General features: G+C 41.8%; 1 protein-coding gene across 3 annotated transcripts; it reads left to right on the forward strand.

The window, feature by feature from the left end:
• The first annotated feature begins 323 nt into the window (after positions 1–323).
• LOC110505082 (ankyrin repeat domain-containing protein 50) lies at positions 324–38,182 on the forward strand. 3 transcript variants are annotated; one of them, XM_021584042.2, is made up of 5 exons: positions 324–550; positions 1,463–2,564; positions 14,486–14,721; positions 32,402–35,937; positions 36,453–38,182. In XM_021584042.2, the coding sequence occupies exons 2-4, from the start codon at positions 2,062–2,064 to the stop codon at positions 35,932–35,934; spliced, it is 4,272 nt and encodes a 1,423-aa protein (XP_021439717.1). In that variant the 5' UTR covers positions 324–550; positions 1,463–2,061; the 3' UTR covers positions 35,935–35,937; positions 36,453–38,182. The 3 variants fall into 3 exon arrangements, with proteins under 3 accessions (XP_021439717.1, XP_021439718.1, XP_021439719.1); XM_021584043.2 differs by having other exon boundaries at positions 1,819–2,564; XM_021584044.2 differs by lacking the exon at positions 324–550 and adding an exon at positions 567–1,012.
• The last annotated feature ends 33,907 nt before the right edge of the window (positions 38,183–72,089 follow it).

The following is a 72,089-nucleotide window of genomic DNA, read 5'->3' on the forward strand; positions in this document are numbered from 1 at the left end:
CTTCATCAGTGATCATAAGGCGTGTGGGAATGCCTGAAACGATCCCTTTTAACTCTATGCAACATTGTTCTAATAAAATTATTTTATCATTGTGAAACATCTATGTAAATAAAAAGAAAAGCTGCTGCAGTGGTTTCAACTCAAAAACGTTACACTCGTTATTAATGTTCTATAATGCAGAAAGTCAATGTGTTTCTTATTTTAAGGCCCTTATAATGGCGGCTTCGGTACCTATAAAACTCTAATTCCCATCAGACGTTGCGTCCATCCTGCGTGTGTGCTCTGAATGCAAGCGATAGAATATTAGAATGTTTGGAGGCTGAGAGACTGGTTAAGTATAGTAGGCTGCAGCGCTGTGTTGGATAGCAGGAGGAGCCGCGGCTGCTGAAAGAAAGAGAATGCAAAGACGCTGATGGAAAAATTCGAAGATTGCGTTTAGAAACAGATTAAGCTAATCAAATATTGCTTTTGAAGCATAGCATTTGGTTAGAGAGACAAATGGTTTAATCACGGACACAGCAACCAAATGAAAAGGGGGATTCAGCAAGAGGTGAGAAGCCGTAGGCTATACGGTATTTCAAACTGTAACATTGAAAAATGGGCAAACGTTCCACATTTGCTTGAAGTTAAAAAACACTTTTTACATTGAATTTTACAAGATTAAGGGCCGCGTTCAGCTCATTGACCTATTCTTTGTTTGTATGAATGCCATTGTATTTTAGATAGTGTAGGTTTTTAGACTGACTAAAGGTGTTAAATTCTATTCCATTTGAAATGGGTGAGGTTTTTTTTGTCATACAAAAGACGGCGTAGCCCGATCAGTGTTTGGCCCACTTTTCATCGATACCTATGACAGTTTACTACCCCTAATACATATTTGTAGGCTTTTGCTTGCGGTTGCATTTCTTTAATGAGTTTAAAACTGCCTCTTTGTCATGTATTTCCAAAATGAGAGCGCTGTAGCAGGCTATTGGTTACGCGATGAGGTGGGCGCCTAGAAAACAGGAGAAAGGTGAATAACATTTAACAGACATAATACACGTGTTTTAAATTGAAAGACATATTCCACTCACTGTATTGGCGATCTGAAAAGAAACCACACTTCCAAGTTATTTATTTTAGTCATTATTGCATCGTGGGATAGGGAACGTTAATGTCGCTGTATGCAGATAAAAGGGGGTCCTCTCATTTGGAGTTTTTTTTCCCCGGATGTGAAATGTTTGCGATTTAAAGCCACCTAGGAAGGAAGGGAGATCAGTGAGTAGGTTAGAGATACTGAACGAAACCTTGCCAAGACTCCAAGAGTGTGGACCATCTACAATGTCTTGTTAGTTACTGTGTTATAAACACGCTCCCCCATTCTGCAAAGCTATGCATTTTCCAGTGAGAGTGAACTGTGTAATTGTATAGGCTAGATAAAAGTTGAATCTGTAATCTTATTATTATTTTTTTTTTTTTACAGCAAGCTTCTGTTTATTCCAGGAAAGTGACCAGGCAATCAATGTTATTGGAGAGACCAACACAACTCTGGCACTCTCAAATGTTAATGTAATGGAAACTATATACCCGCTCCAGTTTCCCTATGAAATGTATCAAGGGAAACAAATCACTGACTCTCAGGGCTAATTTGATCAAGCTGTGGTTGAGTTTGATAGTGGATGCACTCAAAGCCCTGTGCCCTGTCATGCACAACACCATGTTAAAGCAACAAACCTGGAATAACACTGAGCATTCAGTCCAGCCAATGAGAAAGCCATGGAAGAAGTTAGTGGAAAATGTACAGTACAAGCCTCAATTGTGACTCTTTTTTTGCCCCAGATATTCAGCGACGTCCCAAAAACTGCTTTTCTCGCCCACAGCCATTCTGTTTTCTCAGAAGGGAGCTTCAGTTGCACACTGTCTTTATCACAACACTAAGGACAGCTGCAATCAACTTGGAAAGGCACATGTGGAGGCAAAAAAAAAATGGATACTCAAATTTACAGCTGGCCTACTACTGGGTTGAAAATGTGAGGGCAAGGAAAGCCCTATGAGGAAAAGCCAGAACAGCAGTATCTCAAAATGGCCCAAACCAGTTTGCTGCAGGGGAAGCGCTTTTACTGCAGGGAGTGGGTCTTCCACAAGATCCAGCACTGTCTCCAGGAAAAGACTAATGGCCTGAGTGGTTTGACCAGCACTCCCAGCAAGCAGGCCGGTGCCTCCGGCACTGGCGCATCTAACCCCTGTGGCAGCTCTGCAGCAGGCTCTGCGAAGGCCACCGCCTGGGGGGTGTTGCTGGTGGGGGGGCCTGGGAGTGGGAAGACGGCCCTGTGCACGGAGCTCCTGTGGCCCTCTTCAGCCCAGGGCACTCATCGGGGGCTGCAGCAACAGAGTCTGGCCTTCCATTTCTGCCGGGCGGACGACTCGGACACACTCTGCCTGGGCGGCTTCATCCGAGGTCTGGTGGCCCAGATTTGCCGGAGCGGCCTGTTGCCGGGTTACGAGGAGAAGGTGCGCGATCCAGCGGTGCAGAGCGTCCTGCAGCCCGGGGAGTGTGAGAGAAACCCCACTGAGGCTTTCAAGAGGTAGGTGAAGCCTGCTGCCCCACCCACTTCCCTCCACCCCCCTGTCCTTACCCCACCCCTCCCACTTTTACTCCTCACACACTTCCCTTAACCCTACCCCAGCAGTCCTCTGTCCCGCTACCCATTGACATAGTGTTTGTGTTGTTGTTTTCCCGTTCTGTGGCATGCGGTGGGACTGTCCCCGCTAGCCCTTAGTTGAGAAAAAGGTCAGTTATTTTAAGTGGCACCCAGGCTCAGTTGGCTGGAGGGAAGAATGTACTGCTTGGAAGTGTGTGACTGACTGCCCTATATGACGACGTGGGCTGCACATGTGAGACAAAGTACCATACAGGATCAAGCTTGGTCATAGAATGTGATCCACACAGACTTTTCTCTCTGTAAGACTGGGGCTTTAAAAAGGGGTTTGAACCTATATTTGTAAAGGAACTGCCTTGTGTGTATGCTACTTGCACGACTTGTCAGCACGATGGGTCAACCAGTCTATACTATACACACATGGGATGGAATGCGGTGTTGAACACACATGCCTCTTGTCTGGCCATCTGGTGATGCTTATTGCACCATCTCTACATCACACACTGGGAAAGTGGGTCAAACGTTCGGCGAGGTAAATCATTTTTTAAATGGCCAATGGACTCATTGATTTCCCCGGTCTTTCACATCTTTCCCAAAAGAAGCTGAGGAAGTAGCCCTGTGTCAGTTATTATAGTAATAAGGCCACTATTGATGCCTGGGACTTGACTGTGACATTTGCGATAGAAGGCAGGTTAACATAGGGGACATAAACAACCAGTGGACAGACAGAGGTCCAGTTCTGGTCAGTGTCAAGGGAATGGAAAGCTTCTCACAGACAGCATCACCAACCCAGCCTGGCCTAAACAAGTGCATTTCTTTACCGCTTGAGGTTTGGTTCAGACTCTGTGGACAACGGACAGAATTGTTATCCAACGGAGATTACAGCCTTTTGTTTGTGGAGTAAATATGCACTCTGGAGAATGTCTTATCACCATCTCTGGTGTAAAATAATCTTGGGCACTGTTGTACACAAATACTAGATCCTATCAGGTTGCAGAAAGTTGGGAAGTGGAAGATCTGTATCACAGCCAATATCCACCGCTCGATCTTTGTGTCCGGACATGTTCAATGGGCAAAGCAAGCAATGGAGGATTATAAAAGTGTATTATTTTCCCAAACTTAAGGGTTCCCCTAATTTACTTTAGAAATGGAATCTCATCTCAGGTGAACATGTTCCAAAAACAAGGCTACATTGTTGCTCAATAATGAAAAATGGTGTGTTCATTTGTAAAGGTTGGGCTCCTGGTAAACAGGACTGGTGGAGCCTTGACCTCAGACTCTGTTTTAAGGCCTTACCAGCATGTGAATGCCAGAGGGGTTGGCCAAATTCCTTGGCCTAACAAGCATGTTTGTTGATCGTAATCACTGGTTGTGTCAATACATTAAACCTGGTTCAACCTGGTCTCCATCCTATGCACTGCCATCCTCTCCATTCACCGTTGTGTGTGCTATTGTAGTCACCAGAACAAGTTACATACCTTTACTCTTCATCTAGATAGAAACAACAAGTGTGAAAACCCGGGAGGAAGGTGGGTGGGGCGGAATTCAAGCAGTGTGTAGGACTGTTGATAACCAACAAAACTGCACAAACTTGGCAATATACAATGGAATCTCACCAATTTACTTATGTCATCTAATTGCAACATGCTTTCCCTCTAGCAATGGCCTCTACCGTGTTTTGACCAGAGTACTAACAGTGGAATTAATTTGACCTTGTCGTTTGAAACTATCAAATAGTCTCCCTGCAACATGTCTAGCTTTTTTCCCCAGGACAAAAGAGCACAAATAAATAGGTGGAATAAACTCAGTCATGTGGGCACTCTAAAAGGCACTGGGAAATGTGCTGAAAGGGCAGGTTCTCTTTTTGTTTAGGTGAGAGCTTTTGGGGTTTGTTTGTAAGGGGGATTTTTAAATGAACGTGCAGTAGTTTGAATAACTGCCAGGCAAATCTGTGTGTTGGGAGCAAAGGAACCTTGGAAAGTGATCATGGCTTGAATCTGATAACCAGGTTTGAGTTTCTTGGCAGTATTTTGTTCACTCAGTGGGTCAAAGTGTTTTCCTTTATGATCCTTTTGCTAAGAAAGTTGAAGGAAGTTTTTCTAAAAATTAGATTTCTATTTTCCTCCAAATTAACATTAGCCACTTAATTGAAAATTGAATTGACTCATTAGTCAAAATATATACATCTCTTCAAATGTTTGGGGTCACTTAGAAATGTTAAAATAACATCCAATTGATCAGAAATACAGTGTAGACATTGTTAATGTTGTAAATGACTATTTTAGCTGGAAACAGCTGATATTTAATGGAATATCTACATAGGCGATTTGAGGCCCATTATCATCAACCATCACTCCTGTGTTCCAATGGCACGATATGTTAGCTAATCCAAGTTTATCATTTCAAAAAGGCTAATTGATCATTAGAAAACCCTGAAGATCTCATACAACTCTGTGTAGGGCTGGGCGATATGACAATATATATCGTGTGACGATAGAAAAATGTCTATCGTTTCATATTATGCTCTATAGTTTATTTCATTGTGTTGCAAATCCCACTCTTTACGGGCAATATTTTTTGTCAATTGGACGACGCTTTGCATTCTTCTACTAGTGCCGTGTGGGAGGAAATTTGCAGTACAGACAAACATGGAGGAGAGTGAACGTGACACAGAGCACAGAGACACGGAGCTCGTAATCCAAACGCTCTTGCAAGTCCATCTGAACGTCAAACTTAAGTATAGAATAAATCTTTAAGGTGTTGTTATCATAAATCTTCAATAAAGTTCCAACCGGAGAATTCCTTTGTGTGTAGAAAAGCCATACAGGTTGCTATCATGTGAATTGCGCGTGACCAGGACCTGGCTCTCTGCCAGTAACCTGACTCATTCAGCTCTTATTCAGCCCCACAACACAGTAGAAGCCTCATTCAAGTTTCTAAAGATGGTTGACATCTAGTGGAAGCCCTAGGAAGTGCAACTTCATCCATATCCCGCTGTGAATTCAATAGGGGCTGGGTTGAAAATCGACCAACCTCAGATTTCTCACTTCCTGTTTGGATTTCTTCTCAGGTTTTTGCCTGCCATATGAGTTCTGTTATACTCACAGTCATCATTCAAACAGTTTTAGAAACTTCAGAGTGTTTTCTCTCCAAAAATAATAATATGCATATATTAGCAACTGGGACTGAGCAGGCCATTTACTCTGGGCACCTCTGGGCACCTTTCATCCAAGCTAATCAATACTGCCACTGCAGCCATAAGAAGTTTTAACAATGTCTATACTGTATTTCTGATCAATGTTATGTTATTTTAATGGCCGAAAAATTTGCTTTTCTTTCAAAAACAAGGAAATTTCTAAGTGACCCCAAACTTTTGAACGGTAGTGTATATATATATATATATATTTTAAATACATAGGCCTGCAGCTAGCAGAGCAAGGTAATGTTCTAAATCTTTATACATGCAATGGCTGTAGGCAATGACTAGCTTGTTGCTAACATTTACAAATCAAGTTTGACAGCAATATGCAGCTTTTCGTCTACTGTAATTTGGCACTTCAGATGTTGTTAGTAACATAAGGAGAAACTTTCAGAAACTCTGTAAATTATGGATGCGATCTGGATGTAGGGCTGGGCGATATATCCAATTCATTTGATTAATTCAAATGTATGTTCTAGCGCAATGTTCCAAATGCCTGTATAGCAAGAAACTAGTTTTTTGGGGTTTTGTTCCTTCGGTGCTATGTGTACAATGCACCTTCCCACTCCCACACAGACTCGAAGCCCCTCCCCCTGCCACTCACAACAACAAAGACGAAAGATCACTTCTTCCTTACTGACAACAAGCAGTTTCAACTCACTATTTCAATTCCAGGTTTGGGCCAACAGAATCGGTCATATGGACAACGAAACACACTGAGACATTATTTAACTGTATTAGAGGATAACTTCACCTACTAACGATATGCTTGTTTTGTCTCAACTCCCAACAACTCACATACGTGCGTATCAATGAACATGATTGTGGAAAATGAATGCTCAGTTTCTGTCAAGCACTGTATTGTAAAGTACTTATGCAAAAATTGTTTAAAGTACTACTTTAGTAGTTTTTTGGGATATCTGTTTACTTTACTATTTATATTTTTGACAACTTTTATTCCGTACATTCCTAAAGAAAATGATGTACTTTTTACTCCGTACATTTTCCCTGACACCCAAAAGTAATCATTACATTTCAAATGCTTACAAGGACAGAACAATTTTCAAATTCACACACTTATCAAGAGAACATCCCTGGTCATCCCTACTTCCTCTGATCTGTCAGACTCACTAAACACACATGTTTTGTTTGTAAATTATGTCTGAGTGTTGGAGTGTGCACTGGCTATTGGTAAAACAAAAATCTATTGTGCCAAATGATTTATACTTTGACATTTGATACTTAAGTATATTTAACACCAAATACTTTAAAACATTTACTCAAAGTAGTATTTTAATGGACGACTTTCACTTTTACTTGAGTCATTTAACTCTACTCAAGTTTGACAATTGGGTACTTTTCCCACCACTGGTGACGCACGACATTGCGGTACCACGTACCGCTAGCAGGATGTTCGCCACAGACTGTTAGCGCTAGCTGTCTAGTCTATGTTGTCTATGTTTTTTAAATGTGTAATGAGCATAGAAAGACGCAATTGGTAACACAATCTCATATTGAGAAATAAGCATCTTCTTCACCAGGTTGGCCACTTGATTTCAACATCTAAACAAAGTGTTGGACAGGAAGGTGTGTTCATAAAAGTAAGCAAATAGATGAATGCTGACTACTCAGTAGCACGTGGGCTTGTGCTTGAGAGATTGTTTGTAAGACCTTTGTTATTTTTCTATAATGCCTGCTACCAGACGTTGGTCATTGTGCATGGTCCTGGTTACATTTGTAACAAGAAGTGCATTTTCATAGAGAGAATTGAAAGCAAGGTCAGTGATTATGGCCAAAAAGCAGTTTACATTTTTTGTAATAAAACAATTGAATCATTAGTGGGTTGTGGAAGGCTAACATTTAGCCTAGGTATAATTTAACAAGCCCTGAATTCATTAGATTATTGCTGGCTGTTTGAAAAGCAGTGTATTTACCTTTAATTGTGCAACAAAGCTTATTTTGAGAAAAATATATATTATAGTATATTTTGATTCGTCCATAAGTTTAAACAAATCTACATATGATTTTTAGGACGTATCACCCATCCCTACCTGGATCTATTGAAACTCTGCTGACACTATATGTTCATGACATATGTGACCTGATTCAGGAAACTAGGCGTATGTCGCAAGTCATGACCTCACAGGAGAGCCAATTGAAACGTAAAAAAATATGTTTTTATCAAAATTAACTTTCATGTGGGGCGGCAAGTAGCCTAGTGGTTAGAGCACTAGGCTACTTGAAAGGTTGCAAGATCGAATCCCTGAGTTAACAAGGTAAAAACAATGTCGTTCTGCCCCTGAACAAGGCAGTTAACCCGCTGTTCCTAGGCCGTCATTGAAAGTAAGATTTTTTTCTTAACTGACTTGCCTAGTTAAATAAAGGTAAAATAAAATAAAAATGTGCCTTAATAACAACCTTGTATGCCATCTAAATACGAATACAATTGTTAAATTACCAGCCTTGTTGGTTAAGCCACAGAAAAGAACAGCAACTTTCCCACTAGCCATGATTGGCTGAGATAATGAGAGGGCTGGACATGCCGAGAGAGGAGTTTGGTTTGGTCTGCCATGTAGAATGCATCTGTCTATTTGAGCTGGTCAGTTTGTGTTGGTAATCATGTCGAACTCATCTTTTTTTAAATGTATTGTGTAGTGGAGCTGCATAAGCGTTGCTCTCCACTTTCAAATCAAATGTTATGTCACATGCGCGGAATACAACATGAAAACAGCTAGCTAGCCAGGTAAACAATGAACCTAGCTAGGTAAACAAAGTGAAAGATCACGTAACAGTGAAATCACCTTACAGTGAAATGCTTACTTACAAGCCCTTAACTAGCTAACGTGAGCTGGCCGGCTCGTTAGCAAACGTTACGTGATGTGTGTGATCTTACAATTTTTTTTAACCTAGCTAGGTTCATTGTTTACCTGGCTAGCTCGCTGTTTTCATGTTATCCAGAGGTTAACAAATTATCAGCCAGAGCACCAAGTGTGCGCTCTGAATGCTCCGAGAGCGAAACTAGATGGGTGGGGCTAAAGCTTAAGAGGGTGTAAACGATGCTGAATGGTTGTAGATAAAGAAGAGCTCTTCAATAGATACCAAAACATTCAAAGGCCATTTTCTCAAAAGTGAGTTTATAAGTTTATCAACTTTCAAAGCAGAATTACTTTCCCATTGTTCCTCAAAAATACAGTGTATGATATACCATTTTTTAGCTCTGAGTCTCTACTTATATCCAACGTAAAAAACTAAATTTCAAATTTTGCTACATAAGACCGAATCCAGGTGGTGAGTCACACATGGTTGTTCTAACCTCACAAACCTGTGTCATGATCATATATCCTAAAAATGCATCTCAACTCTGAGTTTATTGGCAAATTCTTGAATTTGTGCATTCTACAGGTGCAACCGTGGTAAATACCATGAAACATGAAACACTGTACCTGCACACCATGGAAATACATTATTATAAGGGACACTTATTGTGAAGTTGTACCAGTACATTTACTCTTATTGTAGTCATTTCAATTAGTAATTGCTAGTGGCGTTGGGGATTACAGAGCGGCAGTTGGAGCGAAAAAAAGAGGATGCTAATCGAAGATGAAATGCTGCGCGCCCGTCATGCGTTGCTCGGCTGCAGAAAGACTCACTGCAGATTAGGCCACTTTTTAAAGGATGCCGCGATGACTCAGCATTCTGGAGCCAGCCTCCCTGTCCACGTCGCTTTGACTTGGCATACAGGGGCTGTGGGTATGGGAGGGGGTGTTATCGCACTAAAAAGCCCAAACATGTGCATCAGATCCCCTTTGCGTGTTTGCATGACGAACGGGTTAAATGTTAACGGAGCTGTTGCCTGTGCACGTTAGGAGGTCGCTAAGTGATATGAAATGAAAGCCCCAGCTGCGGTTGATCTTCTGTGCTCTCAGAGGATGTCAATCGTGCAATGCTGTGCAGGATATCAGCCTTCTTATTCTGTCTCATTCTAACCCGAGTGAATGGGAGGGGAGGCAGTTACTTACGCTTTGTCTGGCACATTATGTTTTCTTGTGTTTCCTCATCAGGGTGAAATACAGGAGACCATCTCATTGTCATTGTCAGACATCTAGCATGCTGTGTACTGTGTTGCGTGTCCCAGAGTCAAATTTAACAGTGGTATAGAAGAAGGCGCAGGGGGTCGTGGAGTTGGAACGGATGACATTTCAGATCCCACTGACAGTGTTGAATAATTGTCCATCTGACCTGGGAATGCACACCTCGTCTGGGCGTTCAGGGGTTAGTTTTTGTTCATTCAGCTATAGCTTAAGTTGTGCACTTGTTCTGCTTTTAAGCCATTTAAATTCATTTTCGGTTAATACCAAATTGATCTCGTGTTTTGTTTTCTTGGTCCAAAGCACAAAGTAAGTTGCTTTTGTGCAGGTTATTTAATTGTATACGCTAGCCACTTCTGTCTCTATCTTGCATTAACTGAGCTGTCTATTGAGCACTGTTTATTAGACAGCTTGAACATTTTTATTACCAGATGCCCTTTTTGTCCTTAAGCCAACTAATTTAAAATACACAGCACCATTGCACCTCTCACATTCACATTGATACCCCCCCCCCCCCCCCCCCCCCTTTGTTTTGTACACTGCTGCCACTCGCTGTTTATTATCTATGCATAGTCACTTCACCCCTACCCACATGTACAAATGACCTCAACTAACATGTGCCCCCGCACACTGACTCGTTACCGGTACCCCTTGTATGTAGCATCGTTATTGTTATTTTATTGTGTTACTTTTTTATAATTTTTTACTTTCGTTTATTTGGTAAATGTTTTCTTAGCTCTTCTTGAACTGCACTGTTGTTTAAGGGCTTGTAAGTAAGCATTTCACAGTAAAGTCTACACCTGTTGTATTCGGCGCATGTGACAAATAAAGTTTGATTTGATTTGTATGACCAGAGAAAGGGAAATATTCTTACAAAAAACACACAGACTCTAATAATTACAACACAAGCCTACCTATACGCTTTGCCTCATTTATTGAAGCTGCAGTGCAGGTCACACCGCGGGTGTAGAAGTAGATTTTCGTTGAAAGTCTCTCACTAGCCATGGTTTTAGACGCTTTGAAATCACAGTATCAACGAGGAAGCTGCAGACACAGTGATCTGAGCAATCTGATTGGTTAGCGGTAGGCATATATGTGCTAGAGGTCGACCGATTAATCGGAATGGCCGATTAATTAGGGCCGATTTCAAGTTTTCATAACAATCGGAAATTTCTGGACACCGGTTTAGCCATTTTTTTTTTTTTTACACCTTTATTTAACTAGGCAAGTCAGTTAAGAACAATGACGGCCTACGAACGGTGGGTTAACTGCCTCGTTCAGGGGCAGAACGACAGATTTTTACCTTGTCCGCTCAGGGATTCAATCTTGCAACCTTACAGCTAAATAGTCCAACGCTCTAACCACCTGATTACATTGCACTCCACGAGGAGCATGCCTGTTACGCGAATGCAATAAGCCAAGGTAAGTTGCTATCTAGCATTAAACTTATCTTATAAAAAACAATCAATCAATCATAATCACTAGTTAACTACACATGGTGATGATATTACTAGTTTATCTAGCGTGTCCTGCGTTGCATATAATCGATGCGGTGTGTATCGTTGCTCCAATGTGTACCTAACCATAAACATCAATGCCTTTCTTAAAACCAATACACAGAAGTATATATATTTTAAACCTGCATATTTAGCTAAAAGACATCCAGGTTAGCAGGCAATATTAACCAGGTGAAATTGTGTCACTTCTCTTGCGTTCATTGCACGCAAAGTCAGTGTATATGCAACAGTTTGGGCCACCTAATTTGCCAGAATTTTACGTAATTATGACATAACATTGAAGGTTGTGCAATCTAACAGGAATATTTAGATTTATGGATGCCACCCGTTAGATAAAATACAGAACGGTTCCGTATTTCACTGAAAGAATAAACGTCTTGTTTTCGAGATGATAGTTTCCGGATTCGACCATATTAATGACCTAAGGCTCGTATTTCTGTGTGTTATTATGTTATAATTAAGTCTATGATTTGATAGAGCAGTCTGAGCGATGGTAGGCAGCAGCAGGCTCGTAAGCATTCATTAAACAGCACTTTTGTGCGTTTGCCAGCAGCTGTTTATGACTTCAAGCCTATCAACTCCCGAGATTAGGCTGGTGTAACCGATGTGAAATGGCTAGGTAGTTAGCGGGGTGCGCACTAATAGCGTTTCAAACGTCACTCGCTCTGAGACTTGGAGTGGTTGTTTCCCTTGCTCTGCAAGGGCCGCGTGAAATCACTCAGTCCAAGGAGGAATAAAATGAGTTCCTTTCTGATTTTGGAGGAAGTGAGAGAATTGCTAATGCAATGGGGTAACAGCGCTTGCTGTGTCATGGCTGCCATTTTGCTAAATTCTCAGAATCCACATTGCTCCCAGCAGAACCCCTCACATTGTCTCGCTCAGGTTTATTCGTTAGGAGAATATGATTGGAATTACACCATGCTTTATGTATAAATTAATAATATGCATTTTCCAGATTGGGAGCTGGTTGCTTTTTCTTTCTCCACCCCCTGATGGGGCCATGACTCAGCTGTTGTCATGCAGTCTTTTTCTGCTAATCTCTCCTGACTAAGGCAAAGAAGCTGAGCAGGCTTTTTTCTCCAAATGAAAGAGTCTAGTTCAGGTTTCCAGTGGACCCTGTGCTAGTCGCTATTGCCTTTCAATGGGGTCTCTGCAGTGACTAGTTGACCCACCTGCTGTTCTTTTCCATTAATAGAATGGTGTCATGGCCGGCCATGCACGGTATATTGGACCTGAGCCACAGTCTCCCTGCGCCATTGCATGATGAAGGAAATTTCAGGCTCAGCCCCCACCCCATTAAAGCGTCTCAGTAAATGTGTAAGACGTGAGCAAGGTGCCCAGGGCTGCCTGTCGGCCTAAACATCTTCACTGAAACTTCAAAGCGAAGCCCACATTGCACAATGTGGCCGGGCCGTGGAAGATGGGGACTGCAGCACAACAGATGGCGGGTGCGTTAGGGACATTTCACATTCTCTTTCTATCTCTAAATGATAATTGCTCTCCGCTATTTACATATGTCGAAGACGGAATTAGAACAACCAAAATAGTTAGTGTTAACGTGCGGGGCAAAGGATGCGTCACAAAGACACTCATCATTGGCTGAGGCTCTTCGGACGTTAGTCTGGCACCCAGCCCATTGTTGTGCTCATTTCAAGCCCCTGTCTTCGTTCCGGCAGGGAGGTCAGTTATCAACAGTTCTGAAAGCAGTTGATTGTAAGGAAAAGAATAGCTCTTTGTCTCATAACGAGGCCCGCATTGCTGTCTCTGTGAATTTGTTTGTCTGCAGGCGGCGTTGCTGTAGTTGTTGGCAGTACACAAACTCTGCAGATTGGCATTCCTCTTGGCTGGTTTTCCTGTCTGTGCTGCAGATTCGATGTGGGGCTGCAGCCGTCAGAAAGAGCAATCGGCCATGTTTCTCTGAGATGGAGCGATGTAATGATGGAGCTTGCAGGTTGATGACTGCGCACTACCCTCTTTTTCTTGCACTTGAGAAATTGAGCTGTTGGAAAAATAGAGGATTGGAGGGGAGGTTTGGCTGGAAAGTGTTTGCTGAGCCCTTGCATTGGAATTGCAGTCTGACTAAAAGTCATGTTTAAAAGGCTCCAATTGGATCAGCGAGGGATATGCATAACTAAGCGATGTTTTAGCGGTGGCGGTAATTTACAACAGCAAAACAACAGTCTCAAGACTGGAATCAGGCTGGGGGTAGCAGCTCTGTGCTGTACACAGGCACTGAAGTTTTTCCAGCACAAGCATGCAGGTTGGGAAAATAAAACGGGAACAGATACAATGCTGGCTTCATGGCATTTATGCACGCAGTCATAATACACGTTATCATTCGAGCAAATGGGGTCTTCACTTTTCCCTTTGGCTTTCACGCTCATGTTATTTCAAGGTTAATGCAGCATTTAAACCCTTGGGTTTGTGAGTATAGACAAGGATTGATGTGGTTTAATACTGTACATTATTCACAGTGTAGTGAGGCTGTTTTTTTGGGGGTGTGTAGGCTCAAACACAGACAGCGGTTTTTTAATGACTTTCAAAAGATTTTCCTGGCTATTCTAGACAGTCGTCGGCCTTGTAAACTGTCACGTCATCATTTGATTAATATGGACCTGCTCTGTCTGCTTTCAATTGAAATTCAGTTGAAATTCAGTTATTTCAGCTCCCGGCTAAGAACAAATATTTAGGACACAGTCTATATACAGTACATACAGTCCAGTGTTTTCCCCAGGATTTTTTTTCCAGAAACGTTTGGGGGGGGCATGTCACCTGTTATCTATAACTGCAGGTTTCAATTCCCTAAGGATTTGCATTTGGACTGTGAAGGTCTGTCAAGGGCCTGAAAGCTGAACTGTGGATAGAGAGACAGTTACTAAGATACAGTCAAACATGTGACTCAGACCGACATTAAATCTATTGTTGTTGATGTACGGTCTGCAATCATCCTCAACTCTCTTCAACAGCATCAGCTCGCAGTGGAAAGCGCTAGGTGCACAGAGAGAGTTCTAAACCTCTATCCTCTTCTCTCTTGCCCTAAAGGTGTGTTCTCCTCCCACTCTTGAGTGCCAAGCCACCTCAGCAGGCCCTCTTCCTCCTGGTTGACTCCATCGACGAAGGCTGTCAGCTGGGTGAGGGAGAACAGAGGTCTTCAGGCTCAGGCACCCCCAGGACCATCGCTGAGCTCCTGGCCAGCCACCACGAGTACCTCCCGCCCTGGCTCCTTCTCATCTGCTCAGCACGTCGCCAGAACAGGGCCATCACCAAACTGTTCACAGGTAAAAATAAATATGTGAGTTCATACAGGCACCCAAATGAAGAGGGTGATGGGGCCCAAATCTGGGATTCACCATATGGTGATGCTTTTGTTCAGTATTTGGTATTACTGTAAAATGTGTTTGTTTTATCACCGAAAGGAGGAAAATGTATTGCAAAATAATTGTTGTTCCCTTTAGACAGCACTGCTGGCCACGCAAACAATTAACTGGGATTTGGCATTTTGTATTGACACTGGTCTGTCTCCTTGAAGAAGAAAACAGAATTCTAACTGCTTTCATTTGCATACATTAACCTGATGTTTTTCAAGAGATGTATGGATTTCCTTTTGTGTCTTCTGTAAGGCGATCCTTGCAAAAGCCTAGTCTTTTCACTTCTATTTAAACTCTTACTGAGCAGGTCATGCCTTGTTCTTCCGCACTACAAACTTTTCTATTGCGTATTGTGATAAATGTCAGCCTTTTCTGCAGCTATTAAACAAAGCACACGTCATGCTGTGCTTCCAGCCGAGTCGGCTCAGAAAAGGCTAATTCCGAAGACATTTTAACATCATCAAATGCTAAAAAGATTAGGGCCTGCCACAGAACGTCTAAATATCACGATGCCTTACGAAAACGACTACTGCTCGGTACGCCATGACAAGTCGAACTAGCAGCCATTATCTAGTTGTCAGAATGCCAGCCCACTATTGGGTGATGAGCAGAGATGCTGGCGTAGCATTAATCAAACCAGAAAGAGAGAGTGTGGGTGTAATACCCGCCGCAGAACCTGCACGTTTGTGTGTCCCCTTTACCTCTCCAAACACAACATGTGGGGAATTCAGATGCCCTCCTGTTGCTGCTTGAAACATTATGTAAAACCCCGTTTCAACACCTCTGCTCATTCTGTGCTCTGTTCAGAAAGTGGTTAATAATAATAATAATAATAACAATTAGTTTCCTGAATAGAATTCCTATGCAATGCTAGTTTAGGTGGGTGTTTCTGGAATTGGGCACAGGGTTAATGCAGGGAATCTGGCACTTTTGAACAAGACGATGTGCTGACATATTCTGCCAAATAACTGCAAATATGAATGTAGCTGGGCAAACACGTCACAATAAATGTCTAGAGAGATTCTAATATATTTACATGCGCTATGTAAAAATACTAACTTGGATCTCAGTTAAAGACTTGGGATCGAATGGGGATCAAAAGCAACCTTTGGGTTTTGGAAACCTGCCTGAAGCTCTTCTATGGCAGTGTTATCTTTTGTACATGAACAGGAATTTGCTAGAGGATTTTTTTCCCCCTAATCGATATTTTGAACCTATTGTGGACCCGGCATGTTAATTCCGATGGACATAAAATAGATCTGAAATGAAAATGGAAGCATTGCACCGAGACAATTAAATGTAACAGTTGCCGGAAGGTCTGCAGTGGCATTTATTTCTTATTAAACCAGTTTACACCGGTGACCTGGACCTGCTGCCTAACAGTCTTAATTTAACATAACCTAGCAGCGGGTGAATCAGAGCTCTGTCATGTCTCCTTTTCATACCATCTGAGAGGAAGGTAGGGATGTAATGATTCACCGATACACATCCGCCCCGATTCAAATGTTTAAGACACAAGTGCAGTCCTGGGACCCCAACCCTAACCAAATGTAGCATGAGTCTGTCAGAAAATTCCAACGTTACAAATAGCTGGTTCACATTTTTTGTTGTTGTTCGTATTACATTCTATCTAACCTTCCGAAAATACCTCTCGTCTTTTTTGACAACTGTTGACAGTCATTGATCTCCAAGTCATTTTGCATGCCGCACAACCCCAGGCAATATCAGTAGCCTAGTCAAACTGCACTGTGCTCAGCTTCGCTCGCTGACCAACGCGAGGCAGGCAGTTTGTTCCTGATCTTGCACATCTGCACGGCACCTTCAGCATTCTAATGCTACATGGATTTTGTGATAATAGGCTTTATTAATTGAGTGACAGCCTATGTAGTTTGCTAGGTTATTGTTATCTATGTTGAAAATGTGTTTTGCCAGATAAAAAGTCTGCTACAGGAGACAACTCTCTTCTGGCTATACCTGCTGAACGGGGCTTGCAAATAGATTTCATTTTGATTATTCGAGGTTACCATCAGCAATAGTTTTGGTAATTTTGCTTTAAACAATCAGTTTATATGGTCATTTTGTGGTAATTCTGCTTTAAACAAGCAGTGTATATGGTAATTTTTCGACATACAAGGTAAAATGTATAATTTCATAACGAGGACCGCAATCACTTTTGCGAGGCGCACTGCATGGCCGAAGCGATAGACGAGAAGATCACTATGTGAAACCCTTCGATTTGGAGATGGGGGGGGTGAAATGTCATAGTTCATTTGTAAACAGTAAATATTGATACATTACTAGCTCAAACACTTAATCTGCAAAAATGGCAAGTTAATTAGTGGGTGATGGTGATTTCAGAACCCAGAGTGGGGGGGGGGGGCGACCAAAAACATATTGTAGTGAGGGTGGTAGATGCCTAGTCTCCCTTATGGCTCAGCTCAGGTGCCTACATAGTATACACAACATACATCATTTACGCGCGCGCGCACACACACACACACTAGTGATGGAAAGTTCCGCTGTTTTTATTGATTCAGATCTCTTCAACTCATTCAGTCAAAATAATTAATGTTTCAACTCATTTTGTTCATTTCAGACAGTAATGCCCAGAGCACGCAGGAACCCTATCGGCGAACGATGAACTGAAAACTCGAAAGAGCCATGATTATACAAGCATCTCGTTCACATGTCATTCACTTCAAGGGGCTTATTAGAGCTGTCATTTGTGACTGAGAGTTGTTCAAGTGTGCTTTATACAATGTACATTTGTTGACTGCTAGGCCTACAAACTCAATTATTTATGATACATTTCAAACAAGGTCTAGTTGTGGCCGCAATTGGACTAGATTATGAAAGACTTGGTGTAAAACATTGCATAAGGGTAATAGCACAATATTGTTCGCGAACTGCAGCACCCCAAATGATTCGTTCTCGAGTTCCAGTTTGTCGAGCAGGGGCTGTGTTTGGTTCTACAAAGCTGTGTCCATCATAACATTCAAAAATCAATGAATTGCATTCAATCTTGCACCATGCAATAAAACATTTATTTTTATTCCCTATGCTGCCTCGTTCAACTGTAAGGGCTTTAATTATGAGTGAAAACGTCTAGGAGCAACAACGGCACAGCCGCAAAGTGGTAGGCCACACATGGTTTTCATGGTTTGGGCTAGGTCCCTTGTTTCCAGTGAAGGGAAATCTTAACGCGACAGCATACAATGACATTCTAGACGATTCTGTGCTTCCAACTTTGTGGCAACAGTTTGGGGAAGGCCCTTTCCTGTTTCAGCATGACAATGCCCCTATGCACAAAGCGAGGTCCATACAGAGGTGGTTTGTCGAGATTGGTGTGGAAGAACTTGACTGGCCTGCACAGAGCCCTGACCTCAACCCCATCGAACACCTTTGGGATGAATTGGAACGGCGACTGCAAGCCAGGCCTAATCGCCCAACATCAGTGCCCGGCCACCCTAATGGTCTTGTGGCTGAATGGAATTAAGTCCCCGCAGATTTTTTTTCTTCCAACATCTAGTGGAAAGCCTTCCCAGAAGAGTGGAGGCTATTATAGCAGCAAAGGGGGTACCTACTCCATATTAATGCCCATGATTTTGGAATGAGATATTCGACGAGCAGATGTCCACATACATTTGGTCATGTAGTGTACGTATAGAATCATCTTGAAAGGGAAAGATGCACATCCCTAGTGGAAGGCTTTGTCCAATTTGCATACGATTGACACTTTTCAATTATTCCATTCATCCTGAGCGGAAATGCATCAGAATGTTGTGATTGCCTCCAACCATAGATCCTCGGATTTAATTTGAGACAACACCAAAGGTTGGTGATGGAATTACCGCTGGTACATGCCACCAATCTAAATCTCACATGATAATCCTTATCAGGAAGTTGCTTCCTGATATAATAGTGATTTGAATTATTACTGGGATTCTTTCTTACAAGCTGCTCGCTGCTTAAACAGACAGCTCTGTGTTTTGGTTGTTTTGATATGGTTTTATTGAGAGGATTATTCTCCATGGAACAATCTGATAAACAACAGTTATCTCTTGTGTTTTCGCTTTGACTCCCCTCCTCGTTCCCTTTTGTTGTCTTTTTGATAAGGGACAAACCCATGTCTACTGTCACTGTAAACACCACACAGAATTAAAAAGGGGGTACATTTTACCTGTCTGTTACATGTTTTTAATGCTCCCAGCTATTGTACCATCAGTCACAGAATCAAAGTCTGCACATGCGATAAAGTGGCTTGTGCTTCTGAATTGCCACTCTGTGATAGGTGTAACATTCACAAATTCTACACCGAATGCAAACTCCAATCTCTTGATGTATTCAAACTATTCATTTTTGTTCTGTCTGTATTCAGTGCCTTGTGTTTTACACGCCGTCAGCTACCATTCAGCTCTGCAGCCCCTCTACACACATACACACTTACTTTATCTTCCATTAGACACACTGGCTTACTATAACCGCTGTGAGAATACTTACAAATCCTGTAGCGCATGACGAAAATAGACCAAAAGACTTGTTGAGGCCAAGCATACACAAAAAAACACTCCTCCATATTGTTTACAAGGCCAGTTTGTTGGCAGAGTCATGCGTTACACTATCTGCCAAGCAACCGAATGTGACTATTGGAAATAACCCTTTTGTCCTGAGCGGAGGAGATGTTTGAAGACCAGTACACACTGTTTTGTGGTTGTGTGAACTTTGTGGTCGCATGAATACAGTAAAGATTGCCTTTGGAGAACAACTTCTGACGGAAAGGTAATTTCGAAGCTAAAGCATTGGGTGGGCCACCATCCAGCTCAAATGATCCTTATAAATGATCCTATATTTGTCATCTCAGTATGGGAAGCACAGTTTTGCATGGCTTTGAACTCAAAAGGAATTCCGGATGACTTTTACTTTTCTACCTGAGGAGCAAACTTGGAATTACTTGTATTAAGTACTTGCTCAACTGTTATGTCTCTTTCTCGCTCTCTGTCTCTCTTACTCTCTCTCTCTCTCCGAGAGGAATGTGCTTTGGGAAGTCTCAACACTTCAGAGACCATGCAGGAAGAGTGAGCCACCGACTAGCCAGCAGCATCACGTCCGCTCTGCTAATGCTACACAAACAAACGAATGTGCCATCTGTGAAGAGGCTTAAATATATATATATATATATATATATATTTTTTAAAGAATCCTTTTAGTCTGAGTCAGATTGTAGTCCATTTCACAAACCCTCTATGATCGCTGTGTACTGTATGCTCTGTGATCGTCTGCCGGAAGAAGGCACATAAGGTTGTACATGTGTTGCAAGGCTGCTCTTTTACATTGTGTCAGGCGGCCTATTGTAGCATGGTTGACTTTCCCCCCTATGTTTTCTGTGCTACTGTAAGGCCATCGGTGGGCAAGTGAGGTGGAAACACTTAGGCAGCGATTCTGGTTGTGAGCTGGGTGGAATCTGTGCCAATTTAACTGGGCCTTCGGCAAAAGGAGAGCAGGGAGAAGGGGGCCTGGCGGGACATGGAAAAGCCTTTTAAACAGAAACAGACCATTTATTTTCAACTGTAGATATCTTCATCGCTAATACATGTGGAATATCTCAGACTTTGCAATACATTTGGCCTGAAGGTTAACAAGATCAGGGTTAAAGATGGTAGTTTAGCACAATACCTCTGATAAAAAGTCTGTTCAACCACTAATGTAACAGCTATCTGAAGACATTTAACACTCTTTGGTCTCTCCAAAGACGAAAGGTCCTACTTTTTGAAGAAATGTTCTGTTTTATTTTTGGGATTGATATACACTAGTCTATTGAAGACTTAAGCTAAAACAGCCTCTTCGCGGACTGTTCGATTGTCCTACTATCTGTTTGCCCTGCCCTCTTTGTTAGCAGTGTGCATTAGAGGTCGACCGACTAATCGGAATAGCCGATTAATTAGGGCCGATTTCAAGTTTTCATAACAATCGGAAATCAGTGTTTTTGGACACCGATTTGGCTGTTTATTTATTTTTTTATTTTTTACACCTTTATTTAATCTTTATTTAACTAGGCAAGTCAGTTAAGAACACATTCTTATTTTCAATGAGGGTGGGTTAACTGCCTCGTTCAGGAGATTTTCACCTTTTCAGCTCGGGGGATCCAATCTTGCCACCTTACAGTTAACTAGTCTAACGCTATAACCACCTGCCTCTCGTTGCACTCCACAGGGAGACTGCCTGTTATGCAAATGCAGTAAGCCAAGGTAAGTTGCTAGCTAGCATTAAACTTATCTTGTAAAAAACAATCAATCAATCATAATCACTAGTTAACTACACATGGTTGATGATATTACTAGTTTATCTAGCATGTCCTGCATTGCATATAATCTGACTGAGCATACAAGCATACAAGTATCTGACTGAGCGGTGGTAAGCAGCAGCAGGCTCGTAAGCATCCATTCAAACAGCACTTTCGTGCGTTTTGCCAGCAGCTCTTCATTGTGCGTCAAGCATTGCGCTGTTTATGACTTCAAGCCTATCAACTCCCGAGATGAGGCTGGTGTAACCGTTGTGAAATGGCTAGCTAGTTAGCGGGGTGCGCGCTAATAGCGTTTCAAACATCACTCGCTCTGCAACTTTTGTGGAGCGATGGGTAACGCTGCTTCGAGGGTGGCTGTTGTCGTTGTGTTCCTGGTTCGAGCCCAGGGTGGAGCGAGGGGGGGGGGGGAAGCTATACTGTTACACTGGCAATACTAAAGTGCTTATAAGAACATCAGTCAAAGGTTAATGAAATACAAATGGTATAGAGGGAAATAGTCCTATAATTCCTATAATAACTACAACCTAAAACGTCTTACCTGGGAATATTGGACTCATGTTAAAAGGAACCACCAGCTTTCATATGTTCTCATGTTCTGAGTAAGGAACTTAAACGTTAGCTTTCTTACATGGCCCATATTGCACTTTTACTTTCTTCTCCAACACTTTGTTTTTGCATTATTTAAACCAAATTGAACATGTTTCATTATTTATTTGAGGCTAAATTGATTTTATTGATGTATTATATTAAGTTAAAATAAGTGTTCAATCAGTATTGTTGTAATTGTCATTATTACAAATAAATAAATAAAATCGGCCGATTAATCGTTATCGGCTTTTTTGGTCCTCCAATAATCAGTATCGGTATCGGCGTTGAAAAATCATAATTGGTTGACCTCTAATGTGCATCACGTTGATGCTGAAACATTGAGGTTGTCATTGAAAATGACTGACTAATCACGTGAAAACTCATTCAAAATGCATGATGCATTCCTGTGTGATCTCCATATCAAAGAAGTGTCACTGAACGGTAATGGGTACCATCTGTCAAAATAAAGTTTGGCTGACACACACACACACACACACACACACATTATGGTATTTTCCTTTTGGCTATGTATAGCAACTGGATTTTAAGACGGGCATATTTCAGTTACTCACCCAGGAATGGTGGTTGAAAGCCTAAACCCATCCAGGGGACATTATTCTGCCCTCCATAGGAACAAAATATTTTCCACTTCATTTATTCTATTGAGATTTATACATTGGACTCTTGAGCACAAATCCTTCCCATAGCTAAAGTCTACAACATACATACCTTTATCTCAACTCCCCCCACGCTTGTGTATCCGTATTTATGCCACATCCGTTCTCTTAAACCATCCTCCACCCTAAAAAAAACATCTTATTAGATGGTGCCATTTCCCTCATTCATTTGAGATTGAGACCTGCAGACATCTTGATTTTAAGACCATCTTTTGAGATATTGACAATCTTCATCTGTTCCTGACTCTGGATAGTGGATTAAAAAGACCATCAATCGACAATGATATTATTGTACAATTCTGAACATTGCTGATATACTGAGTGGCAAGTCAAGATATCTGCTGTATTTTATACCGTCTGGTTTCGGGTAGGTGTGTGTTTTTGTTTCCTTCTCTCACATATCTTCAGAGAGAGGCTCAAGCCCACCCTAGTGAGGAGCTGTGCCTCCTTCTCCGCGGCTCCAGCCATGAATGGACCTTTCTCTGCACCAAGGCCAGGTGACAGGCCTGATTTACCACCACTGACCAGAAATTAAAATAGCAGGCCTGTTTGAAGTGGGCTTGCCCCACTCTCCAGCCCCCACCACGGCTCTCAGACCTGCTCTTGTCCGCAGACCGAAGTGTAGCTACGAGGGGCTTGCAGAGCATAGGGCCCCGCAGCAAGAAGGTCACAGCACTCTTAACATCTATATCCTGGGAATTGTTTTTCATACTATTTGGGCAACTGGAGAGGCCTCACTTGAGGGACCTCAATATACTGTATTCTGGCCTGCTGACAACACAAATACAGCTATAAAGCATCTAGGACTGTTTATTTATTCTGTGCCAGGAGTGGAATGCTCCCCGAAGAGGGGCGAAGGCGGTGTTTGGACTGCCTATCATTGTCATTGATGCAGGAAGCTTGGATGTGGTATGGGTAAAATCATTAGAAGTGGAAGTGACTTTTCAAATAACTTCCTGCTAGATATGTGGACCACTTAGAACGTATTGCTTACGGGATGCATAGCCTCAACAGACTAAAATATACTTAAAATGATAGTATTTGGTTGGACTAGTGACTATTTAAATGTGTTTGTTTTGATTGCAAAGTCTCTAACACTATTGAGGCCATTTAATTGTTAACCATATTTAGATATAGGTTATAATTAGCTAATATCTTAAGAGGCCAGTTGCTGTTAACACCCGAGGTGGTGTTTAGACGTGCAGATTGTGCATCCGGTCTGTATTCCTGTATGCTGGCTAACCTCTGGGTCTGCGTGTTGAGTTGATACTTTGGCTGCACCGAAGACAACCATAATACCCCTGAATGCTGTATTTACCACGAGCTGTCTGACAGCCAAGCAAATTACAGGTCTATAACATCTTTGGTGCTGCACTGCAGAAATGTGACTCGAGACATGGTTGAAGAATTGGGTCTCTTTGCCTCCTCGGTGAGGGCCTTTCGTATGCAGCATGGCCTCTTCCAACGATCCCGGTGTCATATACAAAATTAGTATTCCTATTTTGTTTCTGTGTAGAGAGGCATGTCGGTTCTCGTTTCGATCTTTAACTAGGTGTTAATTTGATTTAAGGAAAATAAATGCCCTGTAATTGCTGGCACGCCAATGGTTCGCCTTGCAACGGGGGGTGAAGTTTGCTAAAGACAGGGTGGTATCCCAAACTGCCGCCGACTTGCATGCCAAGAATACATTTGCTAGTACCTGATTTTACAGCGAGCTCTGTGAAAATTCCATGGGCTGAGCTTTAAATCTGTTGTGTGGACATGCTGACCAAAATGGTTCCAGACTGCACACCAGTAGCAGATACAAGTTTATTTGACGTGGCTAATAAAACATGATTGGCATCCAGGACTGAACACATTACTGTGCAGGAGAACAGGAAATCATGGCGAGTGGGCCAAATGAGGTCACTAAGAGGTCAGTCATGGCAAGACCGTAACCAAAACAAGACTGTTCTTTCTGATAACTAGGCATGTGGTCAGGAAAAATGTCTGGCCCTTAGTTGTAAAACATGGTAGTATTTTTATCTCCATAAGTTTAATGAAGGTGCAGCTGCATGCAGTAAGGAGGTTTCATGTCGCAGTGAAACCCAGCTGTAGATATAGTGACCCATTGTGGGTCATAGAGTGAGTTGAGCATAGGCACTCGGATGTGCTGCCTTCTTAATCTCATACCACTATGCTCTGGCCCTCGCTCCATTCAAAGTATATCTGGAGTACAATACAGTGTTTCATTGGCTGGAAATCTCCACCCATCTGGCGCCAGGCTCTGCAGTGTTTCGCGTAAATCATCTTTGGGATGTATTCCTGCAGCTCATGATGCGTTTTCATGAAGGTGGGCTTGATAGGACTGTTGGATGGTAGACTGTAACGCTAGGCCGTACTGAAGGGCCTTGAGTATATCCCTTTCGGTGTAATCTTCGTTTGCGCTCAGCTCTCATTCAGTAAACCCAACAGGTCTAACTGGAAGGTCTCCTCTCCCATGTTTGAAATTGAAGGTGAGGACAAGTTCAGGCAAAAAAAAACTGTTCATGCTTGTGTCACCAGGATAACCACTCTGCAAGTAAATTGTTTTTAATGTGCATGTAATTGTTTTCCAGTTGCACGTTTGATGCAGCTTCTCATGTCAGGGTGCCCGTGCACGGACAAAAAAATGGCATAGGAATTGAAGGGAGAAATTCTGTATCAATTACATAATTACGCTTCTCCCAACAAATAAACCCGACTGCGGGTAGGCTACAGTTTGCTTCGCACTGCCTTAATAAATACCAACTACCATCTGCATTTCCTTTCTCAATAACAAATGGACTACAGCATCTTTCCACTGTTCACTAACATTTACCTAATGTAAATCTACATTGGAGAAGGCAGCAAACAGTTTTCAAAAGGAAAAAGGCAACTGGAGCTTTGAAAAAAAAACATATTTTTCTACAGATGGTTTAAGCAGTCTCTCGTTCCACGTACTTGTGTTTGGAAGGATGCCGTTTTCGCTTTCAGAGCCAAGACCTCTGCAGCTGTTGTACAGGCGTTTGTCGAGTGGGGGTTTACAGCAGGCTAGAGGAGATGAGCTTGGCTTTCTGTTTATCTTTTGGATCTTATGAATTAAAGATGGTGGATCGCTAAGAACTCGATACATTTGAGATGCTGACGCTCAGAACCAGGTCCATGGGCCAGAACCTGTAAACCCCCCCCCCCCCCCCCCCCCCCCACTCCAAACACACGTACACACACCCTGCCTCATTTGTCATCTGAAAACAGTTCCTCATTGTACATAGGGCCGTGTCTCTCCTGGCTACTATCCAGTTTCGTAACGAGCAGCAGCTGGCTCCGAGGCCTGTACTCTGGGCTGCATCCCTTGCCCTGATGAATGCATCAGTTGTTGGTTGTTTAGCAGTCCCTCTCTGTTCAGACCTCTGCCGTCCATGCTCGTACAGCCCCCCCCCAGTTAGAATTTACTGTGGTTCCAGTTGACCTGGAAAAGTGTCAAGGCCAGGCATCATGTCATTGCCTGCAGTTAAATGAAAGCAATCTTCTTGGAAGATGTGTGCAACGTTAGTCACGTTCATTGTGTAGCTAGTGACCACATCTGCTACTGCAAGTTCCTCTCCTTGCGCCTGTGCTTATCTGTGCCACGTGAGGAGAACGATGATAATGCCATGACTGCACAGCAGAGTTTCAGGCCATATGAAGTGATGTCTGTGATGGCTCAAGTGGAAATTGTAGGTCAGCTTCCTCCATTTATAGTAATTGAATGAAAAGGCCTCTTTGGCATGTTCAGACTGGAGGCCCCTGCTTGTTCATTTCTTTCTTTCCCTTTCTATGGGCCTCTGGAAATATTTTTAAAGGGTTTTCAAGGCTAATGCTCTATTTCAAGATGGCCGCGGTTAACTCGCTGTCTCTCTTTTCCTCCTCTTGGGTTTTCCACACCACAAAGTGTTCATAATTTACATATGATCAATTTTGTGGGAACTGTGGGAGGCCACTAATCTCAAAACTGTAGGAGAGAAGGAGTCTATTTGTTAATCATTGTCTGAATAAAAAAAAAAAAACTTCTACGATTTCCTGGGCAGTGTAGTCTGATTCACTGATACTCTCTTGGTGGGTAACGCACATCTAAATTAAACATTGAGACAACCTTTGAAAACAACATGCTGAGGCAAAGGCTCCCGGCTGGCTAAAATTGACTTTTAGGTCATCTGTCCTAGATATCGTTCAGCCCCCCCCCCCCCCCCCCCTCTTAATGGCCTCTTCCTCTCGGCCAGTGGGTTTCCTGTCTCAGCTGAAGGCATCCAGAATGCTTAGTGGAGAATCAGTCTGAGGTGGAGCAGGAGGTCACAGGGCCTGGGAGAGGCAGTGGAAAATGCTCTGTTGCTAAAAACATTGACTGACACTGAGGCTTTGGGTCACTGGGTTATTATAATCCTACTGTACTCTGTTGGTGGTGACTGCATGGTGTAGGACAGAATAGATGCGTTGTTTTTCGTTGTTTCCGTTATAGCTCGGAATGGTAGCGTTCCACAGGTAGCCACCGCAAATGTTTTTGTTAATTAGGGCTGACATTTTAGAACATAATTAGTCATTTTAAAAAACCATTGTTTCTTAATATTCCTCAGGGATAGGTTTCTCACGCCTGTTTGAGTACTGCCAGGTTTGTGTATCGAAAGCTACAATGGCGATGATTAGAGGGGTACCTACTAGTGGTGTGAACACTTTAAATGTTTAAACGAAGTTTGGATCCTTAACGTTAAGAGAAAACCCTTATCTCAGGAACAATGTTTCCCCCATATAATTAATATCACAGTGCAGTTATCACAAAACATATTATTTTTGGTGTTATAGCCTAACTAGACTGGGGACAGTTGTGTATATTTAAATACAACCAGAGAGAAAGAGGCTGACTTTAGGCTACTTTGGTGAATTTGCGAGGCATGCACGACAAGACATTGCGCGATGCATAGTACCAAGACATATGCACTTGGTTCTGCCTGCTCCTCCTCTCTCCCCCTTCACACTGGGCTACCTGCTCTTTCCCTTTGCTAATGACACATGTGTGTGTTCAGTCTTCGGTCTGTTGCCTGTAGGATATCTGGGACCGATGTCAGCGGGATACAGAGGTATCTTCAGGACAGTCTTGCGAGCACGGGGTACTCTTCATTACTGGGTGGGTGGCAGGGCCGGCCTGCTCATCGTCACGCTCCATCCGCCAACTCCTGGACAGTCTGTGGTGCAACGTGGCGTTGGTGGATGGAGCGCGACATGATGTCCCAGATGTGCTCAATTGGATTCAGGTCTGGGGAACGGGTGGGCCAGTCCATAGCATCAATGCCTTTCTCTTGCAGGAACTGCTGACACACTCCAGCCACATGAGGTCTAGCATTGTCTTGTATTAGGATGCTTTAGTCCAGGTCTGGGAGGAGATCCCTCGGGAGACCATCCGCCACCTCATCAGGAGCATGCCCAGGCATTGTAGGGAGGTCATTCAGGCACGTGGAGGCCACACACACTACTGACATTACATCAAAGTTGGATCAGCCTGTAGTGTAGTTTTCCACTTTAATTTTGAGTGTCACTCCAAATCCAGACCTCCATGGGTTGATAAATTTGATTTCCATTGATCATTTTTGTGTGATTTTGTTGTCAGCACATTCAACTATGTAAAGAAAAAAGTATTTAATAAGAATATTTCATTCATTCAGATCTAGGATGTGTTATTTTAGTGTTCCCTTTATTTTTTTGAGGAGTGTACTTCTGCATTTCTCGCTGTGTAAACACATAGGCTCAGGATAACTCCTGGTGAAGTTGGGTAGCTGATATTCAGAGCATAAATGGCCAAATGGATTAGTCACAGGAATCAGGATTAATAAAGCCAATGCAACAGCCTGTTTTTACAAACGGTGGGCCTACCACGTGGATGAGCATTCATAAAATTCCATTGCAGGCCGACACCGTAGGCTACACCAGATTATGCATGGGCCGATGTTTTTTGGACGTCTTTTTTTGGTCCTGTCCGTACCGGCCGTCATTTTTTGTTTGTTGGTGTTCGACAAACGTTGGGCCTACCACATGGATGGGCATTAGTAAAATAATACGTACTTTCAACATCCATAAAAGACACCTTTTCAACCTCCCGGGAAATATGCATTCTAAATGTCCGGAAAACACATATTTTATTTGATTTCTTTTCAACGTCATTTTTCTTATAGGGACTATTGTAATTTTGCAGGGGGTGGCAATTTGTTTGTCTCGCCTAGGGCGGCAGAACGGCCAGGACCAGCCCTGGTGGGTTAGGGTTGTTTTTGTTTCATAATATGAAATTGCAGCTACATGTAGCCTGTATCGATTACCCTTTTCAGATATAATGGATTGTGGTCCGTCAAAACGCCTCAGGTACAACATGTTTGTTTGTCTGTTAGGGTTGGCAACATTACGGCTTTTTAAATGCCGGCACGAAACCTCCTCTGGAGATATGAACAGCATTTGTAAAGTAATGCTGCTTCTGAAGCGGGACTAACTTCCATCACTAGGCGACCATAACTGTCAATCAAATCATCTCAAGCTGCTGCACGCAGCCTGCCTGCTGCCTGCCTGCTGCCTGCCGGCAGACCACGCCCCTAAAAAAGTACTTAGAAATGTTTTAAATACCTTGACTTACCAATACATTTAGTAGAAAGAGAGCACATCTTGCTACACTGCCATTAAAAACAGCATACAAAACACAGCAGCACATCAATCGGCAACATTTATTGTTGTCAGGGAAACAATAGAACATTATATGCCGGAGCAGAATTCTACTGTCTGAAAAGATACAGACTCTTCTGATGCGGCACATTTATCGATTGTCGCTATTGACATGTTACTGTCGCTGTGTTCTATGTCTCCAAAGGGTCGTGGTAGATATAACTTCATTGCCCGGCCCTAGTAGTCATACATACACTACCGTTCAAAAGTTTGAGGTCAATTAGAAATGTCCTTGTTTTTTAAAGAAAAGCACATTTTTCGTCCATTAAAATAACATAAAATGTATCAGAAATACAGTGTCGACATTGTTAATGTTGTAAATGACTATTGTAGCTGGAAACGGCAGATTTGTTTTAATGGAATATCTACGTAGGTGTACAGAGGCCCATTATCAGCAACCATCACTCCTGTGTTCCAATGGCATGTTGTGTTAGCTAATCCAAATTTATAATTTTAAAAGGCTAATTGATCATTAGAAAACCATTTTGCAATTATGTTAGCAGAGCTAAAAACATTGCTGATTAAAGAAGTAATAAAACTGGCCTTCTTTAGACTAGTTGAGTATCTGGAGCATCAGCATTTGTGGGTTCGATTACAGGCTCAAAATGGCCAGAAACAAAGAACTTTCTTCTGAAACTCGTCAGTCTATTCTTGTTCTGAGAAATTAAGACTACTCAATGCTAGAATTTTATTTATTTTTACCTTTATTTAACTAGGCTAGTCAGTTAAGAAGAATTTATTATATTCAGTGACAGCCTAGGAACAGTGAGTTAACAGCCTGTTCAGGAGCAGAACGACAGATTTGTACCTTGTCAGCTCGGGGATTTGAACTTGCAACCTTTCGGTTATTATTCCAACACTCTAACCACTAGGCTACCCTGCCAATTGCCAAGCAACTGAAGTTCTCGTACAACGCTGTGTACTTCTCCCTTCACAGAACAGCCAAACTGGCTCTAACCAGAATAGAAAGAGGAGTGGGAGGCCCTGGAACACAACTTAGAAAGAGGACAAGTACATTAGAGTGTCTAGTTTGAGAAACAGACGCCTCACAAGTCCTCAATTGGCAGCTTCATTAAAAAGTACCCGCAAAATACCAGTCTCAACGTCAACAGTGAAGAGGCGACTCCGGAATGCTGGCCTTTTAGGCAGAAGAAAAAGCCATTTCCAGCTACAGTAGTCATTTCCAACATTAACAATGTCTACACTGTATTTCTGATCATTTTATTTTATTGGACAAAAAAATTTGCTTTTCTTTCAAAAACAAGAACATTTCTAAGTGACCACAAACTTTTGAATGGTAGTGTACGTAATAAGACCACATTTGTACAAGATAAGATTATTTCTTATTGCTTAAATTTGTATTTCTTTTGCAGTTTAAACTTTAAGCAAAATTGTCCATTTGTAACATCCCTAGACCCTACCACCCCATTTTGCTACTGGTGTGGCTACATTGCCCCTGTGTGGGGTAAGATTTCATAGTCTTCTTTCTGTACAAAACCATTCATGGAGGGAACTACTCCTCAGGCTTTGCGACAGTTTGAGACTTGTACACAGAGAAACTTTGATTATATAATCCAAGCAATCCAGTTTAGAATACTTACTGCACGGATTGATTATAGACATGTTAATTTTGTCTAAATGTTGTCATTAGTCTCTCAGATCCCCATTTTGTAGTGTTTGCTTTATTTATCATTGAGGGTGTTTAAGGTAGCTTAATTTAAGATGCACATTTTAATTAACCGGTTATCCTAACCCAGACAGCAGTAAATGAGCCCATTTCTTCAGGAAACATTTAGAAGCAGCTTGTTTTTCATGATATAGGTAATTAGATAAAACAAAAGAATGTATTACTCGTTTCCCACAGCAGGAGGCAAGTTTAGAATTGAGAAAAATCACAACAGCATTGAACAATTCTCCGCCGAGTCCCCCCCCCCCTCCCTGTCCCCCATCAGGCCTGAGACCATGGAAACAGTAAATAAAACTATCCCCTGCCCTTGAGTTTGTAGCCTGATCTGACTGCTCTAACCTGGAGAAAGTTACCCCTTTATGTCTGGGAAAGGATTGCTACTGAACATTAGTGGTAATTAATTAAGACCCCCATGGTGATTTCTTCCTAAAGGTCTGTGCTGGTAGCACGTAGTCTGTTAATGTGTGAAACAATAGAGTTGTCTTATGGCCATTTGTATGCTATGAAATGGAAATAGGTCTTCCAGGGGTCTACTTTGTGTTTTTCTCTCAAATGTGTGAGGAGAGGGCCTTTTAAATAATTAGTTGGGCCTTGAGCTTTAAAGGGACAATCTGCAGTTGTTACATCCATTTTTTGGACGAATAAGTTAATGATATGTACCCATTGATTCTTGACGAATATAGCTATTAATACCTCATGAGCTTAGTTCGTACCCCACCAGAACCCAAAATATAAGCTGATTTTACTCCACTGTTCGTTAACAAAGTATATGTAAACAAACACTATATAGACTCAAAACATGTTTTAAACTATATTGTTGATATCAAGGACGGTCCTTGCATCCATAGCGCTATCCATGAATTTGAGAGTGGTTACTTTTCTCCAGCACCATACCTCAGCTTTTTACCGAAAACGGGCAGGGAGTGTGCTTAGTCATTGTTTCAACTGCTGATTGCCCCTTTAAATATATTGATATGTACATAAAAGTCTTTATTCTATACTTTTGCAATCGTATTGATATTTTATTTAGTTAAATGTATGGCTGGGATGATAATGTACTGCGCTTTCTTAGGAGAATCAAAGGTCTTCTGCATCAAATACCCCTCTAGAGCATCAATTACGCCAGCTTTGTTTTCCATAGTCCTTCACAAAAGATCTGTCATACTGATGCTGAACTGATTACTGATTACTCTGCCAGAGACCAGGGTCATGCTCTCAATTCCTTTGAATGGTTTTATTTTTAACAACATGGCTTCACCACTAATTAGTCTGTGCCTTAGGAAATTAAAGGTTGGCGTAATAGAATTCTTCAAAGGTAAAAGATCAATGGGAAAATGGAGTGACTATATTCTGAAGGTCAGATATCTATTTGAGAATATAAGGGCATCATGTAAAAAAGGAATTAGTCACCTTCGTATGATCACTATGAGCACTGAAACTCAGTGGAAAGACTAATTATGCCCTCTCTGTATTACTTTGATAAACTGTAACACAGCCATATTAATCTTGGAAATGTGTTGAAAGAAGTTGGGGTGAACATTGATGTTTAATTCATTGCTTTTGATGTGGTAAACGAATAGTTATTTTTTTTCTATTTTCTAGGATTCCGTAAAATTAGCCTGGACGACCTTCGCAAGGCCTACATCGTCAAGGACGTGCAGCAGTACATCCTCCACCGGCTCGACCAGGAGGAGGCCCTTCGCCAGCACCTCACCAAGGAGACAGCCGAGATGCTCAACCAGCTGCACATCAAAAGCAGCGGCTGCTTCCTGTACCTGGAGCGCGTGCTGGACGGGGTGGTGGAGAACTTCATCGTGCTGCGAGAGATCCGCGACATCCCCGGCACACTCAATGGCCTCTACTTGTGGCTCTGCCAAAGGCTGTTTGTTCGGAAGCAGTTCGCCAAAGTCCAGCCTATTCTCAACGTGATCCTTGCAACCTGCAGGCCACTTACTTTCAAGGAGCTTTACCATGCTGTCTGGACCAAAAACATGACTCTCACCATGGAGGATTTTCAGAAGAAGATGGACATCCTCTCCAAGTTGTTGGTTGATGGCCTCGGAGGTACTAGGATCCTCTTTCACTACAGTTTTGCCGAGTGGCTCCTGGATGTTAAGCATTGTACACAAAAGTACTTGTGTAATGCAGCGGAGGGACATAGGATGGTGGCGATGAGTTACACTTGCAGGGCCAAGCAGCTCAAACCGCTGGAGGTGCAGGAGTTTGCCCTGCATCTGATCAACTCCAACCTGCAGATAGAGCCTTTCAACCTGGCTCTTTGGATGGTGTGGAATGGTACACCCGCCAAAGACTCTCTTTCCATCTCCATACCTAAAGAGCAGGAGGTGCTACAGCTTCTAGTCAAAGCTGGAGCTCACGTCAACAACGACGACGACCATGCCTCTTGCATAGTGCAGCAGGCACTGGAGAGAGAGGATTCGATTCGGACGTTGCTAGACAATGGAGCCTCTGTGAACCAATGTGACTCTAGCGGGAGAACTTTGCTGGCCAATGCTGCGTACAGTGGAAACCTGGATGTGGTGAACTTTCTCATATCCAGAAGAGCAAACATGGAGATGGAGGACAACCATGGACAAACGTCACTTACTCTTGCGGCAAGACAAGGGCACACTAAGGTCGTAAACTGCCTCATCGGCTGTGACGCAAACATCAATCACACAGACCACGATGGGTGGACCGCCCTTAGGTCTGCAGCCTGGGGTGGGCATTCGGAGGTGGTGTCTGCTCTCCTCTACGCCGGTGCCAAAGTTGACTGTGCTGATGCCGACAGCAGAACGGCCTTAAGAGCCGCAGCTTGGGGAGGTCATGAAGACATCGTGCTGAACCTCCTCCAACACGGGGCAGAAGTCAACAAAGCAGACAATGAAGGAAGGACAGCTCTCATTGCAGCGGCATACATGGGGCACAGAGAAATCGTAGAGCACCTCTTGGAGCATGGGGCAGAGGTGAACCATGGTGATGCGGACGGAAGGACAGCCCTCTCAGTTGCTGCTCTCTGTGTGCCTGCCAGTAAAGGTCATGCCTCTGTCGTAAGCCTCCTCATTGACAGGGGTGCAGAGGTGGACCACTGCGACAAAGACTGCATGACCCCCCTCCTTGTGGCTGCCTATGAAGGACATGTGGACGTAGTTGATCTGCTGCTGGAAGGTGGAGCTGACGTGGATCACACTGACAACAATGGCCGAACGCCTCTTCTTGCTGCAGCGTCCATGGGCCATGCCTCTGTTGTCAATACCCTGCTTTTCTGGGGTGCAGCTGTAGACAGCATCGACAGTGAAGGAAGGACTGTTCTGAGCATAGCGTCCGCTCAAGGGAACGTAGAGGTGGTCCGAACTCTGCTGGACAGAGGGCTGGACGAGAATCACAGAGATGACGCAGGCTGGACCCCACTGCACATGGCCTCATTTGAGGGTCACCGGCAAGTATGCGATGCCCTCATTGAGCAAGGTGCCCGATGCACAGAGGTGGATAACGATGGTCGAATACCCCTGATATTGTCTGCGCAAGAGGGTCACTATGACTGTGTCCATATTCTTCTGGAAAACAAGTCTTGCATCGACCAAAGAGGATATGATGGGAGGAATTCTCTCAGGGTGGCTGCACTGGAAGGCCACAGGGATATTGTTGAACTGTTGCTGAGTCATGGTGCTGATATAGACTGTAAAGACGCAGACGGACGCCCGACATTATACATATTGGCACTTGAGAATCAACTAGCAATGGCAGAGTACTTCCTGGAAAATGGGGCCAATGTGGAAGTCAGCGACACAGAGGGAAGGACGGCCCTCCATGTGTCCTGCTGGCAAGGGCATGTAGAAATGGTCAGGATGCTGATCAACTATCATGCCGATGTGAACTCTTGTGACAACGAGAAGCGATCCGCCCTCCAGTCAGCGGCTTGGCAAGGCCACACAAAGGTTGTGCGGTTCTTGATTGACAATGGCACTCACGTGGATCACACATGTAATCAGGGGGCAACAGCGCTTGGCATTGCTGCCCAAGAGGGGCACAGAGATGTAGTGCAGATCCTTCTGGAGCACGGCGCTGACCCCAACCACGCAGACCAGTTTGGACGCACAGCCATGCGAGTGGCTGCAAAAGGGGGGCATTCAATGATCATCAAACTTCTTGAGAAGTATGGGGCCTCAAGTCTTAATGGCTGTAGTCCTTCGCCAGTACACACTATGGAGCAAAAAACCCCACTCTCTGTAGCTGGGAAAATGCAGTCTCTCACAATTAAATCCAACAGCTCTGGCAGCACAGGAGCTGGAGACATGCAGTCATCTGGACGTGGTCTACAGAACGGTCCTGTCCACGCCTTCAGCTCCCCTTCGGAATCTCCTGACTCTACCGTGGACAGACAAAAGTCGTCTCTCTCAAATAATTCCCTCAAAAGTTCTAAAAACTCACTGAGAACCACCTCGTCCACTGCGACTGCACAGACTGTGCCCATAGATAGTTTCCACGGAATGACCTTCACCGAGCAAATCCAGCAACACTCTCTGCCTCGCAGTCGGAGCCGACAGTCCATCGTCTCACCTTCCTCCACCACCAAGTCCATTGGACATCATCAGGGGTCTCCATCAAGTGAATTTGACTGGGCTCAGGTTAAGCCAGGTCTCAAGTCGACCAAAGGGAATAAGCCTGGAAATGACACATCCAACGGCAAAGGGGGGTCAGGAGACAAGAAAAGGCTCAAGAGCATTGGCTCAACCCAGGGTCAGGAATATGAGATGACCCAGTTTGATAAGAGGACTGCGCTCAACAAGTCTGTAGCGAACATTGCAGTGAAGGATCCTCATTGTAAGATCATGGTTGGCGGCTCCACCCAGCCAGATGGGGGACTGACCCAAGAGCAATTATTCATCCAACAGCAGAGCATTGCAGAGAAGAAGCGAAATGGAATTATGACCAACCCCAACTACCATCTTCAGGGCAATCAGGTTTTTCTCGGGAGGGTTTCTGTCCCAAGGACTGTACAGAATAGAGGGCACCAGGATGTGCTGGAGAACTACCCTATAGGGGAGACTGAATTAAGCCTTAAACAAGCACTGAAACTGCAGATAGAAGGATCAGACCCTGGGTTTAACTACAAAAAGGAGACACCATTATAGCTGGTAAGTTTTCATTCTCAAACGAATCTGATGTAATTAGAATGTACATTTTTTTCTAAGCATTAACCACCAGCTATAGAGTTATTCTAATGTTCAACATAATTGTTTTACTCATTATATTAGGAGTAGATCAGGTCAGACATGCTTTATTTTCATTACGATTTTAAACGGGTTCGTCGTGAAGATAGTAGAAGTATATGTTAAGCATCCAGGGATGGTTTGTAGGCTGAAAAATCAGAATCCCTGTATGCTATTATGAAGGTCTTTATATTACTTCTAGGATTCATGGCCACATTGTTGATACAGTATGCTGTTATTAAATTACAATTGAATGACTCACTCACCACTACTGAAAACACTGTCTTGTCAATATTTTATTACGGTCCATTGACCTATCATTAGTAGAACTTAAACTTACGTGAATGATGGATTTCAAAGAATGCACTTTTCTGGCCTAAAAGACGACCATTTTTTTCCCAACTCAGCACTAACACAAATCATTCCCATTACCATTTCAGATGTCTTGAATGCCATTCGTCACGGAGACATCGGGAGGGAATGTGCCAAAGCAACTTTTTTTCCCCCCATCTGCATAAGACATGATAAAATAAAAAAAATCCACTCTCTCAAGTGGAACACCTCAGAAAACCTAGGAAAGAATGTTGATCGCTGCACAAGGCCTAGATGAACTGATACTTCAATGTGCCTACATCTGTTACAGCCTTCTCAGTGTAATCATGCACACTATCGTTTTAATGTATTGATATTTAATATGCAGTGTATGCACTTTTTACATAGAGAAAATGACAAACATGTATTTGTTCAGCCTCCCCTTTATGCTCCTGTGTTTCAAACTAATTGTTCCAAAAAAAAATCATACATTGTTTCTGTGTTATACTGTATGTTTGTTTTTGTTGTCCTGCCTGCAATCATACACACCGACAGCAATGTACCGCTGAGCGCATCATCACATCTTACCAGAGGACATCAAGATAATCGATGACATGGGATAATGTTATGCGCATTGGTACTCTGCCTTCCTGAAGACCCCAAATAATCTGTGTTAACCTCGTTCGGTGTACTAAACATATGCTGTGTGTAATATGTTAATAGCTAAGGCAATTTACTATACAAGTATAACCAACCATATTTATTTAGGAAAAAGCCACTTTAAGTTGTATTGTATGCTCTATCATGGTGCTGTGTTCAAAAGTTGCCTGCAGTTATTTTGGACTCCATTTTGGTCGTCTTGATACCATTTTCTTTGCTATGTGTATTGTAGTGTTAAAGATACCTAAGGGAGAGAGTTAATTGAAAACGTTAAACCCATGTGACTTCATTTTGTCCCTGTGGGACTTTTCATGTTTTTTTTTTTGTGTGTGCATTTGAAAATGATTAAAATAACCATTGTGTATACTGTCAACTACGGAGGTGGGGCTTAAATGCAAAAGTCTGAAGCGAAAGCGGCATTCGAGTGCATTCGTTGGTGGAATTATTACTATTACAACCTGCAATTCAAGAAACAAAATTCAAACTTTGTTTCCCCTATTATTGCAGTGTGGCTTATATTTTGATAATTGACGTATATTTCGGAGCAAGACGCACACACAAAAAAAACGGCTTAAGGTTCACTCGTCGCGGCTTCACTGAGTAGGAGACTTCAATAATATTATGGTTTTAAAGGATGGTTTGAAATGTATACCTGTCAAGCCAAAGTTGGAACAAAGCATTTTTTTTTTCTTCTCTTGAGCGGCTGCATGTCAGTTAACCCAGCAGTAGCTCCGCCGTAGAGGGAGGGGCTTGAAGATGGTGCTCTCGGATTGCAAACATCTGTTTTTCATGGACTATGTGGGGGCTGTGTGAGCATTTGTGTGTCATGTTTTTTTTTGGCAGGCTTTTCACAATGTTAACAGTGAGAAGGGGGGGAAAATGGAAAAGCCGTCGCAAACATACTGTATAAACCCAAGTCGAAGCCCTCCGCTCTCCAGTACAGCTTGAAGGTGTGGTATGAAGGTATAAAGGAAGAAGGACTCATTTTTAGGATCAATTCGGGACAGTATTCAAACTTCTTTCGCCATCTCTCAAACCTCATGTTGTTTTGAATTGACCCTAAACTGATTGTAAATAACTTACCATGTACATTGAACTTTTCATTTCAAAAATGTATTTCCTGTACTATATTAAGCAGAATGGTCTGATGTATATTAAAGTGCTTAATAAACATATTTGCTTTACTGCTGGAAAATTACAGGTTCTCTATTGTTACATCATTGTAATTGAATTATTACCATTTTCTCAATGTATCCTTTAAATTACTGTACAACTGAGCAGACACTTAACAGAGATCCATACTATGCCATGTCTATGCCCTATTGGCTAACCTTACATCGAAGGCCATTACATGCATCCCTAAGCATTAAGCAACCATTAACCCAACATTTTGATCGATTGATCGTCAAATAATTGCCTGTTTTGGCAGTGTTGCCTGCCTTAAATTCCTCGACTCTCAAGAAGCCTACGTATACACACGTAGATTGACCAGATAATTGTGTACACCCGAGAAGAATGTCACCTTCTGGGATAGTAATTTCCCAATTAACCTTGTGTCAATTGTGTTATCTATGGCTAATACCTGGCTGTCTACCGTTTACTTCGGCAATGACACGTAGGTCAAGGTTGTGTAGCAACTGTAATTATTTCTAGCTGACTCACCCGAGCAGACCGATATATCAAGTCAAATAAAGGCCTGATTCAGTAGCCTCCAGTGGGGTGGACATGTTGTCGGGACTCCAGAAGGTAGATGTAGAAAAGGGTCAGATTTTCCTGTTATTAAAGCTGCATAACCACAGGGTACACTGGATAGTTTCCCCACCGTGCAGTTGATGGTGGAGGGCCAGACCAGGACACTGCATGCATCGCAGCGTTTGGATCAAACTGAAGTGGAACAGAGGTTCTGTGCCAAGCTCCATCACAGCTCTGCTTCATTAAGTCCACCGCATAGGAAGAGATCCTCAAGAGGTCTAATCACAGGGATGGTATTGTATGTTACAAGGGCAATGAACTGTTTTATCTAATTCCAAATAAATAAAAAATAAAAAAATCTTGCTTTTTGGATTACAGAGTTTCAAGGGGGACATGGTCTTTGATATGCCTGCCCTGTCATATAGGCCAGTAATAAATCAGCTCCATGTTGTAGGTCCTCGGCTATAGATTGTGTTAAGGTGTTTGGGGATTCAACCAGGGTGTTAATGAGCAAACCAGCTGGCGATGACATCATCATGCGCTGTAAAAAGGAGTGTTCTTGGTTGTGTCTGTCTCTTGGACTCCACAGCGACCACATCTGTTTCTCCTCCTCCGCCCTTGTTTTGGATCCCAACAATCTCTCACAACACAACCTCTGAGAAGAGCACAATTTTTTTTCCCGTAGACCAATTTCAAGAGGTATTGCATTCTAATGGACACACATATGGCATGTTTTGATGCCAGTCTGTTCAAGTGAGTGATCTTTGGACATGTGATGGGACAATATGCTGCTGTGTTCTTTTTTCCAAAACAAGTTCAATTAGTGGATGAGCTGGATTGGTGTGAAGCAGTGCCCCTCCTGTCTGCCCAGACATAATTACTGTTAAAGGAAATGGGCATGCACAAACAGCTAAATACTCCAGTTTAACAGATCATTGTAGGAGCTGGTGAGGAGGTAGCAGAGTAAGGGCGTGGAGAAATATCTCAATGGGAAACACTGTGCAAATCCACTCTTCAATTTTTTTAGGACAAAAAGTACCGGTCTGGGTTTCAAATGAACTCGTCAGAGGTTGCGATTGCTAGGCTTTTCTTAATAATCATAAATTGTGAAAAAAAATGATTTTGAATTTTGCTGAACGCTCCTGCAATTATATGATAATTCACTGGAGGAAAAGGTAATGATTTGCCCATGCTGGATGGAGATTTATTATGTCGCAGATGGAGGCGGCAAATGCACTTCAGAGCAGCATTATATACGTGCCCTGCTGCATATCTCACAAGCTTGGGAGCTGGTGCTGCGAAAGCCTAATTGTACATTTGTGAAAGGGATGGTTTATTTTCTTATGAGGCAACATTTTAATTAAGGCAGACGACGTGACTGAACCTATACTAAACAAATATGTTAAACGGTCATCTGTTAAGAAGATGCAGCAATCATAAAAGCCATGGGGAAAGTCTGCTTGTGTTCTAAGATGAGACTCTTCAAAGGAATTAATGAATGGGACCTCATGAGCGACAGGGTACAAAATACATAATTTCAAAGAGATACGTGTCAGACTTAATAAGATACGTTTTTCACTTTTTGACCAAAGGTAGCATCAAACCAAATATTGATCTACAATGCTAAAAACATGCCTTCTTTCAATAAAGGTAGCTATGTGGCTATATTTTAAAGGCAGGTGGCTCAAGACAGATAATACTAATATTTGACGTAAAATAATAATAGAATATGCATATACCGTCTATACACTCAGTGGCCCGTTTATTAGGTACACCCATCTAGTACAGTGTTGGACACCCCTTTGCCTCCTGAACAGCCGGAATTCTTTGGGGCATGGAAATCGACAAGGTTCAAACTTTGATCAATTGGTATCAAGGGACCTAACGTGTGCCAAGAAAACATTCCTCACTCCATAACACCACCGCCACCAGCCTGTACCGTTGACACCAGGCAGGATGGGGCCATAGACTTATGCTGCTTATGCAAAATCCTGACTTTGCCGTCAGCATAACGCAACAGGAACCGGGATTCGTCAAACCAGGCAATGTTTTTCTATTCCTCAATTGTAAAGTGTTGGTGATCGAGTGCTCACTGGACCTGCTTCTTCTTGTTTTTAGCTGATAGGAGTGGAACCCGGTGTTGTTGTCTGCTGCCATAGCCCATCTGTGACCAGGATCGGCGAGTTGTGTGTTGCGAGATGCCGTTCTGCACACCACTGTTGTACTGCGTCGTTATTTGCCTGTTTGTGGCCCTCCTGTTAGCTTGCATGATTTTATATTTAGATATATTTTATTTTATATATATTTTAGATTGCACGAAGATATAAAACTGTATTTTTTTGTGAAGAATCAACAACAAGTGGGACACAATCATGAAGTGGAACGACATTTATTGGATATTTAAAACTTTTTTAACAAATCAAAAACTGAAAAATTGGGCGTGCAAAATTATTCAGCCCCTTTACTTTCAGTGCAGCAAACTCTCTCCAGAAGTTCAGTGAGGATCTCTGAATGATCCAATGTTGACCTAAATGACTAATGATGATAAATACAATCCACCTGTGTGTAATCAAGTCTCCGTATAAATGCACCTGCACTGTGATAGTCTCAGAGGTCAGTTAAAAGTGCAGAGAGCATCATGAAGAACAAGGAACACACCAGGCAGGTCCGAGATACTGTTGTGAAGAAGTTTAAAGCCGGATTTGGATACAAAAAGATTTCCCAAGCTTTAAACATCCCAAGGAGCACTGTGCAAGCGATAATATTGAAATGGAAGGAGTATCAGACCACTGCAAATCTACCAAGACCTGGCCGTCTCTCTAAATTTTCAGCTCATACAAGGAGAAGACTGATCAGAGATGCAGCCAAGAGGCCCATGATCACTCTGGATGAACTGCAGAGATCTACAGCTGAGGTGGGAGACTCTGTCCATAGGACAACAATCAGTGGTATATTGCACAAATCTGGCCTTTATGGAAGAGTGGCAAGAAGAAAGCCATTTCTTAAAGATATCCATAAAAAGTGTTGTTTAAAGTTTGCCACAAGCCACCTGGGAGACACACCAAACATGTGGAAGAAGGTGCTCTGGTCAGATGAAACCAAAATTGAACTTTTTGGCAACAATGCAAAACGTTATGTTTGGCGTAAAAGCAACACAGCTGAACACACCATCCCCACTGTCAAACATGGTGGTGGCAGCATCATGGTTTGGGCCTGCTTTTCTTCAGCAGGGACAGGGAAGATGGTTAAAATTGATGGGAAGATGGATGGAGCCAAATACAGGACCATTCTGGAAGAAGACCTGAGACTGGGACGGAGATTTGTCTTCCAACAAGACAATGATCCAAAACATAAAGCAAAATCTACAATGGAATGGTTCAAAAATAAACATATCCAGGTGTTAGAATGGCCAAGTCAAAGTCCAGACCTGAATCCAATCGAGAATCTGTGGAAAGAACTGAAAACTGCTGTTCACAAATGCTCTCCATCCAACCTCACTGAGCTCGAGCTGTTTTGCAAGGAGGAATGGGAAAAAATGTCAGTCTCTCGATGTGCAAAACTGATGGAGACATACCCCAAGCGACTTACAGCTGTAATCGCAGCAAAAGGTGGCACTACAAAGTATTAACTTAAGGGGGCTGAATAATTTTGCACGCCCAATTTTTCAGTTTTTGATTTGTAAAGAAAGTTTTAAATATCCAATAAATGTCGTTCCACTTCATGATTGTGTCCCACTTGTTGTTGATTCTTCACAAAAAAATACAGTTTTATATCTTTATGTTTGAAGCCTGAAATGTGGCAAAAGGTCGCAAAGTTCAAGGGGGCCGAATACTTTTGCGAGGCACTGTATCTGTTTTCGCCCACAGGACTGATGCTGACTGGATGTTTTTTGTATTGTTGCACCGTTCTCGGCAAACCCTAGACACTGCCGTGTGTGAAAAGCCCAGGAGGCCGGCCGTTTCTGAGATGTTGGAAGCGGCACACCTGGCACCGGCGATCATACCACGCTCAAAGTCTCTTAGGTCACTCGTTTTGCCCATTCTAACATTCAATTGACAGTAACTGACTGCCTCGCTGCTCGTCTGCCTGCTTTATATAGCAAGCCACAGCCACGTGACAATGGGACCCATGTCGTCCAAAAAGTTATACTTTTGACCTATCTGTCCGTCCTTCCAAGAGTCTTGATGATCATCCAGGTGGTTCCAGGATGTCAACTTTTTGGGACGAGATGGGTCCCATTATGTCTGGTGAAAACCAAACACATTCCACAGTAAGAACCTCATACCAACGGTCAAGCATGGTGGTGGCAGTGTGATGGTTTTCGGGATGCTTTGCTGACTCAAGACCTGGACGACTTGCCTTAATAGAAGGAACCATGAATTCTGCACTGCATCCCATGAATTCTGCTCTACAGGAGAAAGTCAGGCCATCCGTCTGTGCGCTGAAGCTGAAGCACAGCTGGGTCATGCAGCAAGACAATGATCCAAAACACACAATCAAGTCTACATGAAACATGGTTAAAAATAAATAAATGATACGTTTTGGAAAGGCCAAGTCAAAGTCCAGACCTGATCACAATTGAGATGTTGTGACATGACTTGAAACGAGCAGTTCATGTTTGAAACCCACAAATGTTCTGCATGCAAGAGTGGGCCAAAATTCCTCCACAGTGATGTGAGAGACTGATCAACAACTACAGGAAGAATTTGTTTGCAGTCATTGCAGCTAAAGGTGGCATAACCAGCTATTGAGTGTCAGGGGGCAATTACTTGTTCACACAGAGGATTATTTTGTTGTTGTTATTTATAAACTCAGCTTCCATTTATCTCATTTTAGGTTTTGGTTGAAGATCTGATAACATACAGCATCAAAAATATGCAAAAATAGAGAAAATCAGGAAGGGGGCAAATACTTTTTCACAGCATCGTATATATTTTCCCCCTTTTCTGATTATACCCTCATGTCTGAACATTCATATCTGTAATTTCTTCACAATACTAGTAGATTATGTGCAGAGACAGTCGTTTTGAAAGGCTGGCCTTTAGTATGTGAATAGCCCGTATTCAGTACCCTTGTACCATTGTACCACACAGACGTCATTCCTCATTACAGATGAAGCCAAAGACAATAAACAGTACTGCATTACAGCCCAACTGTCCCAGTGGCCAAGACAGAGGGCTACATTTAACTGCTGTTTACAGCATTTGATACTGTAGCTTGTGATAGCTTCTCTTTTTTCACGTGTTTGGGACACAAGGGCACTGGGAATCTCACAGAGACAGCTGGGAATGATCATCAACAGATTCGCCTTCCCCCTTTCAGCTATAAACATTGTGCACAACGGAACGAGATAGAGACTCAATCGAACATATCATTCACTATCCAACCACGAAATTGAGGAATAACTCAACGCACGCATTTATGCATATTGAATAGCTACACGCACAGCTTATTGTTTGAGCTATCACAGCGGGGAGCTGGGGAATGTTAGTAACGCTGGCAGCGGAGACTCTTTCTCTCCCTGGTGTTCTGTCAGCAAACAGTCCTCGCCGACTGCTGCAGGGTTCAGCTCAGGACTCCGCTGCGCTGCTCTCCACGGCGTTTCAAGCAAATCAAAGTCCTGGGTGTAACGGGGCCCTGGGACAGATGGAGAATTCTGGAGGAGAAACTGAAAGCAGTGGCCGTGCATGAAGGGATTGAGAGTGAGCACGGAAGGGTCTGGGAAATCAACATAGCGAAGACACCGGGGGAAGTGAATTCGTGGGTCTCGACGATATTTTACATAGCCCAAACCTGTCTGAGGGTATTGGACACCAATAAGAGTTATTCTAACCAACCCACCATCCCCATGACTCAATGGCCGAAGAAATATATATTTGGATAGACTCCCGATGACAAACTGGCGAGACAGAAAGGGCTAACTCATGGGCAGCCAAAGTGTTCAGACAGACATGTTGCCCTGCTCACTGACCGCCCCGTCAAAACCTGCCACCCCCATCCAGCCGCGCATTGACTGACCCTCAAAGTTGACCGTCATTCAGCACAATCAGTGCATGACCTTCCGACTCAGCGCTCCACAAATGCACATTCTCACTGGCCCCGTGGCCCCTTACGTTCCCCTCTCTTTATTAGCAACCCCTATTCCAGGTCAGTACCTTTGGCTTCTTGTAAAGGGGCTCCCCTCTGCTGCCCCGGGCAGCCAAGCAGCACATAGAGTCTGAACTCATTAGCCACAGAGGCACGGCTGTGGAAGAGGTAAGGGCTCTCAAGTAGCCTGGGTTTATTTGTCCTGCAGACTGTGTGTACACATACATGTGCCACAATTGCACTTTGGTAGTTTGTGGTAGTCAATTTAAATTGCGGTGGACATAAATACATGTACAACACGTAACCTTGGGTTGTACTTTAACCTAGACTACACCACTCTGGGTAGTTCTGTGTACTTTTCTTGATAGATGTATGAAACAATTAGTTTTGTCCCTTTGATCGTGTCTGAAACTGGTTTCAAATGAGAGTTCCACACGGTTTATTTGGAATGAGCAATTGAGACAAATATGTTGGGTTTGACGTTTCAGGCATCTGCGCATGTGGGCTACATGGAGCTTAGAAGGGATATCACACACACGTTGAAGGATTCACATGTCATATGAGCTCAAATTCACAGGAGTGTTGAAATTCCTTTATGTACAGTAGTGTTTGAGGGGGTGAAACAGCACAGGTCCAATGCTCCTTCACTTTGACAAAAGGTACAATCCATCATGCAAATGGTAAGACTCAATAGTGCTGGGTTTTAGTTAGTAGTCCATGAAGAATATCACTTCCCCTTTCTTCTTCACCTTCAGTGTGAGTTTGAAAGAAATAGGAACGTACAGTATATCCTTCGCACTGGACAAAAGGCAAATTCATATGTTTTGTCCTCGGGATACGATTATGATTAGCCATGGTTACAAGGCTGATTTAAATTCAACAGTCATTTAGCTCTACACCAGTTATCTTCTAAATAAATGGGACAATTATAGAGGCTTGAACACAATGCATCGCAGGACGTACACAATGATGGATTGCCTCTGTGTTAAAAGCATGTATAGGCTCTACATGACCGGTAGAATATATCCAGCTGAATTCATTACCTTGCCTTAAACGAGAATCACTCAAGGGCCCAAGAACAAGGCTGCAACAGATTAACATATAAATGGAACTACAGGCAAGATCTTTTCCTATCTGTTCATTTTGACTTTCTGTGAGGCCAGTGGGGTTTAAAAGGAGAGATGGGTGTCTTGCGAAATGGATGTCCCACACAAGAGGAGACGTGCGTGGCAATGTTTTCTTTGGTTTTGCATCCCACACGTGATGCATCCTCTTTGTCAAGGTTTCTTTGATGTCAGTTCTCAGCTACGTTCAAACTATAGATATTGTTTTTACAAAATATGTAGGCCAAAACACTCCTCTCCAAATTTACTTGGACAGCAGAGCTAAAATGTTTACACTTGTCTATATACTCCAGCATTTTGAATTTGAGATCAAATGTTTCCTATGATTCATGAATGAATCGTCAACAATGATGAGTGAGAAAGTTACAGAGGCACAAAGATCACCCCCCCCCCCCACAAAATGCTAACTTCTCACCATTACCAATAACAGGGGAGGTAATCATTCTTTGGGAGGTATGATCTCTGTGCCTCTGTAACATTCTCAATCATCATCATTCGCTACTCATTCATGATTATTTCTAATCACGGTAGCATTCACATTCATGTAGAATGTAGACTTCTTATTTACAATAAAAGTGACTCCAAATTGGCACAATACCGTTCACCGTTCAGTTCCTATTGAGCAAAACATGAAACACAACCAAAACAAACTGCTAATGCATCAAACAAGTTTGTAGAGTCACAAGCTTGATGTAGTCATTGCGTGCTAGGAATATGAGACCAAATACTACACGTTTGCCTACTTTAATACACTATAAGAGAATGATTAGATACATGAAGTGATTTCATTTCTAAATGGTACAACAGATACAGTATGTATGAAAATATCCTAAAATAAAAGGTGACATTCTGTACTGTTGCCAGATGTTTGATATTTGAACTCAATTCCAAAATGCTGGAGTATAGAGACACATTTTTACGTTTTAGCTTCACTGTGGAAATGAATACAGAGAGGAGTGTATGTTTGATATGTTGACTGGATATTGAAAATTGCAGAAGTGGCACTAGACGCATAACAACACTTCAGTGGAGAATAATCATTAATTGAAAGCCACACTAATTATGGAGTGTTGCCTCAACAACAGCTTCTGAGCATCACTAACAGGTTTTAGCCAACCTGAGATCATTCCTAATTGGTTCTCTTCTGAGAGTTTTCTCCTATGTTTATTCCACCCCTCAAACATGCAGTAAATTAAACCAAATCAACACAGGTAGCACTGTAATCGCATGTTGAAAAGTATGAAATGTATGCACACACTCTGGATAAGAGCGTCTGCTAAATTACTAATAATGTATTGCTATGTTAGCTTTGCTATTGCGAGTGGTGCAGCTATAGCATGTGTAGTTTGTATGTATGTGTGTGGGTTGGCTGTGTTTAGAGCATTTGACAGAAAGGAAATACAGGTAACTGCCAAAATAATGGAAACACTTGAGTAAATGAGGGATGCAAAGTATATTGAAAGCAGGTGCTTCCACACAGGTGTGGTTCCTGAGTTAATTAAGCAAATTGTCAAGGCTGTGGGTAACTGGTGAAAAGGAGTCAGGCGCAGGAGAGCTGAGATGCGTGGACAAGGTATTTAATAAAGTAAACACCAGAACAAACACAATACAATGGTGCAGGAAAAATACAGGAACCCCGAATAAACAGGTGTAACAACAAAACTCGGCAACAATAATACCAGCCGTCAGAATCATAGCCTGACAGTAAAACAAACACACACACAAACATGGGGGAACCCGGAGGGTAAATAATGAACATGTCAGGAGGGGAATAAAAACCAGGTGTGTAGAAAACAAAGACAAAACAAATGGAAAATGAAAAGTGGATCGGTGATAGCTAGAAGGCCGGTGACATCGACGGAAGTCATGACACAAATAACATCCCATCATGCATAGGGTCATGTATAAATATGGTGGGCAGGCCATTATTTTGTCAACCAATACTATGCCCCCATAGGATGACAATGTCCACGTCCACAGGGCACGAATGGTCACCGAATGGCTTGATGAAAATGATGTGACCCATATGCCATGGCCGTCGCAGTCACCAGATTGCAACCCAATTGAACACTTTTGTGAGATTCCGGAGCGGCGCCTGAGACAGCGTTTTCCACCGTCATCAGCAAAACACCAAATTATGGTATTTCTTGTGGAGTGGAGTTGGAACGGGGAGTTCCAGACACTTGTAGAATCTATGCCAAGGTGCATTGAAGCTGATCTGACTCGTGGCAGCCCAACACCCTATTAAGATACTTTATATTTAATTGCCCCATTATGGGGCTCCTGAGTGACGCAGCGGTCTGTGCTAGAGGTGTCACTACAGACCCTGGTTCGATTCCAGGCTGTCACACAAGCGGCCGTGATTGGGAGTCCCATAGGGCGGCGCACAATTGGCCCAGCGTCGTCCGGGTTAGGGTTTGGCCGGGGTAGGCCAGTCTTTGTAAATAAAATGTTGTTCTTAACCGATTGCCTAGTTAAATAAAGGTTAATTAAATGTGTTGGTGTTTCCCTTATTTTGGCAGTTACTTATATGTACAATAAATGAATACATCTATTTTGTAATCTAATAGTATTTGTGAGTTATTTTCAGTGAGCGTTGGTCTGATAATGTTATTTGTTTGTCATAACTGGGGACTGTGATAAACAGAAACCTTTCATTATGAACAACTACCTGCAATATGTGATGTACTCTAACTGTATAACAGACAAACACATAACAAAAGTGGGCTTTTATGAAAGCATGTTTTAACAGCACACTTTATCACCTTGAAACAGTGATCAGAACAGGAAGAGAGAGAAACCTGTATGCAGGCCAGCTCTGAATGGCTGAGTCATAGGTAGGAGCTACTGCCAGGCCCTCAGAGGACAGACCACCCCCTCACATATCCATTAGGGTGCTATGCACTACATGCGCATCAACGCCCCTGGAACAAATTACTGCTCAGGCACACAAAAAACGACAGAACAGTGAAAGAAAGGGCATTTTTAATGAGACATGGGTCAATTCTCAGTCGTATAAAGCAGAGACAAGGGGAAAACCCTTTTCCGTCCACTGCTTGTCTGCTTTGTTCTTCTTTGGCTCATCATTTCGATTTTGGCCTCCAACGACGTCTTTTATTTTTCAAGATGTTGCTCATTAAATGTCAGCCTGTGGACCTTTTGGTCTTCTTTTAGGGAAATATACATATTTAGACAACTTGTTCCAAACACAGTTTGGATGACCCAAACAGCAATAGCATTACAATGCGTGTATATACAGTGGGGCAAAAAAGTATTTAGTCAGCCACCAATTGTGCAAGTTCTCCCACTTAAAAAGATGAGAGCGGCCTGTAATTTTCATCATAGGTACACTTCAACTATGACAGACAAAATGAGAAAAAAAATCCAGAAAATCACATTGTAGGATTTTTTATGAATTTATTTGCAAATGATGGTGGAAAATAAGAATTCGGTCAATAACAAAAGTTTATCTCAAAACTTTGTTATATACCCTTTGTTGGCAATGACAGAGGTCAAACGTTTTCTGTAAGTCTTCACAAGGTTTTCACACACTGTAGCTGGTATTTTGGCCCATTCCTCCATGCAGATCTCCTCTAGAGCAGTGATGTTTTGGGGCTGTTGCTGGGCAACACAGACTTTCAACTCCCTCCAAAGATTTTCTATGGGGTTGAGATCTGGAGACTGGCTAGGCCACTCCAGGACCTTGAAATGCTTCTTACGAAGCCACTCCTTCGTTGCCCGGGCGGTGTGTTTGGGATCATTGTCATGCTGAAAGACCCAGCCACATTTCATCAATGCCCTTGCTGATGGAAGGAGGTATTCACTCAAAATCTCACGATACATGGCCCCATTCATTCTTTCCTTTACACGGATCAGTCATCCTGGTCCCTTTGAAGAAAAACAGCCCCAAAGCATGATGTTTCCACCCCCATGCTTCACAGTAGGTATGGTGTTCTTTGGATGCAACTCAGCATTCTTTGTCCTCCAAACACGACGAGTTGAGTTTTTACCAAAAAGTTATATTTTGGTTTCATCTGACCATATGACATTCTCCCAATCTTCTTCTGGATGATCCAAATGCTCTCTAGCAAACTTCAGACGGGCCTGGACATGTACTGGCTTAAGCAGGGGGACACGTCTGGCACTGCAAGATTTGAGTCCCTGGCGGCGTAGTGTGATACTGATGGTGGGCTTTGTTACTTTGGTCCCAGCTCTCTGCAGGTCATTCACTAGGTCCCCCCGTGTGGTTCTGGGATTTTTGCTCACCGTTCTTGTGATCATTTTGACCCCACGGGGTGAGATCTTGCGTGGAGCCCCAGACCGAGGGAGATTATCAGTGGTCTTGTATGTCTTCCATTTCCTAATAATTGCTCCCACAGTTGATTTCTTCAAACCAAGCTGCTTACCTATTGCATATTCAGCCTTCCCAGCCTGGTGCAGGTCCACAATTTTATTTCTGGTGTCCATTGACAGCTCTTTGGTCTTGGCCATAGTGGAGTTTGGAGTGTGACTGTTTGAGGTTGTGGACAGGTGTCTTTTATACTGATAACAAGTTCAAACAGGTGCCATTAATACAGGTAACGAGTGGAGGACAGAGGAGCCTCTTAAATAAGAAGTTACAGGTCTGTGAGAGCCAGAAATCTTGCTTGTTTGTAGGTGACCAAATACTTATTTTCCACCATAATTTGCAAATAAATTCATTAAAAATCGTACAATGTGATTTTCTCCTCATTTTGTCTGTCATAGTTGAAGTGTACCTATGATGAAAATTACAGGCCTCTTTCATCTTTTTAAGTGGGAGGTCTTGCACAATTGGTGGCTGACTAAATACTTTTTTGCCCCACTGTATTGAATTAAAGTTGGTAGGCCACTAGGGTCTTTCTTCATGAAACTGAGAATTAAGTATAATTTAGTATCATTTTTACAACCAATTAAAAACATGTAGAGATTTATGCACTGAGGGTGTTAGGTGAACAAAAGAGAGGTGTAATCTATTCTAAATTGTGTTCACTAACTTTCATTTTTTTTTCCGTTGTGGGAAATTGTGTTATGTAACTTTGGTCCTGAACTTCACCCAACATCCTCTTCATGAATAAACCTGTACAAATGAACAAGTTGTTTATACTGTATACCTCAATCTGCTTTTCAAGCTGTCAAGGACATTTGTAGAATGAAGTCAGCTCCAGTAAAATGTATTCAATATTTCTAAACAGAAGTACTGAGAAGCTTGCTGTAATCATATCTACTTTTTACATGTACTTGACATAAACAACAGGCTCTATTAAACACACGTTAACAAATCTAACTACTTCCCTATGTTTGTCATGACACACTTCACATGACAACCTACCCCGGCCACACCCAAATGAAGCTGGGCCAATTGTGCACCACCCTTTGGGAATTCCAATCACGGACAGATGTGATGCAGCCTGGATTCAAACCAGTTACTGCAGTTACGCCTCTTGCACTGAGATGTCTTAGACCACTGCGCCACTCGGGATTCCAGTACAAGAAGTGGAAACAGTGGGAGGAAATAAGATGACATCTAACAATGCGCCAAGCATCCCACAGCCTTGGTGTCCACAATGAAATTCAAATCAGCGTGTCATGGTCGTGTTCAGCTCAGAAATGGCTGCCTTGGAGACTTTTCAGACTGGCACATCTTTGTACCTATAGATACACGACCGAATGTTGAATATTCTAAGAACTTTTGTCATCTGTTTGTACCGACATCCGGTTATATAAGCTTGGCAGAGTTCTTTAAAGTTGCATAATGAGGTGAAGATGATGAAGACATTAAGTAAATACTAAGCTTACAAGTGCACACTTTTCCAATAATGACGGGGGAAACCAAGGTGAAACTTCTTGGTCTTAAAACGCCTGAGTCATTGACAGTGGTGTAAAGTACTTAAGTGAAAATACTTTAAAGTACTGCAAAAGTAGTTTTTTTGGAGTATATGTAATTTACTATGCATATGTTTGACTACTTTTACTTAACTACATTCCTAAAGAAAACAATGTACTTTTTAATCCATACATTTTCCCTGACTACCAAAAGTATTCATTACATTTTGAATGCTTTGCAGGACAGGAAAATGGTCCAATTCGTACACTTATGAAGAGAACATCCCTGGTCATCCCTACTACCTCTGATCTGGCGGACTCCCTAAACACAAATGCTTAGTTTGTAAATGATGTCTTGGAGTGGCCCCTGGCTATCCGTACATTTTAAAAATGAGAAAATCGTGCTGTCTGGTTTGCTTAATATAAGAAATGTGAAATTATTTATACATTTACATTTACTTTTGATACTTAAGTATATTTCAAACCAAATATTTTTTTACTTTTACACAAGTAGTATTTTACTGGTTGACTTTCACTTTTTTCATTTTCTATTACGGTATCTTTACTTTCACTCAACTATGACAATTGGATACTTTTTCCACCACTGGTCATTGATTTGTAAAACTTCTCAATAGAAAATGTTCTTCATTTGTATGCAAATATCAAACATTGAATAAACGTTTTTTCAGCGGGGAGATAGAAATGAGTGGAACAGATGCAGTAGGCGACAAACTTTAATCCGAGGAATACCAATAAACAGAAATGGAGTGATTCAAGGCCTGCTGTCACACCCTGGCCATAGAGAGGCTTTTATTCTCTATTTTGGTTAGGCCAGGGTGTGACTAGGGTGGGCATTCTAGTTTCTTTATTTCTATGTTTTCTGTTTCTATGTTTTGGCCGGGTATGGTTCTGAATCAGGGACAGCTGTCTATCATTGTTTCTGATTGGGAATCATACTTAGGCAGCCTGTTTTTCCACTTTAGTTGTGGGTAGTTGTTTTTGTTAGTGGCCTTTATAGCCCTAGTAAGCGTCACGTTCGTTTTCTTGTTTTTGTTGGTGACATTCATAATAAAAATAAAATTATGCTCACCACGCTGCACCTTGGTCCGGTCATTTCCCTGACGACGTTCATGACACCTGCAATCAATTTGTAATCAGACAGAGTTATTGAGCCTGCAGTGCCATCCACTAGCTACAGACAGTACATAATGCACTATCCTATAAAATCAGAGGCCCAATTTGACGAATGCAGCAGATGGAAACACATTGTCCCATACTGTCGGAAACTATAAAACAAATGTGAAAGCAATTCCACAGTGTAACTGGCAAAAAGAAAAGGACTGCCATGATTGTTGATGACGATAATACAATGATAGTATATTATCATAGCAATTATAGTATACCGGTATGTATTATGATAATAGCCATAATGTCTCTGAAGGCTCATAGGTTTAGACTGGGACTGATGGTGATTCTAAGGCCATAAACAGATTATTTTACCTCTATCCCAGAGTTGAATTACTTTGAAGGGAATCAATAATCTCTCAGTGGCTGTCCACCTTTTCTAAAAAAGGCATTCCTACCTACCACCCTCCATCCCTTCAAGGTGATTACTGCTCTGGAGTGACAAGCCTTGACAGATGGCACTGTATAGATAAGGAATCATTGGGTTTGGAGCGATGGGTCTCCAACTCTCAAAATCCAGAACCCTGTACATGTCCACCATGTTGCTCTTCTCACCAGTCTCCTCAGATCTGTGATTAAAAACGATAGAAGAGTGTCAGGACTATGTCTTTCAGTCAGAGCAGAGGGTAAGTAGGGCTCACTCCACCTCCCAGCTGCAACCCATTGATTAACCGAAACACATGCAATCTGCAAGGGTATTCTCTTCAATTCACCTGTCCATGTGGATTATCGTCACACGACAACTGGAAATTGGGTTCACCAATGGTACACACATCTCACGCCGTCCTCCTTCACGTTTGTGCAATTAATATTGATTTGATTTGATTACTATTCTATGTTATCGAGGGGCAGCTAACAATGCATGAAATTAATTAGAATGCGTAGCCTGACAGCTGCCAGAGGATTACATGTGGACCTTTTCCTGTGTGCAAACACAGACACCAGATACGGGTCATGGCTATGCTAAAGACCAGCACTGCTACCCATGACTGTTATTCAATGTATATTATGCATAGCATGATTATTAAAGTTAATTCTGCAACTAGATTGGCTCAAGCCATATGGTATAGCACGATAGACAGAATAAAGGCACTAGCATAACTGCAAGTTATAATTCTTTAAGCTATTTCTACATATTTAATCAATAAAATTCATCCTTTTGACTTCACGGTATTCATATCGGTATTGCATGGGAAGACTAAAGTCCACTCCCTATACAAACGACCTTAGCAAAGACACTGCATAACATTGAAGGTTAGCAGCCAAACACCGTTCCATAAAAGTAAAGAAGACCAACTAAACCGGCCCAAGGCACAGTGTGAGCGTGGCTATAACTCGTCAGGGGATGTCTCCTCTCTCTGATCATCATGGAGGAGTAATGGAGTGGAAGGGTCCACAGGTGCAGCCAAATAGGGGTGTGGCGTCGTAATGGTGCCCTCTGATCAATTTTGTCTGCCTGCTGCTCGGCAACCATACATATTTCATGACCGTCTATGGGTGTCGGCACTAGGCGGCCTCCCCACTCCTGTCCCCTCCCCCCCTCCTGTCCCCTTTCCCCAGCCCAGCTTCTTCATCCCTGTACAGATGAAAGGGAGGCTTGACTTGTTAGTCCCCGCACGTCAATTAGCTTCCACTATGGAGGGAGTCACCACAGCAGGGTGCTAGCTGGTGCTAGCTAGATCCTCCCCAGGCTATGGGGGTTCTCTTGCTAGCTTGTCTTTGTGTGTATAGAGTGTGTCTACGTTGAATGTATATTAATATGCTATAGGCCTGTGCTAACATTTGGATCAATGGAAGATCTAACAAGCTGCATTAATATTGTATGGTTAAGAGGGATGAGCAAAATTATTATTGACGGTATGTAATGGTGATTTTATAGCCGCAACTTAAGGAAAGCAAGCATTTATTTTTCTTACCACTTTGAATAGGATTATGATGAACCACATAATAATAGTTTTGAACGTTCACAATCCGTATATGAATACGATGATTGGAAGCTATGCTATCCCACTAGGAAAAAACTGGTTGAATCAACATCGTTTTTTCAAACCCCAAAAAATCTGTGATGACGTTCAATCAATTTGGAAAACTGGATTTGGAAAACATCATCAACGTAAGGGGATTTCGTATTTTTTTCACCCAACTTTTAACCTAAATCCAATGACATAGTGACCTTTTTTGTTGATTTCATGTTGAATTCACATTAAATGAAAACTCAACCAAATTGAAAACTACAATTTGATCTGACGTCTGTGCCCTGTGGGTTAGCCTACTTCATTCATACAGTAGTAATGTATAAGTACTACAATATTTAAAAAACATGTTTTTTTTCTCTCTATGTCAAAAGTGAGTGTTTGAGAATAGACACAATTCAATGCCTGGAGTAGCACACAGACCACTTCTTTGAGGCTCAATCACCCCACATTGTACCCCAGTGGCAGGGAACAATCAACTCAATGAACGCTCCAATCGCTCTGTTGTGATTGGTCCAAGTTCCCATGGTGTAGGTCAGTCAATTTTCAGCCACATTACTTTATTTTTATTTTTTTACAAAGTCTGCCTCATGTGGAATATATCTTATTCAATGCAGAAGCCATTTTGGTTCAAGGGGTGCATTGACAGTGCAATAATTGTGGGGGGAAGGGAGGGAGGAATGGAGGTGCGGTGGTGCGTATTGCGGAGGCACTTGGATGGAAGCCTATTTGAAATGCTGTGTGTCAGTCTTCTGGCTCCACCCAGTCTCTCCTTTTTTTTGTTGAAGAGATGCCAGATGTCTATTTCTGGGGTTAGAGCCTCAGTGATATCAAATGGATGTTCCGTAGACACACAGAGCAAAATGATTTTCCAAAAAGGTCAACATGGGGGGGGGGGGGGGGGATCAGTCTTTACTCCTAATGTGTAATGACATGGCAGCCTGACTCTATTCTACATCTGTAACTTGAAAATGACACAAAACTGGTGTACACATTTTTTTTTTAAATCCTCCCTGCCTTGGAACAAGACAATAATCTATCATTATGTTCCGTCTGTTCTTGATACGGGAGTTCCATGCATGAATTCTGTAAATGTGAACCTCCTGAGCAGAGTGTGGTCACAATGACAAACCTCTATAGGCCAAGTCTCCTCTATCCTCCAACATATTTACTCTTCAGTCCTCAGAGAGCATGACTATCTAGCCTTTCTCTTACGAACCCCTATCTGTACACCGATGGTGTCGCATACAGATACGACATCAAAGGATACGGTGCCTTCAGAAAGTATTCACACCCGTTGACTTTTTCCATATTGTTGTGTTACAAAGTGGGATTCAAATGGGATTTAAATGACTTTTTTTGTGTCAACAATCTCTATAGAATGCCCTGTCGTGTAAATGTGGAACAAACAAAAAATATGAAAAATAAAACAGCAATATCTCCTGATTAGATAAGTACTGAACCCCCTGAGTCAATACATGTTAGAATCACATTTGTGACTACAGTGATTACAGTCTTTCTGGGTCAGTCTCTCTGAGCTTTCCACACCTGGATTGTGCAACATTTGCCAATTCATATTTTCAAAATTGTTCAAGCTATGTCAATTTAGTTGTTGCTATACAACCATTTTTAGGTCTTGCCATAGATTTTCAAGAAAATGTTTCGAATCTCATCATGGACAACTTTAGCATTTTAGCTAATTAGCAACTTTTCAACTACTTACAGTACTACTTTTTTAGCTACTTTGCAACTACTTAGCATGTTAGCTAACCCTTCCCCTAACCATAATCATAATCATAACCATAACCCTTTAACCTAACCTCTCTACTTAACCTTAACCCTAACCCCTAGCCTAGCTAATGTTAGCCAACTAGCTAACGTTAGTAACCTAGCCAACATGTCATATGTTTTTGCAAATTTGTAACATAATGTACATTTACTGAATTTGTAACATATTGTATGTTTAGTAATATCATAACATATTATACACATTTGTAACACGTCATATGAAATGGGTGATGGACATCCACAAATTAATACATACCACATGAAATGTAACATATCACATTAAACGAAGTGTCTCGGGTTTGCTTACAGAATAATACGAAATGCTATGAGACCAGGTTGGGTAAGCAACTCTAGTGTAGATTTGGCCCTGTGTTTTAGGTTATTGTCCTGATGAAAGAGTAATTCATCTCAATGTGTCTGGTGGATAGCAAACTGAACCAATGTTTCCTCTAGGATTTTCCTTGTGCTTAGCGCCATTCCGTTTATTTTAATTTAGTTTAGTTCTGTAGAGGCTTCCTTCTTTTCACTCTGTCAATTAGGTTTGTATTGTGGAGTAAGTACAATGCTGTTGATCCATCCTCAGTTATTTCCTATCACAGAAAATATGAAGTGGTACGCAGTGATGGTTGTGTAGGATTAGCCCCAAACACAACACTTTCTTTTCAGAACATTTTCTTTTTTTGCAGTTGTACTTTAGTGGCTTATTGCAAACAGGATGCATGTTTTGGAATATTTTTTATTCTGTACAGGCTTCCTTCTTTTCACTCTGTCATTTAGGTTAGTATTGTAGAGTAACTACTATTTTTTTTAGTTTTATCCATCCTCAGTTCACTTACCACAGCCATTAAACTGTAACTGTTTTAAAGTCACCATTGGCCTCATGGTGAAATCCCTGAGCGGTGTCCTTCCTCTCCGGCAACTGGGTTAGGAAAGACACCTGCATATTTATAGTGACTGGGTGTGTTGATAGACCATCCAAAGTGTAATTAATAACTTCACCATACTCAAAGGGATATTCAACGTCTGCTCTTTTAGACTGACGTTCCCATGGGCAGGATGAATATCCATTGAATACTCCCATCATGCTCCTCTGATGGGCGTCACCATTGTGATACAGTATTTGGCCTGTTCAACGAAGCCTTTGTGCCAGTTCTGTCAGACAAACAGCTGGTTTCTATGACATTACACATTCAAAACAACCACAACATTCCATTTAGTCCATTGTGTAATTTGTGTAGGTGTTTTACTATTTAACAATATGACTAAATACTGTAGGCCTATTTTCATAGGGAACTTATCTGAATCCTATAGCTGCTCTAGTATAAATATAATGTTGTGTCTTCATTTATAGTTCATAACGATAGGGCTTGGGCTTTGCTATTCTCATCGTGAATTCTGTATGATCTTTTCATTATTACATTCCCTTCAGCCATATTTTACAGATCTATTGTTAGGCATTGACATTTAATTTAGGAATAATCTATACTGATTGTCTTATAATAGCGAGAATATAAGATGGCAAATTCTTAACAAAAGGTTACCAGGACACCAGGGCATCTTGACATAGTATTGACCGTAGAGCCAGATTCTTTGACAAAGTGGTAATTGCTTGGGAAATGAATTCCATGGATAGATTCCAAGAACATGCACTCTACATTGAAATGTACTGTTTTCTCAGTGAATTCTCCTCTCGTTACGTAACTCATATTTCCTGACTCTCTGCATTGTTTTTTTTGTCAATTAGGCGAGTCCTCACTTAAAAATCAAACAACTATTTCAAGACTGACCTTGTTTAAATATTGATAAAATAAATGTTTAAATCTGTTTTATATCTTTTAATGTTATGCTGATAGAGGGACGAATATAAAATATACTGTATATCACGTTTCAGGTATGACCCAGATGCAGACAGTGTCAAAGAAACAAATGTTTATTTATAATAATAAAAATAAGAATTTGTTCTTAACTGACTTGCCTAGTTAAATAAAGGTCAAATACAAATAAATAAATAAATAATACAGGGGCAGGAAACGGCAGGTCACAGTCAGGGGTCAATAATCAAGAGAGGGTGCAAAAGGTCCAAAACAGCCGGCAGACGCAGGATCAGGGCAGGCAGGGGTCAATAATCCAGTGAGGTGTGGTAATGTACAAAGGCAGAACTGTCAAAACTGGGAAGGAGCAAAAAATAAAAGCAAGCGCAAGAAACAGGCAGGAGCAGGGGAACAAACGCTGGTGGGTTTCACAAACAAAACGAATTGGCAATAGACAAACTGAGAACACAGGTATAAATACACAGGGGATAATGGGGAAAATGGGCAACAACTGGAAGGGGGTGGAGACAAGCACAAAGACAGGTGAAACAGATCAGGGTGTGACACTGTATGGACGCAATAGGCTTCCAAATTATGTAATCATCAACAAGATGATTGTTTTTCGGAGACCAAGACAACAAAAATACAAGGGGTGTCCAGGACTGGAGAAACCACTGCTTGAATAGTCAATTATCCCTGTGAATGCTGACAGAACATTCTACACCCATTCGTCAGATGTAACACTTGCGCCACTTTCACATGCGACAGTACGGCTGGCTAACAGAGTGACCTTCTATAGACACTCACTGTGGTGCTAGGTCCTGACACTTCAACACTACTAAAACATGTACTTCTGGTGGCAGAAGTTCTTCTGATCTTATCAGTAGATGGCAACATAAAATACAGTATATAAGACCATTAAGTATAACCACATGTTATCAAGCTACAGTATGACTCATTAACGACCGCTAATGCTTGCTACAGTACTTTCCACTAGCATGGGAAGATAAACACGGGATCTTATGGTGTATATTTCAGACACACTCTCTCCCTCTGTAACATTTTTCTGAGTCCCAATTGGTCAAAAGAAGTGCACTACAGGGAATAAGGTGGCATTTGAGATGCAACTTTTTGTTTTAGACAGAAGGCAGCTTGGTTTGGGCAATGAGAGGAAGTCTTCATCTAGTCAAGAGAGGGAGGACTTAGGTTACCTTTCATGTCAGGGTAAATCCATTTGCATTCAATCACTTTTTGACAGCATCCCTTTGATTACAAACACTGTTGTCAAATAATTGAATTATTTCTTGATGAAAATTGTACATGGTTTTAAACCTTTAACTTAAATTATCTAAAAATGTGTAAACTCCTATTTCATATAATTGGAGGTTTTTGTGTTGTTCCCGCCATCGTTTGAGACAACATGCTCTTGAAAATAGGGTGGGTGTCCTTTCAATCATAGAAGTACAATTCATAGAAAGGACATTTCCCTTCAGACCACTGCAATTTAGCTGGCATTTGACATTAACATTTAAATAGAATTTACATTTACATTTCTATTCTAATTGCTACCACAAAGATGATCACCAATTCACCCACCGTTGAATGTCAACTTAAATAGTCATGTCTATTCTATTACGTATATTTCTATGATTTCATATGGAAGACTGACAGTATAATTTAAAACAAGAGATATTCCCATTCAAGTCAACATTCTCTGATTTGTGGACCACCAACCATCTTTGTGGTACCATTTGAAAGTTGAAATGTCTATTTAATGCCCATGTTAGTACATTTATCAGCCAAAACATAACACCCACCCTGTATTCAAGAACATGTTGTGTCTCAACCGATGATGGGCACTACACACAAACCTTTGATGATGTAAAATAGCGAACATATGCGAGTATGAAAAAGATTTTACACCTTTTTAAATAATTGACGTTAAAGTTGAACATTTCTATTATAACATTGATTGACAACCATGTTTTAAAACTTAAATGTTTTATCAATCTCAACCATTTATCTTTTCCAGGGCTGAAGACATGAACGTCTCATGGTATGGTAGGGTATGCAAAATGGGTTAACTTTTGAGCAACTTTATCTCTTGAATGTTTTGGCATGTAGGTCCAAAAAAGTAACTTTCAGAGCACGTTTACAATAGGCAAATATGTATAAACGGTTTGGTTCAAATCAAAAGAGGTCAAAAAGTGATTGAATTCAAATGGATTTACCCGTAAGGTATCGAGCAAGTGTGATTTGTTCAAGGATCTTTAATTGAGTGCAATATTTAAAGGAGGTCACGTTTCTGAAGGACATATCTCATTGTCATATTACTGTACAAGCAATACAGCTGCATCTTCCACATTACCATGGGAATTCAGGTTTTTATTCACTGGGATGTTTCCCTGGGGAATAATCCACTGTGTGTGAATCAGTTTTGGAAATATACTTGATAAGAAAGTTGTTGATGAGCCACGGCTGTGGAAGGGAATGCAGAAAATGTTTGAAAACAGTTCATGGGAAAAAGACTGTGTTTATCATGATTTAACAGAACATGTAATCTCACTAACAGCTGGCTGGCACACTGGGCATCCTCCACTGACTGGCTTACACAGATGTAGTCGTTAGTGTGAGAGTGAGAGCGTGTGTTTGTGTGTTAGAATATTTGTCGGGTTTGATGCAGTGCAAATACAGATTTGTCTGGTTATACAAAGTCTTAATTGTTTTGACTATGGGTTGATATCAAGAGACGTAAGAGTGTGTAGCAAAACAGTATGGTACAGTACCTGTATACCTCATTAATAGCAGCAATTTATTATTTGTAATACATTTGCAAACATTTCTAAAAAGCTGTTTTCGCTTTGCCATTATGGGGTATTATATGTAGATTGATGAGAGATTCTTTCTTTCTTTTTTTAATAAGGCTGTAACGTAACAAAATGTGGAAAAAGTGAAAAGGGTCTGAATTTCTTCCGAATGCACATTACTAGCAGCAACTGTTTTTCAATGACCATCCGTCTTCTCCTCATCCAGATACGGTTCAAGAGCTATTCCAAAACAATAACCATTCTTAATCGGATTTACAAGATGACCCGTATTGCTGTTATACTGCTGTTATACTCCAAAGAACAGTCCCCCTAAGAATACTGTGCAGCAGTCTTTCCCAAACGAATCACCAGGGACCACCAGCCATTTCACATTGCGTTAGATTCCAGCACTATCACACCAGATGCTCATTTAGATGTGATCATGTGCTAGCGTTGGAATTGAACAACAACAAAAAATGAAACGGATGGTGATTCTTGAGGATTGGTTTGGTCAAAAGAGCATGTAATGTAATTCAGGTTGTAAAAGGTATGGAAATGACTTCTGTCCATTTCCATTAGGCAACAGAGATTCTGTTCTTGGATGACAGAATAACTATGGTAGCTGAACTTTTTTTTGGTCTTTTGGTCACTTTAATATGTCATTATCACTCAGGCAATTTGCCTCAGGGAAAATACTAAAAGTCCTAAATTCCTGAAAATGCCCCTAAGCCGGGACTGAGAGTGGATTTGCTACGGGCATCTCATTAATGCGGCCTTAACATGGTGAAGTAAAGCTGCTTGTTGAAACCATCGTCTGAGGGCCAGAAAAAAAAGAGAGAGACACATAAAGAGAGAAAGAGACAGAGAAGAGAGAGGGAAAGAGAGAGATGGAAAGAGAGAGAGGGAAAGAGAGAGAGGGAAAGAGAGAGAGAGAAAGAGAGAGAGGGAAAGAGAGAGAGGGAAAGAGAGAGAGAAAGAGAGAGAGGGAAAGAGAGAGAGAAAGAGACAGAGGAGAGGGAAAGAGCAAAATAAAGAAATAGAGAGACACAAGACACAAGACAGACAGAAAGAAAGAGAAAAAGAGAGCAAAGACTGGAAGCACTGTTCCTGAGTGCGAGAGGATTTTATTTGTATTTTCATTGAACCTTTATTTAAGCAAGGAATCATGCACACCACAGTCTCTTTCACAGATGAGCCCTCATGAACACATCAATAAACAACAATTACACTACACATACACTATATATACAGAAGTATGTGGCCACCCCTTCAAAATAGTGGATTTGGCTATTTCAGCCACAGCCATGCAATCTCCATAGACAAACATTGGCAGTAGAATGACCATATTGAAGAGCTCAGTGACTTTCAACATGGCACCGTCACAGGATGCCACCTTTCCGACAAGTCAGTTCCTCAAATTTCTGTCCTGCTAGAGCTGCCCCAGGTCAACTGTAAGTGCTGTTATTGTGAAGTGGAGTTTTCTAGGAGCAACATCGGCTCAGCCGCTAAGAGGTAGGCCACACAAGCTCACAGAACGGGACCGTGGAGTGTTGAAGCGTGTAGCTCGTAAAAATCATCTGTCCTCAGTTGCAACACTCACTACTCTGGAGGCAACGTCAGCACAAGAAATGTTTATCGGGAGCTTAACAAAATAGCTTTCCATAGCAGTCACACACAAGCCTAAGATCACCATGCGCAATGCCAAGCATCGGCTCAAGTGGTGTAAAGCTCGCCACCATTGGACTCTGGAGCAGTGGTAACGCGTTCCCTGGAGGGATGAATCAAGCGTCACAATCTGGCAGTCTCACCGATGCCAGGAGAACGCTGCCTGCCCGAATGTGTAGTGCCAACTGTAAAGTTTGGTGCAGGAGGAATAACGGTCTGGGCTGTTTTTCATGGTTTGGGCTAGGCCCCTTAGTTCCAGTGAAGGGATATCTTAACACTGCAGCTTACATGACATTCAAGACGATTCTGTGCTTCCAACTTTGTGTCAACAGTTTGGGGAAGGCACTTCTCTGTTTCAGCGTGACAATGCCTCCACGCACAATGCGAGGTCCATACAGAAATGGTTTGTCGAGATTGGTATGGAAGAACTTGACTGGCCTGCACAGACCCCTGACATCAACCCCATCGAACACCTTTGGGATGAATTGTAACGGCGAATGCGAGCCAGGCCTAATCACCCAACATCAGTTTCCGATCTGGCTAATGCTCTTGTGGCTGAATGGAAGCAAGTCCCTGCAGCAATGTTCCAACATCTAGTGGAAAGCCTTCCCGGAAGAGTGGTGGCTGCAATAGCAGCAAAGGGGGGACCAACTCCATATTAATGCCCATGATTTTGGAATGAGATTTTTGACGAGCAGGTGTCCACATACCTTTGCACATGTTGTTTCAAAGGGTTCTCCTATGAGAACCCTTTAAGGTTCAAGATAGCACCTTTTTGTCTAAGGACCAGGACCTGTTAATTTAAATGTTGTTTTATTTAGTTTTATTTATTTGCACCAAAGAAAAAAAGTGATAGACAACAATAAAGATAACATTTAAAAAAAAATGGTTTGCAGGTGTGGACCTGTTTCTTAATTAACTGATCAACATGCTTTTTGAAGGATAGCTTTACGTCAATCCAAAAGCCCAGATATTTGTAAGTGGGGGAACCATCATTGAGGGCACCATCCAAAGTACGTATGCATGAATCATCAGAAACATTTTTACATTATTTGGAAAATAAATTATATTTGATTTTACCTGCATAAAATACCAATTTCAGTTCAACATAGGCTTTGTGCAGGGCACTAAATGCAGATAAAGAGCCTGGTCAGCTGTGGGGACAATAGCATAGTTTAATCTGCATACAGGTGAAAGTATTTATATATATATATATATATACTTTAAATATATACATATATACATATATATATATATACAAATAAACCAACATTGTTAATGTAAATAGTGAAAAGAACAGGACCAAGAATCTATCCCTGTGGGACACCCCTTTGTTATGTCCAAACCATTAGTAAATACACACTGTGTTCTGTCCTTTAACTAATTTTCAAACCAGCTACATGCAGCCTGGTCCAGGCCAATTGATGAAAGCCTCTGAATAAGTAATGAGTGTTGAAAGTTTTAGACAGGTGAATTAAAAGGGCAGCACAATGTTTCTTCTTATCCAAAAAGTTAAGAACATAATTTCAAACCAAAGAATTAACAGAGATGGTGCTATGACCTGGTCTGAACCCTGACTAGTGTACATTTAGAATACATTTCACAGTTAAAAAGGATCTAAGTTGTGCATTTATCAAGGATTCTAAAATCTTTGCTGGGCAAGACATTTTGGAAATGGGGCGCTAAATATTTAGGTCACACGGGTCACCGCCTTTGTGAAGGGGGAGTATATGGGACGTCTTTAGGACCCTTGTGATGGTACAATAAATAATAGTAAGGTAAAACATGTGTTAAAGATTCTGCAATTAGAGTAGCGGAAAGCTGCAGCAAGAAAGGGTCAAGCAAATCATCCCCAGCTGTTTTTTTTTTTTACATAAAGTAGTCTAGCACATCCCAAGTAGAGCTTTCTTGAAATAAAAAAGATACACTTGAAGTTGATGGAACTTCTGTCGAGCTGACTAAAGGCTGGGAGAGGGGCAGGCAGTCAACTGGGGGACCAGGGTCAATTAAACCACCATTTATTTCCAATAACAAGCCTGCCAAGATAAAAGCATCACTGACAGAGCCATCAGAAAGTATTTAAACCTGTTGACTTTTTGCACATTTTGTTGTGTTACAACCTTATTTTCCACCATAATTTGCAAATAAATTCATTACAAATCCTAAAATGTGATTTTGGGATTTTTTTTCTCACTCATTGAAGTGTACCTATGATGAAAATTACAGGCCTCTAATCTTTTTAAGTGGGAGAACTTGCACAATTGGTGGCTGACTAAATACTTTTTTGCCCCACTGTATGTGTCAAGATGCCCTAGTGTCCTAGTAACCTTTTGTTAAGAATTTGAGTCTTAAATTCTCACTATTATAACACAATTAGAATACATTATTCCTAGATTAAATAGCAATGCCTAACAATGGATCTGTAAAATAAAGCTGAAAAGAACATACAGATGCCACGATGAGAATGGCAAGGCCCAAGTTTTACCGTTATTAACTAAACATGAAGACACAACGTTGTATTTAACATACTAGAGCAGCTATAGGATTCAGAGAAGTTAACTATGAAAACAGACCTACAGTATTTAGTCATATATAACGCTTACACAAATTACAAAATGGACTAAATGGAATGTTGTGGTGTTTTGAATGTGTAACGTCATAGAATAGAAACCAGCTGTTTGTCTGACAAAACTGGCACAAAGGCTTCATTGAACAGGCCAAATACTGTATCACAATGGTGACGCCCATCAGAGGAGCTTGATGAGAGTAGGTTTGGCCTCAAGAGTGTTTTCAGGGTGTCCATGACAAGGTTGAATGTGCCTCCTATTAGGACCTCAAATATCAAGACCAAAGTCAGCCGAATAGTGAAGTAACAGATATTCACCTTGCCTATTGTCAGTCTAATTAAGTCAAAGTTGACCACTATCACAACACTATGAAATACAGTGCCTTCAGAAAGTATTTACACCAATATAATTTTACACATGTTGTTGTGTTACAGCCTGAATTTCAAATGGATTAAATTCAGATTTGTTTTGTCACTGGCCTACACACAGTACCCCATAATGTCAAAGTAGAATTATGTTTTTAGAAATGTTTACAAATGAATTACAAATTAAAAGCTGAAATGTCTTGATTCAATAAGTATTCAACCCCTTTGCTTTGGAAAACCTAAATAGCTTTCGGAGTGAAAATGTGCTTAACAACTCACATAATAAGCTTCATGGACTCACTCTGTGAGAAATAATACTGTTTAACAATTACAGTATCTGTAAGGTCCCTCAGTTGAGCTGTGAATGTCAAACCCAGATTCAACCGCAAAGACCAGGGAGGTTTTTCAATGCCTTGCAATGAAGGGCACCTATTTGTAGATGGGTAAAAATAAATAAAAAAGCAGACGTTGAATATCCCTTTGAACATGGTAAAGTTATTAATTACACTTTGGATGGTCTGTCAACACACCCAGTCACTATAAATATACAGGTGTCTTTCCTAACTCAGTTGTTGGAGAGGAAGGAAACCGCTCAGGGATTACACCATGAGGCCAATGATTACTTTAAAACAGTTACAGAGTTTAATGGCTGCTATAGGAGTAAATTGAGGATGGATCAACCACATTGTAGTTACTCCACAATACTAACCTAAATGACAGAGTGAAAAGAATGAAGCCTGTACAGAATAAAAATATTCAGAAACATGCATCCTTTTGCAATAAGGCATTAAAGTAAAACTGCAACCAAAAAAAGAAAGGAATATCTTTATGTTCTGAATAGAAAGCTGTCACGCCTGCCCCCGCTCCCCTTCTCTGGCATTCGAGGGCATCAGGCGGCCCATCATTACGCACACCTGACACCATCATTGCGTGCATCTGTCCAATATTGGACTCACCTGGACTCCATTACTTTGTTGATTGCCCCTCTATATCTGTCTGCTCCTCAGTTTGTTCCCCGTGTCAGCATTGATGTCGTTACGTTTTCCCCTGTCCAGGCGCTTTCCTTGTTTGTTTCATGTTTATTTTCCATTAAAAGTTCACTTCCTGTACTTACTTTTCCTCTCCCAGCATCTGTCACAGAAATTATTGTGTTTGGGGCAAATCCAACACAACACATCACGGAGTACCACTTCATAATTTCAAGCATGATGATGGCTACATCATGTTATGGGTATGCTCATCAATGGAAAGGACTAGAACGTTGTTTTTTTTTAGGATAAAAATAAATTGGATAGACCTCAACACAGGCAAAATCCTGGAGGAAAACCTAGTACAGTCTGCTTTCCAACAGCCGCTGGAAGACATATTCACCTTTCAGCAAGACAATAACCTAAAACACAAGGCCAAATATACATTGGACGACATTGAATGTTCCTAGAGTTTTGACTGAAATTGGCTTGAAAAACTATGGCTAGACCTGAAAATGGCTGTCTAGCAATGATCAACAACCAACTTGACAGAGCTTGAAGAATAAAAAAATAAAAAGTGCAAATATTGTACAACCAGGTGTGCAAAGCTCTTAGAGACTTACCCAGAAAGACTCACAGCTGTAATCACTGCCAAAAATTGATTCAAACATGTTTTGACTCTGGTGTGAATACTTGCAATACCCGTCAAAAGTTTATACACACCTACTCATTTCAGGATTTTTTTATTTGTACTATTTTCTGCACGGTATAACAATATTGAAAACATAAAAACGATGAAATAACACATATGCAATCACGTAGCAACCAAAAAAAGTGTTAAACAAATCAAAATATGTTTTATATTTGAGATTCTTCAAAGTAGCCATCCTTTGCCTTGACGACAGCTTTGCACACTCTTGGCATTCTCTCAACCAGCTTAATGAGGTAGTCACCTGGAATGCATTTCAATTAACAGGTGTGCCTTGTTAATTTGTTGAATTTCTGTCCTTCTTAATGCCTTTGAAAAAATCAGTTGTGCTGCGATAAGGAAGGGGTGGTGTACAGAAGATAGCCCTATTTGGTAAAAGACCAAGTCCATATTATGGCGAGAACAGCTCAAATAAGCAAAGAAAAACAACAGTCCATCATTACAGTCTCTATTGAGGACAGCCACAGGAAAGGAAGACCCAGAGTTACCTCTGCTGCACAGGATAAGTGCATTAGAGTTACCAGCCTCAGAAATTGCAGCCCAAATAAGTGCTTCACAGAGTTCAAGTAACAGACACGTCTCAACATCAGCTGTTCAGAGGAGACTGCGTGAATCAGGCCTTCATCATCAAATTGCTGCAAAGAAACCACTGCTAAAGTATACCAATAAGAAGAAGAGACTTGCTTAGGCCAAGAAACACGAGCAATGGACATTAGACTTGTGGAAATGTATCCTTTGGTCTGATGAGTCCACATTTGAGATTGTTGGTTCCAACTGCCGTGTCTTTGTGAGACACAGAGTAGGTGAACGGATGATCTCTGCATGTATGGTACCCACTGTGAGGCATGGAGGAGGGGTGAGAGCATGGGGGTGCTTTGCTGCTGACACGGTCTGTGATTTATGAAGAATTCAAGGCACACTTAAGCAGCATGGCTACCAAAGCATGCAGTGATACACCATCCCATCTGGTTTGCGTTTAATTGGACTATCCTTTGTTTTTCAACAGGACAATGGCCCAACACACCTCCAGGCTGTGTAAGGGCTATTTGACCAAGAAGGAGAGTGATGGAGTGCTGCATCAGATGACCTGGCCTCCACAATCACCCGACCTCAACCCAAATGAGATGGTTTGGGTTGAGTTGGACCGCAGTGTTTATTTATTTATTTGTATTATTTAACTTTTTTTTTAACTTGGCAAGTCAGAGTGAAGTAAAAGCAGCCAACAAGTGCTCAGCATATGTGGGCACTCCTTCAAACTGTTGTAAAACCATTCCAGGTGATGCTGGCTGAGAGTATGTCCAAGAGTGTGCAAAGCTGTCATCAAGGCAAAGGGTGGCTACTTTGAAGAATCTAAAACATTGTCACATCTACGCCTGCTCCCCCTATCTGGCACTCGACATCGCCAGTTTATTCATCGTTACGCACACCTGCCACCATCGTTACGCACACCCGCACCTGCGGCTCCTGAGACTCACCTGGACACCATATCTGTCACTATTTTTGGTTCTTTCCCCAGGCGTTATGGCTTCTGTTACTGTGTTTTATGTTTGTACGCTACTCATGTTTCTTGTTTTGTTCAATGTTCCGTTATTTATTAAATTCACTCCCTGTACTTGCTTCCCGATTCTTAGCGTATGCGTTACAGAATAACGCCTCACCAAAGGGAAGCAAAAGGGATTTACTGGTGCCGTCGGGTCCAAGTGCCGCTGCCGAAGCAACCGGGGAAGCCTCAGCTGGCTCGTCAGGCTTCCGTGCCTCAGCTGGCTTGACAGGTTCCCAAGCCTCATCAGGCTCCCATGCCTCAGCTGGCTCGTCAGGCTCCCATGCCTCAGCCGGCTCGTCAGGCTCCCATGCCTCAGCTGGCTCGTCAGGCTCCCATGCCTCAGCTGGCTCGTCAGGCTTCCGTGCCTCAGCTGGCTTGACAGGTTCCCAAGCCTCATCAGGCTCCCATGCCTCAAAGGGTATGAATACTTTCTGAAGGCAATGTATAAAAAGTATTCGCAGTAATGATGCCAGAGTCTGACACAGCTTTCTCAAGATATTCCCATTTTTTTAACTAGGCAAGTCAGTTAAGAACAAATTCTTATTTTCAATGACCGCCTAGGAACAGTGGCTGCCTGTTGGGCAGTTAATGTAGAGTTGTACCTTGTCAGCTTGGGGGTTTGAACTTGCAACCTTCTGGTTACTAGTCCAACGCTCTAACCACTAGGCTACCCTGCCACCCCATTCATCAGTGCATTAACTGTTCTCAAAAATTTTGATGGATCACCAGCAGAATCCGAGATAGAATTTAGTTAGATTAAATTTTCTAGATTAAGGAAGTGCATCTATTTATCATTGGCCTGAAAAGCTGCCAATCAGCGACAGAGTCAGATTTTCTGCACTCTCAGAAAAAAGGCTTCCAAAAGGGTTCTTCATCCTAGTTGGTTCCAGGTAGAATCCTTTTGATTCTACTTATGTAGAACCTTCTGTGGAAAGGGTTCTACATGGAACCCAAAATGGGATCTACATGGAACCTAAAGGGTTCTACCTGGAACCAAAAATACTTATTAAAAAGGTTCTCCTATGTGGACAGCCGAAGAACCCTTTTATGTTCTAGATAGCACCTTTTTTTCTGTGAAGCCTTGGCCCAGGCCTGATCTCTTATCATAACAAGATCGGAAAGTTCTATGGAGAACCAAGAACTTGTTCAATTTTGTACTCAAAGGCATTTAAAGGATGTGTGTTTATCTGCTAGAGAGATACATGAGAACAATTCTAGAGCAAATGTAGGGTCAGGCATGCAGCTGATAGGAATTACTCTGACTTTTCCTCTATCATGAAGAAAATTCAGTGGGAGGCCTCGGTGCACAACTGAGCAAGAGGACAAGTACATTAGACTGTCTAGTTTGAGATGCCTCACAAGTCCTCAACTGGCAGCTTCATTAAGTAGTACCCGCAAAACACCAGTCTCAACGTCAACAGTGGAGAGGTGACTCCGGGATGTTCTACACTGTATTTCTGATCAATTTGATGTTATTTTAATGGTCAAAAAATGTGTTTGCAAATAAATTCATTAAAACTCCTACAATGTGATTTTCTGGATTTCTTTTCCTAATTTTGTCTGTCATAGTTGAAGTGTACCTATGATGAAAATTACAGGCCTCTCTCATCTTTTTAAGTGGGAGAACTTGCACAATTGGTGGCTGACTAAATACTTTTTTTGCCCCACTGTATATGTGGATTACTGTTTTGTACATAGGCTGGTCATCCAGGTTTGTACCTGTAGACTTTTCCATCACCTGAAGAGAAACAATGCATAATACAGTAATCGAGTACATTGAGATATCAGGTGGTTTGTGATAATGTGATGTGATGATGTGGCTCAGTTGGTAAAGCACAGTGAAATGTTTACATACAAGCCCTTATTAACCATCAATGCAGTTTTAAGAAAATACCTACAAAAAAATGGAAATAAAATGAACAAATAATTAAAGAACTAACAGTGGAATTCAACTTTATCGTCACATTATTACTGACAATACCCTTGGGAATATGGTTCTGTAGCAGTAAGATGATAACGCTGTGAAATAGTGGGAATGGGATGAGTTACCTGAGTGGGGGTTGAGCTGTTTTAGAGTCAATATTTTATAAGAGCCTCCTCAATGTTGGCCGAGATAACTTTTGCTGCTTTCATATTTGGATGCAAGCCACCCCTCTCGCAAAACTGGGGCCTCTAACAAAAGGGGGTCAGGGTTCCACGGCCCTCGCAGGCCGATCAGTGTCCTTGAGGAATGATTTACTGGCCCCAGTCACAGGCTCAGGCCCAGCAGTAGATTAGACAGACTCTGCACATAGTCAAAACATCAATACTGTGTAGGACAAAGGTGTGACCTGTTACCACTTCAGTGACTGAGGACACTTTCTCAGGAATTGATGACTAGTGTGGCACATTTATTTAGAGCAACGAGAAGATAAATAAATGTTGTGCCTGTCGGAAGAATACTAATCAGCATAACTTAGCATCGTTGAGTTAATCTTCACTATTGGTTGCTGAAATGGATATTGTTCAGAGCCTGATTTATCTTATTTGATGTATTTTTATGATGATTGTTACTCAAAGGACAAATGTAACAATGTTAGTAATATATTGATAACCTGTTAAACATTATACCTGTCTCACTAGCTATATCTGCTACAGAAAAATGCTGCCTTCTCACACAATGGCAGATATGTTTTCTGAACAATAGGTCGACAGAAACTGGAAACACACAGTATACACCACACTGAAGTTCACACCAGAAGGATAACTAATTATGTTGTTGTGCTGCATTCCCTGTGCGCCAGCTCAATGTGTCACATGCTTGTATGTTGGGAATAGTCCGCCAAAGCCAACATTACCAATAGAATACCACATCATTCCGTTATGGAAGACAAAGTTAATACCAGCCAAATCCACTGAGACACAATACTGCCTGTTGACTCAGCTTACTCACAGCTACGTAGCTTTGATTTGAAGAAGAAATGGTTAAGACAGGGGA

Source organism: Oncorhynchus mykiss, chromosome 31 (assembly GCF_013265735.2).
Source record: "Oncorhynchus mykiss isolate Arlee chromosome 31, USDA_OmykA_1.1, whole genome shotgun sequence".
Lineage (NCBI taxonomy): Eukaryota > Metazoa > Chordata > Actinopteri > Salmoniformes > Salmonidae > Oncorhynchus > Oncorhynchus mykiss.

Excerpts from the sequence above, each read along its gene's own strand:
- LOC110505082 (XM_021584042.2), top strand. The coding sequence starts at position 2,062 with ATGGCCCAAACCAGTTTGCTGCAGGGGAAGCGCTTTTACTGCAGGGAG. Across the intron at positions 2,565-14,485 it reads CCCACTGAGGCTTTCAAGAG|GTGTGTTCTCCTCCCACTCT; the intron begins GTAGGTGAAGCC and ends CTTGCCCTAAAG. Across the intron at positions 14,722-32,401 it reads CATCACCAAACTGTTCACAG|GATTCCGTAAAATTAGCCTG; the intron begins GTAAAAATAAAT and ends TCTATTTTCTAG.